The sequence below is a fragment of the Mya arenaria genome, chromosome 5, assembly GCF_026914265.1.
Source record: "Mya arenaria isolate MELC-2E11 chromosome 5, ASM2691426v1".
NCBI classification, from domain to species: Eukaryota; Metazoa; Mollusca; class Bivalvia; order Myida; family Myidae; genus Mya; species Mya arenaria.
In genome coordinates, this window is record NC_069126.1 from 77,087,782 (window position 1) to 77,159,870 (window position 72,089).

A 72,089-nucleotide genomic window follows, 5' to 3' on the forward strand; every position below is an offset into this window, starting at 1 on the left:
AGCAAGTTGGAATTTTCACTTATTACTCCAATACCTTTCATTCAATTCACTTATTATTTCACAAAGTTGTTCAGGAGCATCATACAATGAGGTTACACACCTCCATACTATCCTTAATACAAATTATGGCCCCTGATTGACCTGAGTTAGAGTTTTAGGACACACTGTGTCAGGTTAAAATTTTAGGATAAGTTGGGATTTTTACTTAAAACGTTTGTACCCTTCATTCTATTGCATTAATACTTAACACAATGATTAAAACCATCTTACAATATGAATAAGGAAACATAACACCATTTCATCCTAAATACAAATTATGGCCCCTGGTTGATTTAGGAACTTGGGCTTGAGTTTAAGGGCACATTTTGTGTGTTTAAAGGTAAGGGCAAGTAGGGATTTTCACTAACTACTTCTATGCCCTTGATTCAATTTACTTAATACTTCACATAGTTACCCATATTATTACCCATAACACCGTATTAACCCTAATTATAGATTATGGCCCTTGATTGACTTTTTAGCTCGACTTTTCGAAAAATAAGGAGGGCTTTTTCACTTATAAGTCCAATACCCTTCATTCAATTCCCTTAATACTTCACACAGTTGTTCATGGCCATCACATAATGAGGTTAGTTAACTAGATATTATCCTTTATACAAATTATGGCCCCTGATTGACTTTGGAACTTGGGTTAAAGTTTAAGGGCAGGTTGTGATATTTATTAATAACTTCTATACCCTTCATTCAATTGACTTAAAACTTGCACAATTAATGATGACCATCTTACAATAAGGGTACATAACTCCATTTAAAGCCTAAATACCAGTTATGGCCCTTGATTTACTTTTTTTTTAAATTTTCTTTTGATTTCTTTTGACAAGCATATTTTTATATTCTAAACCAGATTTTCACAAAGGGATAACAAGTTTTAAGAATGACTTGTGTCATTGTTTGGGCTGGCTGGTGGGAGGGCAGCGTCACAGTCACCTTGTGTATTGAATAAATTTAGCTAGGTTTGACATCTATTGACCAAACTTGGTATATAGGAAGAGGTTATAGAGACCTTTCATGAGATTGCGTTTGAGGCCCACAGGATCAAGGTCAAGGTCAAAGTTATTATTAATAGAAAAATGGTTGGTATTGAATAACTTAAGGAAGTTGTTATATTGCGAGCGAACTTGGTATATATAAAAAAGTTTAAAGAGACCTTTCATGGGATTGTGTAATGGTCACTGTTTAGTTTTTAATTTGATTTTTATTGCTTTTGACAGGCACATACATCAATATTGTATTCACCTCTAAGTCAAAGCGGCGTAGTCGAGCGCGCTGTCTTACGACAGCTCTTGTTTCTTATTTCTTCTTTGATTGCTTTTAACAAGCACATTTTTTATATTTTGAACCAAAGTGAAACCTGGCTATTAGAATGATGAACGCCATGTTAAGGGGCAGGCTGGCATGAGGGTGGCGTCAAACCTATGATATAGAATAATATTAGTTGGGTTTGAAAAATGGTGACCAAACTTGGTATATAGGAAGAGTTTACGGAGACCTTTCATGGGAATGTGTTTGGGGCCTCTTAAGTTTCAAGGTCAAGATCACTGTTATTAAAAGTAGAAAAGTGGTGGGTACTGAATATCTTTAGTAAGGGTTGACATATTGCCTCTAAAATTGGTATATAGGAATAGTTTATAGAGACCTTTCATGGGATTGTGTTGGGGGCTCCGAGAGTCATGGTCAAGGTCAAGGTCACTGTTCCTAAAATAGAAAAAAAAATGTTGAGTACTGAATATTTTTAGTAAGGGGTTGACATATTTTGACCAATACTTATGTGAAAAACTACAGAAACAAGCTCAGTAGCAAAAAGCTTAAACATAAAGCTGGTTTAATGGCACTGGGTAAAGGCCAAAGATATAGAACATTAAAGCAAAAACAAACAAAAACACAAACAAAAAACATAGAAGAACGGCACAAAATATCGACAAAAATCATGGGACGTCGCCCAGGCTTTATATCATTAGATAACAGAAATATCGCTTTAGGATTGCTGGAAGCCGGTATACGCCCAGCTGACGTCGCACGTAGTTTTGGTGTTCACGAACGGACTATTTTTCGTCCGCAAGTACGATTTATTCAAACAGGCAGCATTACGGACAGGTCGCGGGCAGGCAGACCTCGTAAAACGACGCCACGCGAAGATCGGTACATAGTGACGTCATCTCGACGTCATCGTTTCATGGTTGCCTGGAAGATCACAAATCAATTGAGAACTGCCACAGGAACCAGAATTTCGGTTTTCACTGCACTTATTCGTTTGAAGGCCGCACGACTTCGCGCTCGTCGCCCTTACGTTAGCATTCCGCTGAGTGCGCGTCACCGTATAGCATGTCTCTCCAAGTTTCAATCTGCAAGGGGCAGATGGCAGGGTGTGTGTATGGAGACGCAAAGGTGAACGGCTGGATCCTGCTAACGTCATCCAACGTGATCGATACGGTGGTGGAACAGTTATGATATGGGGCGGGATTTCATACAGTGGAAAAAAATAAAACAATACGTGGAAATCGACATGCTGTTCGCTATTGTGATGACATCATTGTTCTCGTCGTTGCACCGTACATAGCCAACCGTCATGCTGACGTTCTACAGCAGGATAACGCTCTTTCCCACACTGTACGTTACACACAAAACGTTCTGGCTGGACACAACATCGACACCCTTGATTGGCCTGCAAAATCACCTCATTTCTCACCAATCGAGCATATGGGATTACCTTGGACGTAAAGTACGTAGCAGAGATGACGTCAATAACGTTGCAGACCTTGAGGAGTGGGCGAGAATACCACTTGAGACGTCGGTGTGATGCAGTTATGGAAGCGAGGGGTGACCACACTAGATATTGGCATGGACATAATCTTTTTTCATTTGGACCCTTATGCTAAATATGAAGTGTAAAATACTGGAATCAGCTGGTATTGTGTGTTGTTTAAATTGTTAACAAATGTTGGATATTAAATCAACTATGTGATAAGTCAAATGGTTTTACGTTATAGTTTTATTTCCGAAAATTATTTTACAAAGTAGAAGTACGGACTAAACTTTTTCTTCTGAGCATATATATATATAAAACTAGGTATGTTTATTAAGGATTATTAGGTAACACCTTGGAACGGTCAGTAAAATGTAAATTTACTGGGAGGTTAAACCAGTTGACGTGCACAAACCTCACTCTTATCCCAACAATCATAAATAAAGAAAACATGTAAAAGGTATTTCTTATCAAAGTATGCATTTACTTGAGGATCTATTTTTTTAATAATAAAACTTGGTATAAAGGAAGAGTTTATGAAGACCTCTCATTGGACTGCGTTTGGAACCCCTAGGGTTATGGTTACTTTTTCTATAAATAGAAAAAAACTGTTGGTTCTGAATAACTTAAATGTTGGGTTGACATTTTGCGACCAAGCTTTGTATATAGGAATAGTTTGTGGAGACCTTTTATGAAATTGGGGCCCCTAGGGTCAAGGTCACTTTTACTGAAAACAGATAACCGTCAAACGGTTTGGTAATGAATAACTTTAGTTAGAGTAAACATATTGTGACCAAATTCGGTATATAGGAAGTGTTAAAAGAGTACGTCCATGGGATTGCATTTGGGGCCTCTAGGGTCAAGGTCAATGTCACTGTTAATAAAAATAGAAACAAACTAGTTAAAACAGAATCACACAACAAAGGCTGAAGTTCTTCTGTCAATTATTGAAATCCTGGTTTTGTCGCATTGCGGCGTTTCTGGTTTACTTTTTTATTTGTCTTTTTTTATTGCTTTTGACAGGCACACATTAAATTATTATTGAATTAATTTCTGAGAAAAAGCGGCGTAAAGTCGAGCACGCTTTTCTACGACAACTCTTGTTATTTCACTGATAGATGTCCATAAACCACCGGAAGCATATAATGAACAATATTCTATAAATTTCTACCTATAAGATCCAAAAAGGGCAGTCCCTTTCTTCCATTTTACTATAAACATACCACTAGATATGTTATACCTCGACCACGTAGCGGTTTGGGCTATAGAGGAATCACATTGTCCCGTCCGTCTGTTCGTCCGTCCGTCTTTGGATATCGAGGCAAGTCGACTATTCTCCATTACTCCATAATGAGCCGCGTCGTGCGATTTCGGGCCTTAGGACAAAAAAGTACTGAAAAGTAATAGCACCTGTGTGGACTTTCCGTCGACAAGTATGTGAATAGTTTTATTGTTTAATGAAATAGCACTGTACATTATACAAACGAAACGGACCCATTCGAGGTAAGTACTAACTCTAAATTTGATTTAATTATTATTTTGAAAACAAGTAGTCGTAAATTAATACATTTTTTTTAAAAAGATCAATCTAGATACTCTACCAAACGCTTTTTCTTGATTTAGGTTAGCTGTTCTTGGAACAAGCATCGATATATCCATTCAATTTAATGTATCAGGTTTCCAATTAAGTGAACATTATCAAACATGGAACGACTTTCAACATAACATGTTTGACTTATACCAATATACTAGGGAGAACATTGCTTAATCTATAAATTACATTGTTTGATTATCTCTTTTTGTTCTTTCTAAATACGGCAGGTCTATAATTGTTCATAGCTGATGCATTATCTTCTATTGGTGAGCACGCTTGCGGTGAGCTCGACATAGTTGTCTCAACGGCGTTGAGACCCAGCAACAAGACCCAGGGTCTTTACCTCAAAGGTCAAGGTCACACTTAAAGGTTAAATGTCAAAATGACAGTTGATAGTACTGGTCTGTACAAGACCTTGTACGTGTTGTATTTTTACCATGCATTATAAGATCTAAAAAAAACTTTCTATGAAGGTTTACAATGACGAGGCCACGTTTCATACAAAAGACCCAGGGGTGTACCTCAAAAGGTCACGGTGTCACTTAAAGGGTTAATTTCAAAACAATGGGAAAGTGGTTGAAGCGATTTAAGAGATTTAGGTTTGCATCATGGTAAGGAGAAACAGACGGAGAAGTGCAAGTTTGCAACATATTCAATGGGACCAGAAGGAGAAGAAATTTGCACCCTGGTCACCCATAAAGATATTGGATAATACAATGATACATTAAATAAAAAATGCAACTGGAATAGATCTGTTTCTTCCAAAAATCATAATTGCTGGCAAAGATACTCTAGAAGTTCCCGTCCGAAACATGGCCAATGAAATCATAAACCAAGATCATTTCCAAATTGTCTTAATCTACAAGAAGTTACCCCTATTTTCAAGAAAGATAGCCCTTTATAGAAACGAACTATAGACCTGTCAGTATTTTACCATCATTGTCCTAATTATATGAACTTGTCATAAGTGAGCTACTGATTAGTCATTTTGATAACATTTTTTATCCTTTCCTTGCATTATCCTTTCCTTGCAGCTTCCAGAACATCATTTGGATGTCTAACTACCCTATTAAGTCTGGTGGAAGACTGGAAAAAGCCTTTAATGAGAACAAATATGTAGGTGCAGTTCTAATGGACCTCGCTAAAGCATTCGACTGCCTGCCCCATGATCTCATCTTAGACAGGCTTAATGCATATATGGTCTCTCAGCTCCAGCATGTAAACTTAAGCACAGCTTTCTTACAAATAAAAAAGACCGTGTCAAACGTGGTCAAATTTCCAGTGAGTGGGACTCCATCCTAAAAGGCGTGCCACAAGGATCAATATTAGGGCGTCTAGTCTTCAACATCGATCTCAATAACATATTCTACACTATCAATAATGCAGCCTTGTATAATTATGCAGATGTGATTAAAATCCTGATGTTGTAAAGGCCACTCATGAAGAAGAAATTATGTAACATTTTGATAAACATTTTGCTAAACTGGTTTACTTCCAATCAAAAACAGGCTTACTCTGACAAATTTAAAGCCATTTCAATTGGCTCAAAATCTGTTATAAAAGAAATAAAACAATTTACAGCATTGTTTGTTTTGTTTAGAGCAAGTTAAACATAGGCGTTGAGTAGATAGTTTATTAAATTTGGATGGCCAGATTTCTTAAATGTGCAAAAAATCAGCTAAGCAACTGAATATCCTTAAAAAATAAGCACATTTTTGACAATCTAAGCTTATATTATCTTAAAATATTTTATCAGATCCAATGACTAAAGTTCTGTTGTTTGACAAGATCAACACAGAAAAAAATTGAAACGATTCAATACAGAACATTAAAATGTTTTAATGATCACACCTCAACTTACGAAAATCTTCTTCATGGAGTTGAATTGCCAACATTGCATCTGAGCAGGGTAAGATACACCGCTATTGAAACCTACAAATGTCAGTACGGTATCTCACCAGAATATGTTTAAAACCTTGTAGCTTTAAAGACATGTAATTTTAATCTCAGATATGAAAACTGTGTATATGTGCCATAAGTAAGGTCGACTCAATATGGGGAGAACTTTATCCGCTTTGATGCCAGTCAGGTATGGAACAGTCTCCAAAAGGAAATAAGGTTCCATCAAAACTACCTGGAGTTTAAAAGGCTGATCCGTTCCTTGATAGGTAGGAGTTGAAACGTCTTTGAAATAGGGGTTGAAAGTTTAGAGGGCTGATCCGTTCCTTGACTGGTTGGCTTTGAAATAGGGGTTGAAAGTTTAGAGGGCTGATCCGTTCCTTGACAGGTAGGCTTTGAAAAGTCTTTGAAATAGGGGTTGAAAGTTTAGAGGGCTGATCCGTTCCTTGACAGGTAGGCGTTGATAAGTCTTTGAAATAGGGGTTGGAAGTTTAGAAGGCTGGTCCGTTCCTTGACAGGTAGGCGTTGAAATGTCTTTGAAATAGGGGTTGGAAGTTTAGAAGGCTGGTCCGTTCCTTGACAGGTAGGCATTGAAAAGTCTTTGAAATAGGGGTTGGAAGTTTAGAAGGCTGGTCCGTTCCTTGACAGGTAGGCGTTGATAAGTCTTTGAAATAGGGGTTGAAAGTTTAGAAGGCTGGTCCGTTCCTTGACAGGTAGGCGTTGATAAGTCTTTGAAATAGGGGTTGAAAGTTTAGAAGGCTGGTCCGTTCCTTGACAGGTAGGCGTTGAAAAGTCTTTGAAATAGGGGTTGAAAGTTTAGAAGGCTGGTCCGTTTCTTGACAGGTAGGCTTTGAAATAGGGGTTGAAATTCTTGTGGTTGAAAAGTTCTGCACACCTTATGACCACATGGTAATTTTTCTGTGTTCCATTTATTAAGTGTTTTAAAACTGCACTCTCACAGATTTACCGTTTAGGCAAGGTTTTAATTGTTTTGTCTTTGAATGAGCCAATTTCTGCGTAATTAAAATACCTACAATCAATCAATATAAGTCAGAATATCAGATAGCAGAAGATCAGATCTCAGATTTTTATATTTCGGTTCGAAATGGTTAAAAGCGTTACTAACGGATGAATAAAACGTCATTTCTTGAACTTAAATATGAAAATCTGCGATCCGATGTTTTGTCAGCAGTCTAATATTACTGGTTTTCCTGCCTTTTCGCATAAATTACTCGCTCGAAAACAAAACAATAAAACAGATGTCAAAATGTTTAATGTGTGAGAGTGCAGCTTTAAGGAATGTTTCGAGATTTTTATAAATATTTTTGTCTATTGGTTTTTGTCTTTGGCCGTAAGGTCTTATGCCTAGAGCTGCCGAACATTCCAAATAAAAGAGACTTATATAAATTTGCAAAATTTCAATATGTATGGTATTTTTAATATACCAACTTTCAAAATTATTGACTTGTTCGTGTTGAGGTTTAGACTAGGACATTTTGAAAATGAGTCTTATCTGTTAATTAAAGTTCAAACGATATTTTCAAACCTTTATAAAAGAAGGGTGTGTCACCAGCAAACAGCGATTGTTTGATTTCCGTGTTGCCAACATCTATCCATTTTTTTTATCTGAGTTTGGATTTATCTATATAGCCTGAAAGTATTTGTAGGCAAATGTTAAAACCTATTGAAGACGATGGGCATCCGTGTCGTTCTCTCATGTAGATGGCCTTTGATAAGTGCCCATTGTTTGTAACAAAACTTCGTATATCGTAGTGTCGCAGGTTCCGCATATTATTCGACTACATGTCATTCTGTGTTTCATATGTATGGAAAACCTTTATGTCTGTGTAAAAGTCTCTATTAACGGGCTCTTCATCTTGCCATTTGGCGTCTAGTCTTTAAATAACAATTTATATTTAAGTACAAAAGTTTTTCATGGGTTTTCAATATAACCAAGGGACATTCAAACATGAAATATAATATTCTTTATGTTCCGGCAAGAAAACCGATTGAACCAGTCCATTTTAAGCAATGTGTGAACGTTACGGATGATTAATCAATTTGTCAAGTTTCCGTGCCTGGAATTAACAATATAGTCATTTCAATAGATTCATGTTTGCACATAATGCTTATAGATTTACACGCTATTTTTTCAGTGCGTATTTTACGTAAACGTGTTCAAAAGGATACCATAAACTAGTACTATGAATGTTCATAGGGGTGTGTGCGTAGGGTGCGCCCCAATAAACGTTCGAGCTTACTTTTTATTTCAATATAAGAGAAAAAGTAATAGAATACGCCCTATATACACCATTTCCGACCAGTAATTGTAAACATTTTTTTAGGGGAGTAAAGCTCCTATCCAACACTTTATACCAAATAATTTTGTTTCGAGGGGGGGGGGGGGGGCGCAAATCAAAAGCTTATGCCCCTATGTTACGCCCCTTCTACCGTAAAATTATGGATCCGCCCCTGGTGTCAATATGTTGGTATTTATTAAAGCTTAAATTATATTGGCGCCCGGAGAACACTTTCTGTTTCTTTTGCATTGTTCTTTTTAATTATTATTGAGCTACTTAGAGTTTGAAGTATGTTTTTTATAAAAGGCAATAAAATAACAATCAAACGCCAAGCCTTTGTGATTCATGGCAATCAACTGTTTTCAAAGAGCAATCTCGGGATGTGAAAGTAGTAAATTTCCGTGAATAGAAGACTCTGTATCAGTCGTCACAAATACGGCACATATATATTTGATCATTATGATAATACTTATGAAAAAGTTTTGAATTAAAAAAAGTGCGTTCAAAATGGACGCCAGGATTTACGTTCCATTATGTTGCACTGGTAAGCGCTTTAGATATGTATAGATATGTGTTACCTTTGATGATCTTTTAAATTTCTTCTCGTACTTCTATCCCTTCATATTCGTATATATATATGTATTGAATTATACACACGAATATGAAGGGATAGTATTACTGTAATTTATATATTACACGAGATAACATAAAAATAAATATAGATTTGCTTTCGACTTTGCTTTTTTGGTTTCCTGGTTTAAATAATATCCAGTTTTTTAGCAAACGAAATCTGTATACTGTGTTGTTTATGTCTTTATATTATTTGTTTATTTTTTTATAATGTAGTACTTGTAGTGTTCGTTGGAGATGCATCTGGCTCATGTGGTTCATTGGCAATAATAAAGCCTACGTTTGTGAACAGAACCGTTACCTTGAAATTTATCCCTCGTCATCGAGGGATCTCAAACATTGCCTGGAAGTACACTAATGAGCGGGATGTAACAAGAGAACATACAGTAAAATGCGTCGAGGAACATTTTCAACAACATGTTGAGGACGGGCCATACTATCATACTATGATTTTCATTGCAAATAAACATCACAATAATTCGAAATTTCATGTTCAATGTAGCGATGCAAAAGGCAACTCTTCATCAAACACTGTGAAGCTACACTTGAATGGTATGTCTAGATATGCATATTACTTTAAGTATATATTTATGCTTATTGGTAATTTTTAAACGTCTAATGTGTATAATTGCATCGCATTTAAAGTAAAATGATGTGCATACGCGTAGGTCAAGGATTCCTCATTAGCCTTCTGTCTTCATTTATGAAACTCTGCATCTAAAGTAAAGAAATACGGATACGTTGAAATATTCTTAATTTCAGAAATCAGGTCTGCGTGTGGCAATCTGGTGCTACTTTCCCCGGAAATAAAATATGGAACAAATGTTGAAATAGCTTATTACCCTTCTGACCTTACATTGGCCAAAGAAAACCCTTCGTACAATGAACGTTCATGGTTGAAGTTGAAAGGGTTCTTAAGAGAGGCCGTGCATCTTCGAAACGACACTTATGAAGAGAGGAAAATATCTGATTATTTGTACACTCTAACCATCTACAATTTTATTGAGAATAAAGCTGGGCCTTACGCTTTAAAATGTGGATATACACTTGAAGACACCACAAACCGGTTAGACATACATGTGACAGGTAAGTCTCGATTATTTTTGTTGTATAAGACTGAGCGATCACATGCGTACTTTGCTAACTAGCACTTCATTCATGTTTTAAGATAAGCCGCTTATTGGACCAATATTGGATGATTGCGTTTACGGCAATGCAGACACTATCATATATTGCAACACAAGTCGTACGACAGGAAAACCCCGTGTGACCTTTTCCATTGGAAGCAAAGTAGTTACAATGCTAGAGAACGAAAAACATCGAGGAGTATATACAGTTGTACTAGACTCAGACACTTGGAGGGACAATGACGATCATATTGTAACTTGCAAGGTCTCTAACGATGATTATGTACACGACCTGAACAGTTCAGCAAAATTGTGTTACATGGGTAATGGCTTCTTTTTCTCAAAGAATATAGCTGAGTATTAAAACATTTGTGCTTAAAGCATAAATCAATATTAGTTATTTTTAAATAACATCATTTCTAACGTTAACTGTCTAGTTCACATGTGATACTTTTCCCCATATATTGTGTTTGGGTCAATAAGCACTCGAAATCAGTGCTATTTCGCGTATATAGGAAATGTATTTAGTACTCTGTTACCATAAGTCGTCTCTGTACGTTGTGGTATGAATGGATCAAATGTTGTTTTCTAATTATTAGAGAAAGGCTCGGACCCTTTTTTGATCATGCCAGAATACATCTACGATGAAAATACAACAGTTGGTTGCGAGGTGTCAAATGTACGACCACCGGAGGTGATTGAAATATTGGTAGACAACCAAGCCATTGATGCTATTCAAAAAGACTTATTAAACGAAACGTCAAAAACATTCGTCAGTAAAGCCTCTATATCTATGATAGACAAGCATTGGAATGGAAAAGAAATATGTTGCCGTCGAAAATCTACAATTTACGGAAATGTGGAAGCCACCTGTAAAACATTCAACATAAAGTGTAAGTTCATGTATGGTGAATAATTCCATTCATAAGATTCATTGTGCGTTCGGAGCTTAACATTTTTCCCTATCCATAACTATTTATTCAGTTGCTCTACATTTCTGTTATTAGATTCGCCGACTGAACTGATCATGAAAGCCACATCAGCTTCATCTAACTCCACCAGACAGTCCATTAATGTTTCTTGTTTTACAACGGAATCTAATCCTCCTTGTGGTGTGAATTTGTCAACCAATACCACACAGTTGGTGAACGAATCCTCAAAGGTTTGGAAAGAAAATACGACTATTGGATTCAAGAGCTATATAAATGCTACTTTTTCGGCCGCAATGATGGTTGGCATAGGAATAATCAATTGCTTTACAACTTGCGACGAAAACTTGTCCAATTTGGACACTAACCTTACAATAGATCTTCCAAGTAAGTTACGCCACTTTACAACTTAGAATAATGGAAAGGTTTGAATACCTTTGTTCTTACCCATGTTGTGGCACAAACACATAATGTTGCTTATAAACAATTCTCATATGTTTTTGATGATATATTTGTAATGATCTAATTCCATTCCTTTAGGGCAAGGTCAAACTCTTAATATTTCCATTTATAAAGTAAGGAATGGCACAACGTATTTTGATTGCACAACGGGCGAAACCCGTGGCATATGCAACGAGAAGAAATGCCCGCGAAATACAACTGAAGCGACCGACGACTGGATAATTAAATGCGAACGAACTAATGCTTCTGAAAATGGAACTAAACCACGCCATGAGTCTGTTGCAGGTATGAGTATTTTTGAAAAGAAAAATCGCATTTTTTCGTATAACCTTAACATTGGATTTACCATTTGAAAGTGTATATTTTTTCTGGGTTGAATTCTTGTGACTTGATTATGTTTTGGAATGTAATAAATGTTAATGTAATGGTTTATTGATCGCTATTGCAGGCGACATCAGTACCCGGTCGTTCAAGCTTCCACTGCAACCAATATTGATAGGAACTGGAGCGTTTGTTGCTCTCGGTCTATTCGTTGCGTTAGCAAGTAAGTATCTGAGTATCTTAAACTATATAAGTATTTTATTGAGCTTGTTTGTTCGACAGTATGTCACACTGCTTTTGACCATGGCACAGTCTGATTCAACACAGTCATGATCCCAGGACACGTTTCAGCGGTATTCTATTTTCAAGAATTCAATATCCCAAACGAAGAAAAATATGTTAAGTGCATAAGTACTAATATTGTGCGAAGTACGGGTAACGTTTTCGGTCATTTCATACCATCTAACGCCTGTTTTAGTTAGTAAACATATTTTATAAATTAAGATAAGCCTAACGTATGATCTTGTATCGATGTTCCATTAAAGGAACACTGGTCGGGTGGCGTAAAGGTAAAGGTGGCATCAGGTAAGAACTACGGTAACAACTCGTCTTATAACATTGTCTCAAACGTATTATGAACGTTGTTCTTAATTCATTGATTGAAATTCATTCTAAATTGTTTGATAACTTGATATTTTCATGCTCGGATGTAAATTAAGTGCATCTGTTTTATATAGGACTCTGGACAATAAAGATGGTAAGTTAATCTTGTTTTTCAATATGCTACAGTGCGAAATCATCAACTCATACATAAAGTATTTGTTTTTTAATTTTAGCGAAATCAAAATAATTATTTCAACCGAACATAAATGTGTCTTTATGTTACTTTAGAGGATCCGTTCTTTATCATATGAATACAAATTTAACTTTCAAATGAATCAATACGGTTGAGTTTGAGTTTCATATCACTTGAATTTTGACCCTTAGTATATACATTTTGATAAAAGAAATATAATGAAATACAGTATCTGTCAAAGTAACGTAGACAATGTTATGAAAATCAGGTAGCCAGAATAACAACATCAAACCATTATATTATATTACAGTCACACCATCAGCGATCGAAGCTGCCCACTCTCTTGATACAAATGAATATGTAGAAATGCCTGAAACATCAATGCATATGAATGCCTCTCACGATTTGGAAGATGATTATGTGGAATTGAAGACACGGGAAGACTCCACGATGGCGCGGAAGCCAATCACAGCTATTGAGGTATTCCATAGAAATTGGAGAATCGTAATAAGTTTTCTGCTGTACTTATAGTTTATCATTTTTAAGATAAATAGGTCCATAAATGTAGTACTTTAACTGGCTGCAAACATCAACGCAATTTTTAAATTTATTTTGAAAGGAAATAGTTGTTTCCATAAGAATTTCATTCCACTTGCTGTTTAACAGCCTGCATAAACACAGCGGTAGCGTCTCTCAAAAACAAACGCCCAGAACATTATGTATGAATGGCCCCAATCAAATGAGTTTAAGTCCCTTTAAACATGATGAACTAAAGCTAACTATTTTTAAAATATCATTTGAGAGACATTCTCCTTCTAACGAGTTTTAAAACGTTGAAAGGAAACTATTTAGATCATCACGATGAACTTTGTGTTTGTTTGTAATTGAGATAAAGCTTGTGATCATCACACGTGTGTGCGTACGTGTGTATGTGTGCTAGTATGTATTCGAGTGTGTGTTTACCTGATTTAATGCGTGCGCATTGGTGTGTGCGCGCGCGCGCGGGCGTGCGTGCGGGCGTGTGTGTGTGTGAATGCTTATCTTGACAGTAGGATTGTTGTACAAGTTTCGAATTCAGAAAGGAGAACAAAATAAGCTTGTAACTTGGTAAAATAAAACATGATTCTTCAGTCTGTTATGCTTAAAACATGTGCCAGGCTACGTTCTGTTATCAAAAGATTAGTATTTGTAAACTCTAACATATATGTTTGTTGATAATTCCTAACTCAATCATATATATCACGTTAACATATATGTATAGTTAACAATACCTCTTACAGTCAAAGCATGCGAAAAGCGGTCTGATTTACGCGGATCTGGACATTGACCATCTACAGAAAGCCTTTGTCGGTCCGATACCTGGCCCACGACCAAACAGACGAAAAGAAGCAACGGTGTATCAAGATATAGACTTTTCTAACACAAAACCTGCGAGGCCTCACTAAATGTATTAAGATACGTGTAGTAATGCGTAGATTGTGTCATGACTCTGGCGAAACAAGATGACTTACATTGCTTAAAAGTATATGGCGTAGATTGTGTTATGACTGTTGCAAAATAGGATGACTTTATTGCTAATATGTATATGGCGTAGATTGTAATATGGCTGTTGTAAAACAGGATGCCTTTATTGCTTATATGTATATGGCGTAGATTGTGTTATGATTGTTGCAAAAGAGGATTACCCCATTGATAATAATATGTATATGGCATATATTGTGTAATGACTGTTGCAAAACAAGATGACTTACATTGCTTTTAAGTATATGGCATAGATTGTGTAATATCTATTGTAAAACAGGATGACTTCATTGCTTACATGTAACTCGTGTAGATTGTGTAATAGACTAATGACAATTGCAGAACAGAATGACTTCATGGCTTATATGTAAATCAGGTAGAGTGTATTATGACTTATGCAGAACAAGATGACAACATTTCTAATATGTTAATCGTGTGGATTGCATTTTGACTGATGCAAAGCAATATGAAAACATTGATTATACGTTAATCGCCTAGATTGTCAAATGACTGTTGCAAAAACCGGTGGACTTTATTCCTTATAATATTATGTTAACCGCTTAAATTTTGAAATGACTGTTGCAAATAGGTGAATCGCTTATATTGTGTAATGACTGTTGTGAACAGGAGGATCGCACTACTTATATATAAACCGCTTATATTGTGTAATGACTGTAGCAAGCAGTTGGACCGCACTACTTATATGTGTACCGCTTATAATGTGAAATGGCTGTTGCAAACAGGAGAATCGCACTATTTATATGTACACCGCTTATATTGTGTAATGACTGTAGCAAGCAGTTAGACCGCACTACTTATATGTAAACCGCTTATATTGTGTGACGGCTGTTGCAAACATGAGGATCGCACTACTTATATGTAAACCGCTTATATTGTGTAATGACTGTTGTAAACATGAGGAGCGCACTACTTATATGTAAATCGCTTATATTGTGTAATGACTGTTGTAAACATGAGGAGCGCACTACTTATATGTAAACCACTTATATTGTGTGACGGCTGTTGCAAACATGAGGATCGCACTACTTATATGTAAACCGCTTATATTGTGTAATGACTGTTGTAAACATGAGGAGCGCACTACTTATATGTAAATCGCTTATATTGTGTAATGACTGTTGTAAACATGAGGAGCGCACTACTTATATGTAAACCACTTATATTGTGTGACGGCTGTTGCAAGCAGGAGAAAAGCACTACTTATATGTAAATCGCTTATATTGTGAAATGACTGTTGCAAAAAGGAGGCTCGCACTGCTAGTATGTATATAAACAAATTATGATGACTATATTGCTTATAAGTAAAACGCGTAGATTGCGTGTTGACTGATGCACAGCAGCATGACTTCAATGCTTACAAAGTTAAACCCAAACATTGTGTAATGCACGTGAATACATATGTCTATAGTTAAGATTGCGTAATGACTGTTGCAATCCAGGAAGACAAAATTGTTTATATGACAAACGATCGTAGATTGGGATTCTACTGTGGCAAAACAATTAGGACTGGCTACCTGAGAAAACGTGTTAAATGTGTATTAACGGACACGTGGAAGTACAGGTTATATAATCTTCAGGATGCATACTATAATATCTAAACTCATTATCAAAATCATTATTTAGTAAAAAAATTAGATTTTATTTGATTGAATTTCACTAATTTAATAAAGTTTCTCGAATTATCTAAAACCTCATGCAACGTCACGCTCCGGTATTCACTGTTACCCTTAAAGTGTTGAAATAATAGTTTTTTACGTCCCCTTTAGTTCGTTGATGAATATCTTTTTTGTGATAATTGCTGTATTATATGCTTGTTTCTACTTTTTACAAGTATGCACATTGTAATAAAAGTATATTACAAATTGTGGAGTTTGAAAATTGTTCAACTGGTATTGATGAGATTAAATTATGACAATAATATACTATTTGCCAATAAGTCATTATTAGTTACTCCTGTTTTTTCGTACTAGTATTGATTGAGTGTGACAAAAGTACGAGCTCTGAAATCCTTAATGTTATGGCAGTTTAAAAAAGTATTGTATTTGGCTTGTTAAATAGTAGCAAACATGTATAATTAAGAGTTGAAGGGTTTCAGTTAGTTCTCTTCCCTTTTGTATGTTTAATTTCCTTAGTTTTGTACTTGAACTTGCTACATCATTCTGTGAAAGTTCATAAGGAAATTAACAAAATTGAACCCTGAATATAGCCATCTGGTGCAATTTTACTGAAAACTGAGTTTGATATCAATGCTTTTGCATGTACTCGTACATGTACTTTGATTTTGTAGGAGTTAAGAGTATGACTGATGATTATCAAGAATACAATTCTAGTATTGTACTTGCACTAAAATATATGCCTTTCCACCAATGTATGACGAAATAATGTGGCAACATTAATTCTATTCCATGTATATATTACATCATATTTTCATAGCATAAGTGAAACTGACATCATTTATAAAATGATGCATATATAGAGTATTGCTTTTTCTTATTGAGCTACAGACATTTAGAACGGAAACGTTTTAGCTTTGGTGTCTTCAGGCGGACAATCTTCCTTGTTGTCTCCAGATGACCCATCAAATTGGGAAGGCGAACCTCTGACGTTGACGTTTGTGAGCAGCGCGTATGATATCATTTAAATTTGATGGTTTACGAGAAATAAGTCTTACATCTGTTGGTTCCAGCTAATCTTCAGATATGTCGCATACATGACCTGCGCGTCTGTGGCGGCTAATTGGGTAACAAGCGGTACTCTTTATTGCTATACATAATTGCTTTCTATGTACAAATCGTTCACTGACTTGAAACATTTTTTACAGATTACAGATTAAATTCACATACCCTAGCAGTATTCCGTTTTTAGGGCTCATTTTAAAACAGATAAGAGTCACACACATTGGATTATTCTTAGCACTTTACGAGAATGCAGAAAATTAGATTATTATTATTGTACGATAATTAGAAGAAAAAATGAAATAAAATACATGTAGTCATTGTTCATTGTCATCTTTTTCAGACATCTTTCCTTGAACAAGCCGCCCAAAATTCTCCTAAAAGTGTTTCTTCACTATCACATTGTCACATTTTACATAAGTCGACAATATATATTTCGTGCAATCCAATGATTGCCGTTGTTCTGTTCTATGAAGGGGTTTACTATCGCTTGCGTGCAAAATAAATCAAAAGCTAACGTCAAACGTTTAGATCAGTTATATGAATGCTTCCTGGTCAATATTGGAGTAGAAGAGGTTTCTGTTACTTAGAACTTGTTTTTTGATACACAGGTAATACAGTTTCGAATGGCAAGCTAAATAGAACTGCACATTTATTTATACATTGTTCTCTGAGTCTATGCACGTCATTAAAATAAAAGCAGAAAATAAGCACGTAAGCGGCATTGTCAATACATTGTATTTGCGGTGCTATATTATTGCTAACAATATAAAGTAAGTTTTATTGTGTGCACATAATTGAATACAAATATCAGAGGTGTTAGATGTGGTACGAATTCAGGCAAAAGGTATTAGGAAAAATGTTAGAACTTACTAAGATCGTTAGTGAAACAATGATTTCCTAATTAAAATGTGAAATAAACCTTTAAAGGGACTGTACACAAGAACCAAAACAAAAGTTTTTTTCTGTAACGAACCTCGGGACAATTATCTAATAGAATGTGTTACGCTTTGATATCATATTTGTAATAAAAGTATCAAAATGTAAAAATAAATTTGTGTCGGAGACCGGGTTCGAACCCGTGTCGCCAAAATTGCAGTCCAGCGGCGTATCCACTGAGCCACCACGGCTTACTTTTAATTGGTGACATAATTAAATTATACACCTACCTCGGTAAAATAATGTGATAACACTGACTAGCCAATCACACATAAGGAATACTAGTAAATTCTACCTGCTAGACATACCCAGTTATCTTTTTTAATGGAAATAATAAGAAATAACTGCTAAACTTAAATAAACTGTAAACTATGTGGTACTTCAGTTAATAAGTTTCAATGCATTGTACACATCGATGCCAAGTTTATGTCAGTTTTCGACAATTTTCTCTTTTTTTCGCTATGTTATCATATCATATATGGAGTACAGCCCCTTTAACCACACCGTAAATATCACCAACAGCACACACGATTAAATGGGCATGTTGTGGGCATCGTATACCTTACATACATTATTTAACTGTAATAAGTATCTATTGCACATCAAAGATTTATGAAAGTTGCGGATAAAAAGAACTAATGCAGATAAAAAGCCAAGCATTTACAAATTGTACAGCATAATATATGGTATGTGTATAATCGATTTCATTTTTCATTTGTTTTGTATATCTTATCAATATTTTACATTCCAATCGTCCACGAACACAACATACCGCTGAATGACAATCCAACTTCACAAACTAGGCCAGATTTAAAACACTTCGGCCCAATTATAAAAATTCAAATGACCTGGAAAACTGTACCAACTTCACCATTGCAACGAGTATGAACAAGCAATGTGCTAAAGCAATGTATTTTCAATATTGACATTGATAGCAACATCCACATTGATAGATAATGTAAGGGTATATTTATCAGCTTTTTATTTTACCAAAAAAGCAGTTCTGAATTCGGGCAAAACGACGTATCCGATGATGGAAATCTTGGGATTCGGAATGTAAATTATTTATGTCATGAGTTCTGACGGCGTCCACATCATCCATTCAAAACAACCATTTGTCTAACTCAACCGTTTTCGTAACAAAGGCGATGACGAAACTGAAATGCTTGTTTCAAATGAAACGAAACTAATTTTAACCATTGTTAGACTATCTCTATATGATTAGCTTGCATATTACCGATATGTAACGTTCTATTAGTTGTCTTTCTCTGCACTGTGTACCTTAAGGTATTTAGAAAACATCAGTGTTAACGTGTACGGTTGCCAGTCTTATTTGTTTTAACGAGAATCATCAACGGTGTTTTGCCTGTAATACTAAAAAGCCCTTCGTGTATATTATTAAAAAACATTTTAATCTATAAATCCTCATCGTACAAGGGCGGTCAATTTGGGTAAATACATAAACGCTATCGTAGCTAAATGAAAGCATTATCAAGTCTTGAACTTCGCCGTAAACTATCTTATAAACCACAGCAAGAAAAACCCCATCCATTCCCGCCAATATCCTTCCGCCAATCAATTGTCAACATCGTCTCGCAATTTATACATAAATAGGTTATTGGTCATATGCTTATTTGAGGTATCGGAAAGAAATGTTAGACGATGCTCACTCTTATCCAATCAATCGACATTCGGTATTTCATTTCTCATAAACATATTGTTTATTATCACCACAAGTACCTTTAAACATCCTAAAACACGATTCCCTCGAGACAAAATGGATCACTTCAAAACAGCCAAACCTGAAATTGTTTTAATATACATTAATTTGTAAGCTTCTTAGGCACAAAGTGTGTTCGACAAAGTGCCTAACTTATTTCATGGTCTAATTATAATAATTTAATATACTTTCAATGACGTGTCTTGGTTAAATACATTTTAAACCAACCTGTTAATAATTTTTCACACTGGAACAAAAGTTAAAATGGGATGAAAAGAAGCGAATACAGCAGTACCGTAGTTACTAAACATTATTTTAGTTGCCCCTTATCATTTCTTTGCCCAACATGTCAAACGTCATGTTCAAGTCAACATTTTTTGAAAACGTTGTTCGCACAGCTTATTGTTAGTCAGTTGGTCAAGGCTGTGGTAACCTTTATTCGACGGGTTTCTTATAAACAAGATTTTTTAATCTATGGTCCCCAAACCTAGAATATCGGTCACAAACAAAAGATGACCGCCATAAATTTCAGATCAGTCCGTCAAAAGTCAAGATGGAAGATACCCATTTAATATTTAAATTGGTAATGCATTAGTTTCCAAAAGGCGGTCAACACATTCAATTCCATGGACTCCTTGCTATTTGAGTGGTTAACAGGTCAAATTTCGAGATAACTGCCACATTTAATACTTTGCTGACATTTATGCCTTCATGTTCATGTTTCTGACAAAGCCACGTCCAGTTACATGCATCACTTCAGTGAATAATGAGTAGATTACGTACAATTACCAATTGTACATAAATAACAAAAACAAATACAAACATCCAGTTCAGATGCATAATTGTTAACCATAACCTCTCTATTTAGCAGTATAACAAAAGGCTCGTCATTGCGATTTGCCTGCTCCTACAATGGCAGTGACAATGGCATTGTAAACTACTCGTGTATCTGGTACCAAAACAGGCGAAGTGTTGTAACCATTCAGCTGTCACCTTGCAAGTCATATGGAAGACCGGCACTTGCCGCAGACACGTTTGATCTTGCTTGTGGCACGTTTACTTGCAGAAATATTACCCGAGAAATCCTAAAGACGAACTCTCCTGTGCTGCAATCATTGGAGTGGGACATATGCCTAGTCAAAATTTAATAACAGTGGATGTTCTATGTAAAAGCTGCAATAATGATTTACAGTATCGTTTTCAGAATATTTTTATGAGAATAAGATTTCTCAAACATTTTGCAGTGCTTTCGCCATCCTCATTCAAATGTTTACCACCATTAGCACCGGTTGACCTTCTTCAGTTGGACAATAGTTTTCTAACCTAACGACCAGGATACAGAGTTTATTATATGGGAAATGTCATCGCGATTAGAACGTTAGTTATGAGAAAGATTGTGTCGAACATAAGTGATCCACCGTTTGTTGGCCTTCAGCCAGATCCTGCTGTGAATGATTTTTACTGTGATTCTATAATTAATTTCAATTCAGCATCAGGAATGTCACTTTATATCTAAATGGGAATAAGTGGAAGTCTACTGTCAAAGCTGAAGGTCAAGAATGTCATAGCAATGTAATAACGATTGATGTAGATGGTTATGACTTAAATGATTCTTAAATGGTCTCATGGGTTGTCTTTTATTTGTCAAGCTTTTTATGACTGACTGGGATCGACTGCATTATATACCCCAAAAGCGTTGTTGCCTTTTAACATGTGTTATTAACAATGAATTATCGTTTCTCTTGTTTAAAATATGTGTTGGGTACACATGAGTATACAAATTAATTATTTGTTTGACTCAGAACTCTGTGAACGACAAATCATTTTCACGATGGGTATCGAAGAAATTATTTTTTTAGCTATTGACACTAGCGTGTAAGTGCAAACGTAAAATGTTAAGGTTTTGGATGGGTTTTCGAATTAGCCCGGCGTGCAACATTATAACATGTTGAAGATGTTTATTTAAACGGATCATCCAGTGTCTGCTCATCTTATGACGCTTTCCTAGGACCTAATATGACAATGTACACCTATGGATGTTTAAACCTGACAAAGATTGTATTACCAATCCTAAAAATCATGCTTCAGAACACAGGCATTCGTTGATTTTTCCAAAATTGAATTCATTTCCATTTTTTTTGGTTTTTAGTTTCTTTCTTTTATTCATCACGGATCTTTTCTTTTTACAGTGCAAGCTATTTCTGTGGTATTATGACTTCCGGTGATGGACGCATTTACTGTTTTAGAGAACAGCTCGTTTCTTCTAGAATGCATCGTACCAAATTCACTGCCACACCAGAGTTTATCAGCAAATCATTGTTTGCGTATAATAACTGTAAAATCTGTCACTAAAATAAAATACTATAAAAATTGTCAGAACGGTCAATCATTTAACAGAGACTATATGATATTTTATGTTTTAGAGTCTGTAAAGAGTTAACGCTTTTGCTTTATTATACATATGGTTTCCATTTACATGTTATTAGACCTGTTTAGACATCATTTTTGAAGCATTTTCATTGATTTAAAGAAAAATGATTCGAAAATTGATTTAAATAGTAAAAAAATGTACTCTCAAAACCAGCATAAAAATCTGGTCATAGTTCCACAAAATGTATCAGTGTTACAATATATTGGTCATTTCTTCTCATGATTTGTGATTGAAAAGTGTTGTGGTATCTTTTAGGTTTATGAACTCACTGTTATTGTAATATCAACCACAACACTGACCTCCAGATAAGACATGTTTACAGGGAAACTGAAGAGTTGGTATAAATGCGAAGGACTTGTTTATAAAAGTTCACAAATCTTGACTGGGATTTATTACATGTTTTTAGCACATTTAGATATAAATAGTAAAACATGATTAAATCCTTTCAATGAAAATTAGTGTATCTAACTAAGGATATTAAACAAATGGTTAAACATTATTTAATCCTTTAATAAAATATTAGTTTAAAATAATTTGAACATAAAGGTAAAATTAATCAAGATGCACAGTTTACATCAAGTCAATGTAAGAATATAAAATGTATTCCTCAGTGCTGTGTGTTATGAACGTTTTATGTTTATTTCAATGTGGTTAAGCTGTATGGTAGTGTCACCAGAAGTGACCCATATACGCAAATTGTATATCAATTCCAAACTTACTAAATACTATTTCGATTTAAATGTTTATTAATAATTCTGATGATCTATTTCCCAGGTTTAAACTTGTCCCGGAAATTATCTCCATCGAGTCATGTAAACTATATATTTGTTTATGTTCTTTATTTTGCGCCATATTTTCTTATTCCTCAAATAGGGTAGATCTGTTTTCTAGTTATCAATTTAGATTTAACTTTAATCATCGTAAACCTGTATAAAGATTAACAATACATGTACATTGATTATTTTTATTTACTCAACTTGGTGTTCATTTTAAATGCTGACTCGAGTTCAATTCACTCAAAAATGTAACAAAATAATGAAACTATGACACTAAGATAATTTCAATTTACGCTAAAAATCTTTATTGAAATGCACCCCAGACCAGCTATTACATTCCCGCAAGTGGCATTTGATAATCAATTAAAGGTGTCAACTCTATTTGAATTATGTTTTTGCAGACTTAAGAAAGGACTTGTTTAAAATTTGGTAAATTTGGACACCTTGAAAACGCATTGCAGTGGCCCTGAAGTCGACCGGGTAGGAATTATGATTCGAAATTTAGGAGGCTAGTATCTTCCACTACCTTGCTGCCATGCTCCCTAAATCTTTGCGATGTCCTTCACGAAGCGTCTGTAAAACGACCCTGTCGTTTCGGGCAGTTGTAGCATTTTACGCTCTGACCCCTCCACTGCGTCGATTTTGTTCGGCCGCCTCCTCCAGCCTCTCAATCCTTTGAAGCAAGCGATTAATTAGCACGCGCTGGTATCCCGTACCTGCTTTCATTGTCTTCTTCCGGCTGCTCACCGTCACACGTACATCATACTGATTGGCGCCCATTTCCGCATCTTGTCCCACTCATCATCAGGATCTAGTTCACGGTATAATACACAGCGTCGTCGACATTCCTAGGCTTCTAGCTAAACTTCACGGCAACTTGTGCCTCCTGGTCTAGAATAACATCATAAAACCTAATTAGAATGTCATGCTCCCTTTCGACAATTTCATTTAATTAAATAAAAACTTTCTGTCATATGCAAGATGACATACGATTCGGTATATAATATCGGCTACAAATATTTTATGTTAAAAGGGATTTATGTTGGTTCAAATCATGACTTAGGGTTGGCAGGGTTCCATTCTGTATTATGCTTATCCCATCCTATAGCCCCACCATTATGCTTTTTACTTAGGCTTTAATTATTATTGCGTCAGGAGAACATGTCTGTGTTCTTGTTTAGAAATTTTAAATTAATCTTGAGCTTTTAAAAAATATCAAACAAAATGTCTATATCAGGCAAACAATCAAACGCCAATCCCCCATTACTCATAGTCAGCAACAGTTTTCAATGAACAATCTCGGAATGTGAAAGTGGTAAACTTCCGTAAATTAATAAAGTTGTTTAAGTCATTTTTTTATTCTGTTCATATATAATTGTTCCTGATAATGATACTGCATCTTTGTATTTAAGCAATCAATGCACGTACAAAATGGATGCCAGTTTTTACGTTATTTTATGTTGCCTTGGTAAGCATTTTCAATATATAAACAAGTATGTGTTACTTTTGACAAAGTATAACATTTGTTTATTTTCTTGAAGAACATCAAATTAAAACTCTCTATGTTTAATGAAAATATGTCTTAGAATTTGCAGCTTTGCTATGTGTTAAATAATCTCAGACGATATCAGTCTTAATGACCTTGATATTAAAATGTGCTAGTCGATAACTTTGTTTATTTCCTAAAATATGTATATATATTTATTAAATAAATAGTATCTAAGATATATACATAGTTTTATATATATTTATATTCATAATGCTTAGAGGAAATACACGTCGTCAATTGATCCCGTGTGGATCAAGAACAATAACGAAACAGATTGAGAACAGAAACGCAACCTTCAAATAACACCATTATTCATCATTTTGCCATAAAATGAAATGGTGTACTATATTTATTATGCTTTTTCAATTTAATTCCAGTTCTTGTCGGAGAGGGTCTTCTGCTACCAAATTCCTGTGGAACACTTACCGTTATGAAACCAACGTTTATGAATAGAAACGTCACCTTGAAATTTGTCGCTCAACATCGATGGATTTCAAACATTGTCTGGAAGTATGCTTTGGAGTTTGGTGCCGGGTTACAAACGTTATATGGCTTGGAGGAACGATCAACTTTTGACGATGGGGTCTACTATGATACTATGTCGTTCGTCGCTTATAAACATTGCAATAATTCGAAATTTCATGTTCAATGCAGCCATGAGAATATAACATCAAACACTGTGAAGCTACACTTACAAGGTATGTATACACATACATATCTTTATTTACCGGTACTTTTTATACCGGTAAACGAAACCATTCCTTTTGCATTATTCCGTTTATTTGTCTTAAAAAATATATCTCCGTCTTGAAATATCTAAAATTTCAGAAATCAGTCCAAACTGTGGCAATCTAGTGCTGTTATCCCCTGAAGTAAAATATGGAAAACATGTTGCAATCGGTTATTATCCTCCTGATACATTGGTCAAAGAGAACGATTTGTACCATGAACGTACATGGCTGAATGGGCTTGAACATCCCGTACATCTTCGAAATGACACTTACAAAGAGAGAAAAATGTCTGATTATTTGTACACTCTAAACATATACAATTTCACGGAGAGCAAAGCTGGGCGTTACGCTTTGAAGTGTGATGAATCAATTGTATCAAGCACAAACTGGTTACACAAACATGCTACAGGTAAGTCTCGGCTCCTTTTTTCTATTCAATTTAGCGATAATTACAGATGGAACATATTTTTACTTTTCCTGATTTTCTTTGGCATATTGACTTGGATAAGAGTGAGGTTGTGCACACATACTGGTTTAAACCCCCAGTACATTTACATTTTACTGACCGTTACAAGGCGGTACCTAACAATCCTTGATAAACATACCTAGTTTTTTTTTATATATAGTATGTATACATTGTGCTGTTTGTTGAGTTTTGTGCTGTTCTTCCATGTTTCTTGTTGTTTTTTTATGTTCTATGTCTTTGGCGTTTACTCAGTGCAATTAAACCGGGTTTATGTTTAAACGTTTTTGCTACTGAGCTTGTTTCTGTAGTTTTTCGCATAAATATTGTTATTTTAACTAGCATTTCACTCATGTTTCAGATAAGCAGCTAATTGGACCCATACGGGATGAATGTGTTTACGGCAATGCAAACACTACCATTTATTGCAACACAAGTCGTACGACAGGAAAAACTCATGTGACCCTTTCCATTGGGAGTGAAGCAATTACAATGACAGAAGACGAAAGTCAGCCCGGGTTATATGCGGTTGGACTCGACGTAAACACTTGGAGGGACCATGACGGTGATATTGTAACTTGCAATGTCTCTAACGATAATTATATACACGACCAGAAAAGTTCAGCAAAATTATTTTACATGGGTAATTTCTATTTTTATTTTGCTCAAAGAGGAATGTGGCTGCGCATATATATTTTTGTGATAAGAGCAGAACTGAGTAATAGTCATTTCTCAATAGTTTGTATTAGTTCAAATCACACCAGTTGTTTTTTATAATGTGTATAAAGTATTTAAAAGAAGCAAGAGTTCTGATATGTAATCCTTTGTAAATCATTTTACAAGTTGAAATAAGTTGTATCTGTATGCCATGGCATGCATGGATACAATGTTGTTGTCTTTAATTAGAGAAAGGTTCGGATCCTATTTTGAACATGCCAGAATACATCCACGATGAAAATACGACAGTCAGTTGCGAAGTGTCTAATGCACGACCACCTGCGTCGATTGAAATATTGGTAGACAATCAAGCCATCATTGAAGCTGTTAAAAGTGATATATTGGACGAAACGTCAAAACCATTCGCTTGTAAAGCTTCGATATTGAAGATAGACAAGAATTGGAATGGAAAGGAAATATGTTGTCGTAAAAATTCTGTGTTTAACGGACTTTTAGAAGCCACCTGTAAAACATTAAACATAAAGTGTAAGTTCATGTATGGTGTACAATTCAATTCATACATTTAATCATGCAGTTTTCCCTATACATGTTTATTATCATTATTATTTTTTATTTATTTGTTCTTCATATTTTTATAAGATTCTCAAATGAAATTGATTATTAAGTCTTTGCGCTTCAAATGACCAAATATTCAATTAAAGCAACTTGTTTTACGAGCATCCAATCCTCCATATGTAATAACCTTAACATAAATCTTCCAAATAAATATCACTTCTTTACAACATTGGGACGCTTGAAAAAGTTTATTCTGAAACAAGATGTGTCACATAAACACAAACAAATGTAACTAATAAGTAATACATATTTGTTTTTAAAGTTTCTTTGTAATGATCTGTTTCCATCATTTCAGTGCTTACTCAACCCTTGACCTTTTCCCTCGATGAAGTACAGAATAGTACTCCGTATTTTGATTCCACGACAGGCGAAACCGATCTAAAAGGTAGTTCAATGAATAAAATACGTGCAAATGGTCTATGTAACGGGACGAAATGCGGGTCAAGTACAAATATAGCGACAAAAGGTGGGATAAAGAAAGAAAAACCAACAAATTCTAGGGAAAATGGAACTAAATTCCGCCAAGAATATATGTCTGCTGCAAGTATGGAGTATTTCAAACTTTTTCATATAACCTAAGTCCATAATATTTGACATTGTTTATTTTCTGTGTTGATTAAGTTTGATTTAAAGATATTTTCGACACTGGTGCCTTTTCAAGTCATGTTTCTTTCAAGTCATGTTTCTTGATCGCTATTACAGGCGACAACAGTACACGGTCGTTCAAGTTTTCGTTGGAGCCAATTTTGATAGGAACAGTAGCATTTGTTGTTCTCTGTATTTTCGTTGCGTCAGCAAGTAAGTAGTATAGTGTCTTTAATTATTTAAGAATTTTATTGAGGACGTTTGTTCGTCTGTTTCTCATATCACTCAAATCGCATAGGTAAGTACCATTTTCAGTGGTTCTCTATTTTCTATTTTGAATTATTCTGAATAAGAAGAACATTAATTAGTACTATGAGTGGGCAAGGTACGTGTCGACGCGTAAGACTATTCTTTACAATCTAACGCATGTATTAGTGAATACATGTAAATCTATTTTGGAAATATTGATTATTTTAACAGAAGATCACATATCCATACCACATTTCAGGAACACTGGCACCGTGGCTTAAAGGAAGAAGCAGAACCAGGTTAGTACTACGATTACAACTCGTCTTTTTACTTTGTCCCAAACAAACTATGAACTTTCGTTTTTATTCATTTGTTGAAATTCATTTCATAAACTAGACAATTTCATATACGAATGTAATTGTGTGTGAAATTTGTATTACATAGTGATCCGGGCAAAGCAGAAGGTAAGTTATTCTTTTTTGAAATACTATTCAGTATAAAATAATATTAATTTATATGCTAAGTTTTGGGCGTGATAGATTTCCATTTATTTCAACCAAATATATATGTGTGTTTTATGTCACTTATTTCTCATTTAAAAACAAATTTTTCTTCGATGTAAACAAATATTTTGATTTTTGTTTTCATTCTGAACGATTTCTCAGTATATTGAAAGCATTTCAATTTTGCTATGAAGGATATGAATTTTGATAAAAGGAAATAAAATGAATAATAATCTGTCTACGTAGCTCATAAAATTTAATGAACACTATGTGGCTAGACTAACAACTTCAACCGATTATATTTTATAACAGTAACATCAGCGATCGAAGCCACCCACTCTCATGATACAAATGAATATGTGGATATGCCTGAGGGATCAATGCATATGAATGCGGCTCACGATTTCGAAGACAATTATGTCGAATTGAAGATACGGGAAGACTCAATGATGGCCCGGAAGCCAATCACAGCTATGAAGGTATTCCAGAGCAAATGAACAGTCGTAATTAGTTTTCTGTTGTACTTATTGTTTATCATTATGTAGTTAATTAGGTCCATAAATGTAGTATTTTAGCTGGAGGCAAACATCAACGCAATTTAAAAAAAAATAATTTTGAAAGGAAATAGTTACTATTATAAGAATTTCATTCCACTTACTGTTTTACAGCCTACATAAACACAGCGGTAGAGCTTAAGCTTACAATTCTCCTTTTAATGAGTTTTAAGACTTTTAAAGGAAATTAATTTATAGATCATCACGATGAACTTTGTGTTTGTTTATAATTGAGATAAAGCTTGTGATCATCATAGGTACGTGTGTGCGTGCGTGTGTATTGTGTGCGTGTATGTATACGCGTGTGTGTTTGCGTGATTTTATGCTTGCACTTTGGTGTGTGTGAGCGCGCGCGCGTGTGTAAGTGTGTGTGCGTGCTAGTGCTAGTGCGTGTGTGTGTGTGTGTGTGTGTATGTGTGCGTTCGTATGTGTGTGTTTGTGTGCGAGTGTGTGTGTTTGTGTTTTGTATACATGCTTATCTTAACAGTAGGATTGTTATACGGGTTTAGAATTCAGAACTAATGTTGATATGTACATTTTGTGAAAAATAAATGAGAACAAAATAAGCTTGTAACTTGGCAAAATGAATCCTGATTCTTAAACCTGTTATGCTTAAAACAGGGCCAGGCTAAGTACTGCTATCAAAAGCTTTTGTATTAGTATACTCTGACATCTATATTTGTTGATAATTCCTAATTCAATCATATTTATCACGTTAACATGTATGTATAGTTAACAATAACTTTTACAGTCAAAGCATGCGAAAAGCAGTCTGATTTACGCGGATCTGGACATTAACCATCTACAGAAAGCCTGTGTCGGTCCGATACCTGAACCACGCCCAAAAAGACAAAATGAAGCAACGGTGTATCAAGATATAAACTTTTCTAACACAAGACCTGCGGTGCCTCACTAAAAATAATAAGATACGTGTAGAAACGCGTAGATTGTGTCATGAAACAGGATGACAACATTGCTTATGTGTAACTCGTGTAGATTGTGTTATGACTGTTGCAAAATAGGATGACTTTATAGCTAATATGCATATGGCGTAGATTGTGTTACGACTGTTGCAAAATAGGATGACTTTATAGCTTATATGTATATGGCGTAGATTGTGTTATGACTGTTGCAAAACAGGAAATCTTCATGATTTAGATGTAAATCAGGTAGATTGTCTTATGAATTAAGCAAATCAAGATTGACAACATTGATTATGTGTTAATCGCGTAAATTGTAAAATGACTATTGCAAAAACCGTTGGACTGCATTGTTATATGTGAACCGTATATAATGTGTAATGATTTTTATAAATAACAAAAACACACACCATTTGTATGTAAACCGCTTATACTGTGTAATGACTCTGTTGCAAGCAGGAGAACGCAATACTTATAGTTACCCGCTTAAACTGTGTAATGACTGTTGCAAACATGAGTACCGCACTACTTATATGTAAACGGCTTATATTGTGTAATGACTGTTTTAAGCAGGAGGATCGCACTACTTTTATGTAAAACGAATATATTGTGAAATGACTGTTGCATGCAGGAGGATCGCACTACTTATATGTAAATCGCTTATATTGTGTAATGACTGTTGCAAGCAGGAGGATCGCACTACTTATATGTAAACCGCTTATATTGTGAAATAACTGTTGCAAGCAGGAGGATCGCACTACTTATATGTAAACCGCTTATATTGTGTAATGACTCTGTTGCAAGCAGGAGGATCGCACTACTTATATGTAAAATGCTTATATTGTGAAATGACTCTGTTGCAATCAGGAGGATCGCACTACTTATATGTCAATCGCTTATATTGTGTAATGACTGTTGCAAGCAGGAGGATCGCACTACTTATATGTAGACCGCTTATATTGTGTAATGACTGTTGCAAGCAGGAGGATCGCACTACTTATATGTAGACCGCTTATATTGTGTAATGACTGTTGCAAGCAGGAGGATCGCACTACTTATATGTAGACCGCTTATATTGTGTAATGACTGTAGCAAGTAGGAGGATCGCACTACTTATATGTAAAATGCTTATATTGTGAAATGACTCTGTTGCAAGCAGGAGGATCGCACTACTTATATGTAAACCGCTTATATTGTGTAATGACTCTGTTGCAAGTAGGAGGATCGCACTACTTATATGTAAATCGCTTATATTGTGAAATGACTGTTGCAAGTAGGAGGATCGCACTACTTATATGTAAATCGCTTATATTGTGTAATGACTGTTGCAAGCAGGGGGATCGCACAACTTATATGTAAACCGCTTATATTGTGAAATGACTCTGTTGCAATCAGGAGGATCGCACTACTTACATGTAAATCGCTTATAGTGTGTAATGACTGTTGCAAGCAGGAGGATCGCACTACTTATATGTAAATCGCTTATATTGTGTAATGACTGTTGCAAGTAGGAGGATTGCACTACTTATATGTAAACCGCATATATTGTGAAATGACTGTTGCAAGTAGGAGGATCGCACTACTTATATGTAAATCGCTTCTATTATGTAATGACTGTTGCAAGCAGGAGGATCGCACTACTTATATGTAAATCGCTTATATTGTGAAATGACTGTTGCAAGTAGGAGGATCGCTCTACTTATATGTAAATCGCTTAATTGTGTAATGACTGTTGCAAGCAGGTGGATCGCACTACTTATATGTAAATCGCTTAAATTGTGTAATGACTCTTTTGCAAGCAAAAGGACCGCACTACTTATATGTAAACCGCTTATATTGTGTAATGACTCTTTTGCATGCAGGAGGATCGCACTACTTAAATGTAAATCGCTTATATTGTGTAATGACTCTGTTGCAAGCAGGAGGATCGCACTACTTATATGTAAAACGCTTATATTGTGAAATGACTGTTGCAAGTAGGAGGATCGCACTACTTATATGTAAATCGCTTATATTGTGAAATGACTGTTGCAAGTAGGAGGATCGCTCTACTTATATGTAAATCGCTTATATTGTGTAATGACTATGTTGCAAGTAGGAGGATCGCACTACTTATATGTAAATCGCTTAAATTGTGTAATGACTCTTTTGCAAGCAAAAGGACCGCACTACTTATATGTAAACCGCTTATATTGTGTAATGACTCTTTTGCATGCAGGAGGATCGCACTACTTAAATGTAAATCGCTTATATTGTGTAATGACTCTGTTGCAAGCAGGAGGATCGCACTACTTATATGTAAACCGCTTATATTGTGAAATGACTGTTGCATGCAGGAGGAACGCACTACTTATATGTTAACCGCTTATGTTGTGTAATGACTCTGTTGCAAGCAGGAGGATCGCACTACTTATATGTAAACGGCTTATATTGTGTAATGACTCTTTTGCAAGCAGGAGGACCGCACTACTTATATGTAAACCGCTTATATTGTGTAATGACTCTTTTGCATGCAGGAGGATCGCACTACTTAAATGTAAATCGCTTATATTGTGTAATGACTCTGTTGCAAGCAGGAGGATCGCACTACTTATATGTAAACGGCTTATATTGTGAAATGACTGTTGCATGCAGGAGGATCGCACTACTTATATGTAAACCGCTTATATTGTGTAATGACTCTTTTGCATGCAGGAGGATCGCACTACTTAAATGTAAACCGCTTATATTGTGTAATGACTCTTTTGCATGCAGGAGGATCGCACTACTTATATGTAAATCGCTTATATTGTGTAATGACTCTATTGCATGCAGGAGGATCGCACTACTTATATGTAAACGGCTTATATTGTGAAATGACTCTGTTGCATGCAGGAGGATCGCACTACTAATATGTAAACCGCTTATATTGTGTAATGACTGTTGCATGCAGGAGGAACGCACTACTTATATGTAAACCGCTTATATTGTGTAATGACTCTGTTGTAAGCAGGAGGACCACAGTACTTATATGTAAACGGCTTATATTGTGTAATGACTCTTTTGCATGCAGGAGGATCGCACTACTTATATGTAAACCGCTTATATTGTGTAATGACTCTTTTGCAAGCAGGAGGACCGCACTACTTATATGTAAACCGCTTATATTGTGTAATGACTCTTTTGCATGCAGGAGGATCGCACTACTTAAATGTAAATCGCTTATATTGTGTAATGACTCTGTTGCAAGCAGGAGGATCGCACTACTTATATGTAAATCGATTATATTTTTAAATGACTGTTGCAAGCAGGTGGATCGCACTACTTATATGTAAACGGCTTTTATTGTGTTATGACTGTTGAAAGCAGGAGGACCAAACTACTTATATGTAGACCGCTTATATTATTTTATAAATGTGGCAAGGAGGAGGATCGCACTACTTATATGTAAATCGCTTATATGATGTAATGACTGTTGCAAAAAGGAGGCCCGTACTGCTAGTATGTATATAAACAAACATGATGACTATATGTCTTATAATTAAAACGCGTAAATTGTGTAATGACTGATGCAAGCAGGAGGATCGAACTACTTATATGTAAATCGCTTATATTATGTAATGACTGTTGCAAAAAGGAGGCCTGTACTGCTAGTATGTATATAAACAAACATGATGACTATATTGCTTATAAGTAAAACGCGTAAATTGTGTAATGACTGATGCAAAGCAGCATGACTTAAATGCTTACAAGTTAAACGCATGTATTTTGTAATGCATGTGACTACATATGTCAATAGTTAAGTTTGTGTAATGACTGTAGCAAAACAGGAGGACCAAATTGTTTATATGACAAACGTTTGTAGATTGGGATTCTAATGTGGCAAAACAATTAGGACCGGTTACCTAAGAAAACGTGTTAATTGTGTATAAACGGGAACTTGGAAGTTTACTTTATATGATCTTCAGGATGCATAATATAATATCCAAACTCATTATCAAAATCATTATTTGGTAAAAAATAAAAGATTTTTTTTATTGCATTTCACTAATTCAATAAAGTTTCTCGAATTTTCTAAAAACTCCTGTAACGTCACGCTCCGGTATTCACTGTTACCCTTAAAATGTCGAAATAATAGTTAGCATATTTCCCATTATTTGCGTTAATACATATCTTTTATTTAATAATTGCTGTACAATATGCTTGTTTCTACTTTTTACAAGTATGCACATTGTAATAAAAGGATATAAAAATTGTGGAGTTTGAAAGTTGTTCAACTGGCATTGATAAGATTAAAATGATGACAATAATATACAATTTGCCAATACGTCATTGTTAGTTCCCTCTCTTCTTTTCGTACTGGTATTCATTGAGTGTGACAAAATGACGAAATCTAAAATCCCTTATGTTATGACAGCATTGTATTTGGCTTGCTAAAAAGTAGCAAACACATATTAAGAGTTGAAGGGTCTGATTAAGTGTATTCATCTTTGATTTAAACATATTTTATTCAACATATACAAACAAACTACACAGAATATACACACACACACAAGTTGTCTATAATATTGAAATGGATTGGAACGAAAGCAAAGCTTATAGAGTTCTTCATATTCATCTTTTATGTTTAATTTCCTTAGTTTTGTACTTCAACTTGCTACACTGACATTATGTGAAAGTTGATAAGGAAGTAAACAACATTAAACGTGCATATAGCCAACTGGTGCGATTTTACTGAAAACTGAGTTTGACATTCATGCTTTTGTATGTAAATGTATTTTGATTTTGTAGGATTACCTTTAGGAATATGACTGATGATTATCAAATGATACACTTCTAGTTTTGCACTTGCGCTAGAATGTATGCCTTTCCATCAATGGATGACGAAATAATATGGCGACATTAATTCTATTTTATGTAAATATTACATCACATTTTCATTGCATTAGTGAAACGGGCAACCATTATAAAACAATGCATTAGTGTATTGCTTATTCAGCTAAAGGCATTAAGAACTGGTAAACGTTCCAGCTATGGTGTCTTCAGGCGGACAATCTACCGTGTTGTCCCCAGAAGTCCCAGTATGATGGGAAGGCGAACCTCTGCCTTTGACGTACGAGATGATATCGTTTAATTTTGATGGAATACGAGACATAAGTCTAACAGCAATTGGTTCCAGCTAATCTCCAATGATCTTGTAGATCTGACACTCTTAATTGTTGTACATGTATTTTTTTCTCTGTACAAATCATTAATTGACCTTGAAGCATTGAAATTCCGACAACCATTGGGAAGAGTTGAAGCGTAGATTATATTTACATACAATTTTAGCAGTATTGCTTCAATTTCTACCGATTCCGTTTTCATGGCTAATTTTAAAACATATAATAGACGCACACATTGAATTATTCCAGATACTTTTGATCAGCTATACCAGAAAACAGAACTTTGAACATCAAGATTCACGTTTAGCAAATTAGACGAATATTATTATGTATGCTTATTTGAAGAAAACATAAAATAAAATACATTTAGTCATCGTGCAATGTCATCTATTTCAGATCTTTTTTCTTGAATAAGTCGCCCAAAATGCTCCCGAAAGTGATTTACATTATCACAATGTAACCTTGTACATTAGTCGAAAAAATATATTTGATGCAATGCAATGATTGCTGTTGTTCTAAGAAGAATCTTTAAAACTTCTATTTACTATCGCTTGCGTGCAAAATAAATCAAAAGCTAACATCAAACGTTTAGATCAGTTATATGAGTGCATCCGGGTCAATATTGGAATAGAAGAGGTTTCCGCTACTTCGAACTTGTTTGTTGATACACAGGTAATACAGTTTCGAATGGCAAACTAAATAGTGCGCATATATTGATACATTTTTTCTCTGTGTCTGTGCACGACATTAAAATAAAATCAGAAAATACGCACATCAGCGGCATTGTCAATACACTGCATTTGCGGTGCTATATTAATGCTAACATTATAAAGTAAGTTGTATTGTGTGCAAAAAGGAATAAAAATATCGGTGTCAGATGTGGTACGAATTCAGGCAATAGGTATTAGTAAAAATGTTAGAACTCACTAAGATCGTGAGTAAAACAATAAATGTGAAATAAACCTTTCACCACACCGTAAATATCAACAACAGCACACACGATGAAATGGGCTTGTTGTGGGCATCGTAAACCAACGAAGCAGATCTAAATTCTGGCAAAGTGACGTATCCGATGATGGAAATCTTGAGGATCGGGATGGCTATCATATATGGCATGAGTTCTGACGGCGTCTACGCCATCCATTCAAAACCGCACAACACAACCGTTTCCGTCAAAAAGGCGATGACGAAACTGAAATGCTTGATTGAACTGAAACGAAACTAATTTTAACCATTGTTAGACTATTTCTATATGATTAGCTTGCATATTACCGATATGTAACATTCTGTTATTTGTCTTCCTCTGCATTGTGCACCAGATATATATTATTCAAAACCATTTTAATCTATAAATCCTCATCGTACAAGGGCGGGCAGTTGGATAAAAAACATAAACGCTATCGTAGCGAAATAAAAGCTTCGAGTCTCAAACCTCGCCGTTAATCTTATTATATACGACAAGCAAGAAAACCCCGTCAATTCCCGCCAATATCCCTCCGCCAATCGATTGTAACCATCGTCTCGCAGTTTATGCATAAATACTTTCTTTAATGATCATGTGTTTATTTGAGTAATCGAAAATGAAATGTTAGACCATGCTCACTCTAATCCAAAAAATTGCCATTCGCTATTTTATTTCTCATATACATATTGTTTATTACCACACGTACTTTTACACATCCTAAAACACGATTCCCACGAGACAAAATGGATCACTTTTGATAAACAGCCAAATTTGAAATTGTTTTAATAGACAATTGTTAGCTTCTCAGGCACATATTGTGGGGGACAAAGTGCCTTACTTATTTCATTGTCTTAAAATAATATGATAATATACTTTGAATAAACGTGTTTTGGTTTAATACATTTTAAACAAAACTGTTAATATTTTTTCACACTGGAACAAGAGTTAAAATCGGATGAAAATAAGCGAATACAGCAGTACCGGAGTTACTAAACATTATGTTAGTTGTCAAACGTCATGTTCAAAGTCAGCATTTTTTAAAACTTTGTTCGCACAGCTCATTGTTAGTCAGTTGGTCAAGGTTGTGGTAACCTTTATTCGACGGGTTTCGCTTATATACAATGTTCTTAAATCTATGGTCCTCAAACCTGGAATATTGATCACAAACAATAGATGACCGCCATAAATTTTAGATCAGTTCGTCAAAAGTCAAGATGGAAGTTACCCCTTTGATATTTAAATTGGTAATGATAAGTTTTAAAAAGGCGGTCAGCACATTCAATTTTATAGACTTCTTGCTGTTTTATGGGTTAGAAGGTAATATTTCAAGATTACTGGCACAGTCAATACTTTGCTGACATTTATGCATTCATGTCCATGTTTCTCACATTACTTCAGTGATTAATGAGTAGATAATGTACAATATGAATGCAAACATCCATTTCAGAGGCGGAATTATTAACCATAACCTCTCTATTAAGCCGTGTAACGAAAGGCTTGTCAACGCAATTTGCTTGCTCCTACAATGGCATTTGCAATTGCATTTTAAACTACTATTGTATCTGGTATCAAAACAGGCGAAAAAATAACAAATAATTAACAAATGTTAACGCAAACATTCATTTTAGATGCAGAATTGTTAACCATAAACTCTCTATCAAGCCGTGTAACAAAAGGCTTGTCAACGCAATTTGCTTGCTCCTACAATGGCAATGATAACGACATTGTAAACTACTATTGTACCATTAAGCTGTCACCTTGCAAGTCATTTGGAAGACTAGCACTTGCCGCAGACGTTTGATTTTATTTGTGGTACGTTAACCTGCAGAAATATTACCCAAGAAATCATAAAAGACGAACTCTCCTGTGCTGCAATCATTGGAGTGGGATTAATGCCTAGTCAGAATTCCATAACAGTGGATGCCCTATGTAAGAACCACAATATGATTTACAGTATCGTTTTCACAATATATTTTTATCAGAAAAGCTTTTTCAAACATTTGTATTTTGCAGTGCCTTTGTCACTCTCATTCAAATGTTTACCACCGTAAGCACCGACTGACCTTGATCAGTTGGACAATAGTTATCTAACTTTACGACCAGGATACAGAGTAAATTATATGTGAAAAGTCATCGCTATTGGAACGTTAGTTGTGATGAAGATTGTGTCGAACATAAGTGATCCACTGTTTGCTGGCCTACAGCCAGATCCTGCGATTTACTGCGATTCTATAATCAATTAAGCATCAGGAATATCACTTTATACTTTTATGGGAGTAATTGGAAGTCTACTGTCCATGCTGAAGATTACGACTTTTATATCAATGTAATAACGATTGATGTAAATGGTTATGACTTAAATGCTATTAAATGGTCTCATGAGTTATCTTTTATTTGTCACGCTTTGTTTAACTGACTGGGATCGACTGCATTATATACCCAATAAGCGTTGTTGCCTTTTAAAATTTGTTATTAACAATGAATTATCGTTTATTTTGTTTAAAATATGTGTTGGGTACACATGAGTATACAAATTAATTATTTGTTTGACTCAGAACTCTGTGAAAGACCAATCATTTTCACGATGGGTAGCGAAGAAAGAAATGTCCAGCCATTGACACCAGCGTGTAAGAGCAAACGTACCGATGTCAAAGGTTTTGGATGGTTTTTCGGATTAGCCCGGCGTACAACCTTACAACATGGTGAAGATGTTTATTTAAACGGATCATCCAGTGTCTGCTCATCTTATGACACTTTCATAGAACCTAACATGACAATGTACATCTACGAATTTTTAAACCTGACAATGATTGTATTACCGATCCGAAATATTATGCTTCAGAACACAGGCATTCGTTGATTATTCCAAAATTGAAATCATTTCCATTTGTTAGGTTTTTAGTTTCTTTCTTTTATTCATCATTGATCTTTTCTTTTTACAGTGCAAGCTATTTCTATGGTATTATGACTTCTTGTGATGGACGCATATACTGTTTTAGAGAACAGATGGTTTCTTCTAGAATGCATCGTACCAAATTCAATGCCACGCAGTGTAGCAGACGGTATGCCATCCTATAAAATACCACAGCTATGTGAATTTATATCATGGACCTACTGGAATTCAGCAAGAGCTTATCAGCAAATTATTGATTGTGTATAATAACTGTAAAATCTGTCACTAAAATGAAATACTATTAAAATTGTCAGAACGGTCAATCATTTAACAGAGACTATATGATATGTTATGTTTTAGAGTCCAGAAAGAGTTAACGTTTTTGGTTTATTATATTTATGGTTTCCATTTACATGTTATAAAACATAGTCATCAGTTTTTTTAAACATTTTCATTGATTTAAAAACAAAATGACTCGAAAATTGATTTTGATAGTTAATAATGTACTCTCAAAAACAGCATAAAACTTTGGGAAATAACTATTCTATTAAAATTAAAATAGAACCGTCACAGGAACCGTTTGGGCATGGGCTGATTGATAGTAATATATATGTTGTATAAAGTGTTACATAATATGAGAGCACACATATCATACGCTGCTGTGGCCTAATATTATACATATCTTAAACAACAATAGTTTTGGCGGTAAAGATTAATTGCTACGAAATCTGTTTTTACGTTGACTTCCATGTAAAATTTACCATATAGTTAAGAACACATAGTTTATGCGTAACACATGGTGCTAATCAATTCTATAAAGTTTGAATAAAACAACCGAGAAAATGTTGTAACTGACGCAAAGACGGACAAAGGATGCTAATGAGTTTTGGTACGTGTGTGTTAAGTTTGTATCCAACAGTTATTAATCTGGCCCTGACTTCAAAGTTCCAGAAAATGTATCAGTGTTACAATATATTGGTCATTTCTTCTCAGTCAAGACAGTTATTTGTGACTCAATTGTGGTGGGGGTATCTTCTAGGTTTATGAACTCACTGCTATTGTAATATCAACCACAACCCCTACAGATAATACATGTTTAGGGGGAAACTGAGGAGTTGGTATAAATGCGAAGGACTGGATTGTAAAAGTTCACAGATCTTGATTTATTAAACATGTTTTTAGCACATTTAGATATAGTAAAACATTATTAAATCCTTTAAATACAGATTAGTTTAAAATATTTAGGGTTTGAACATAAAGGTAAGATGAAGATGCACATTGAACATCAAGTCAATGTAAGCATATAAATGTATTCTTAAGTACTGTGTGTTAATGAAGTTATATGTTTATATTAATATGCGTAAGCTGTATGGTAGTGTCACCAGAAATGACCATATACGCAACTTTCTTTGGGTTTGAATATAATTTGTTGGATAACACACTCAAGCATACTGTTATTTCCACACGTCCATAATGCATAAATCTTTCTTTTCTTTGCAAATATGTATTATGTATCCACAGTCCTCGGCTGTCTAAAATTTCTAGCATTTTACGTCTTAAATCATTACCAGGAAACTTTGGAGCTCCATTCCCAAGGCATGCCTGTGGATTTGTTGTGATAAAAGGTGAACTTGTGGACAATGGATGAAGATATCATCAGGTTCATATATTATATTTACATTGTATCTATTTGTATTGTTTTTTTTATAATATGAACAATATTTCGATTTAAATGTTTATTGATAATTCTGATGATTTATTTCCCAGGTTTATAATTGACCCGCAAATTATCTCCATCTGTTCCTCAGTCATGTAAACTATATATTTGTTTTTGTCCTTAATTTTTGCGCCATATTTTCGTCTTCCTCAAATAGTATATATTTGTTTTTTAGTTATCAATAAAAAACAGCTATTACATTCCCGACAGTGGCATTTGGTAAATTTGGACACCTTGACAACGCATTGCAGTGGCCCTGAAGTCGACCGGGTAGGAATTATGTTTCGACATTTAGGAGGCTAGTATCTTCCACTACCTTGATGCCGTGCTCCCTAAAGGGAGCGGTTTATATTTGCGATGTCCTTCACGAAGCGTCTGTAAAACGACCCTGTCGCTACCGGCAGTTGTAGCATTTTACGCTCTGACTACTCCACTGCGGTCCATCTTGTTCGGCCGCCTCCTCCAGCCTCTCCATCCTTTGTATCAAGCGCTTAAATAGCACGCGCTGGTATCCCGTACCTGCTTTCATCAGCTTCTTCCGGCTGCTCGCCGTCACACGTGCGCCGTGCGATTAGTGCAAATTTCCACAACTTGTCCAACTCATCATCAGGTCCAGTTGACGGTGTTATACACGACATCGTCGACATTCCTAAGCTTCTTGCTAAACTCCATGGCAACTTGTGCCTCCTAGTCTAGAATAACGTCATAAAACCTCCTTAGAAGGTCATCCTCCCTATCTCTGTGACGGTGGTTTTCCCTTTCGACAATTTCATTTAATTAAATAAAAACTTTCTGTCATATGCAAGATGACATACCATTCTGTTTATAATATCGGATTCAAATAGTTTATGTTAGAAGGGATTTATGTTGGTTCAAATCATGACTCAGGGTTGGCAGGGTTCCATTCTGTATTATGCCTATTCCATCCTATTGCCCCACTATTATGCTTTCTACTTAAGCTTTAATTATTATTGCGTCCGGAGAACATGACTGTGTTCTTGTTTAGATATTTTCAATTAATCTTGGGGTTTTAAAAAATCAAATGAAATGTCTATATAAGGCAAACAACCAAACGTCAATCCCCCGTTACTCATAGCAAGAAACTGTTGTCAATGAACAATCTCGGAAAGTGAAAGTGGTTAACTTCCGTCAATTGATAAAGTTTCTTAAGTCATTGTTAATACTGTTCATATATAATTGTTCCTGATAATGATACTGCATTAATATTTGTATTTTAGCGATCAATGCACGTACAAAATGGATGTCAGCTTTTATGCTATTTTATGTTGCCTTGGTAAGCACTTTCAATATATAAACAGAAATGTGTTACTTTTGACAAAGTATTACATTTGTTTATTTTCTCGAATAGCATCAAGGGTTAAAACTATCTAACTTAAATATGTTTTTGAGTTTGCCGCTTTGCCATGTGTTAAATAGTCTCAGCGATATCAATCTTAATGACTTGGTATTATAATGTGCTAGCCGTTAACTATGTTCATTTCCCGAAATATATATATATATTTATATATACGTTATATATATATATATATATATATATATATATATATATATATATATATATATATATATATATATTAAATAAATTACAGCTAAGATAAACACATTTAATTCCCTTATATATATATATATATATATATATATATATATATATATATATATATATATATATATATATATATATATATATATATATATATATGATCATAATGCTTCGAGGAAATACACGTCGTCAATTGATCCCGTGTGCAACAATTACAAAAATGAAACCATCGATTGGAAACAGAAACGCAACCGTCAAATAGGAATGATAGGAATGAATTAATTAAACTAGCTTTGTATATTAAAGAAGCTCTTGTTATTCGAAATAATTTGTTGAATGTTGAAAGATAAATGTTTAGTTCAACCTCCAATTTTTGTAACACATAGTATGCTGCTTTTGTCACACATAGTATGTTGTGTTATTTAAAAAAAGTATTTACCATTACATGTTGTATATACACGTTGACATGCTATATGAACATATATATGTTTATGTAGACGATGCACATTATACAAGTCTTAATACAAATCTCTGTATGTCTTTAAATCTCATCATTTCGTCATAAAATGAAATGTTGTACTAATTTTTTTATGCCTTTTCATTTTTATTCAAGTTCTTGTCGGAGAGGGTCGTGCGCTACCCAATTCATGTGGAACACTTACCGTTATGAAGCCAGCGTTTATGAATAGAAACGTCACCTTGAAATTTGTTGCTCAACATCGATGGATTTCAAACATTGTCTGGAAGTATGCTTTGGAGGATGGCGCCGGGTTACAAACGTTACATGGCTTAGACGAACGATCAACTTTTCACGATGGGGTCTACTATGATACTATGTCATTCGTCGCCAATAGACGTTGGAATAATTCGAAAGTTCATGTTCGATGCAACCATAAGAATGAAATATCAAACACTGTAAAACTACACTTACAAGGTGTGTATGCATATGCTTTGTTACTTTAGCGATACTTTTTATACCGGTTAACGTTACCTTGCCTTTTGCATTATTTCTTTTATCTATCTTTGGATATCTATTTCTACGTCTTACAATAATAAGCGATACGTTAATATATCTTTACTTTCAGAAATCCGTCCAATTTGTGGCAATCTGGTGCTGCTATCCCCTGAAATAAAATATGGAAAAAATGTTGAAATCGCTTATTACCCTTCTGATACAGTGGTCAAAGAGAACAATTTGTATCATAAACGTACGTTGCTGAATGGTCTTTTACAGCCCGTGCATTTTCAAAATGACACTTACAATGAGAGAAAAATGTCTGATTATTTGTACATTCTAAAGATATACAATTTCATGGAGAGCAAAGCTCGACGATACGGTTTGAACTGTGGTAAATCAATTGTATCAATCACAAACTGGTTACACATACATGCAACAGGTAAGTCTCGGCTCCTTTTTTCTATACAATTTAGCGATAATTACAGATGGAACATATGTTTACTATTCCTGGTTTTCTTTGACATATTGACTTGTTATTTTAACTAGCATTTCACTCATGTTTCAGATAAGCAGCTAATTGGGCCCAAAAGGGGTGGATGTGTTTACGGCAATTCAAACACTACCATTTATTGCAACACAAGTCGAACGACAGGAAAAGCTCATGTGACCCTTTCCATTGGGAGTGAAGAAGTTTTAATGACAGAAGACGAAAGTCAGACCGGTGTATATGCGGTTAAACTGGACGTAAACACTTGGAGGGACCATGACGGTGAGGTTGTAACTTGCAAGGTCTCTAACGATCATTATAAACACGACCAGAAAAGTTCAGCTAAATTATTTTACATGGGTAATTTTTTCTTTTTATTTTTCTCAAAGCGGAATGTGGCTGCGCGTATATATTTTTGTGATTAGAGCAGATGTAAATAATAGTCATATCTCAATAACGAAGTTTGTATTAGTTCAAAACACACCAATTGTTGTTTTATAATGCGTTTAAAAGAAGCAAGAGTTCTGATATATAATCCTTTGTAAATCATACTTAACAGTTTTACAAGTTGAAATAAGTTGTATCTGTATGTCATGGCTTGCATGGATACAATGTTGTTGTCTTTAATTAGAGAAAGGTTCGGATCCTATTTTGAACATGCCAGAATACATCCACGATGAAAATACGACAGTCAGTTGCGAAGTGTCTAATGCACGACCACCTGCGTCGATTGAAATATTGGTAGACAACCAAGCCATCAGTGAAGCTGTTAAAACAGATGTATTAGACGAAGCGTCAAAAACATTCGCTAGTAAAGCTTCGATATTGAAGATAGACAAGAATTGGAATGGAAAGGAAATATGTTGTCGTAAAAAATCTGTATTTAACGGACTTTTAGAAGCCACCTGTAAGACATTAAACATAAAGTGTAAGTTCATGTATGGTGTACAATTTAATTCATACATTTTATCATGCAGTTTTCCCTATACATGTTTATTATCATTTTTATTTTTTATTCATTTGTTCTTCATTTTTTTATATAAGATTCTCAAATGAAATTGATTATAAAGTTTTTGCGCTTCAAATTACCAAATATTCAGTTAATGTAACTTGTTTTACGATCATATCCAATCCTCCATATGTAATAACCTTTACATAAATCTTCCAAATAAATATCACTTCTATACAACATTGGGACGCTTGAAAAAGTTTATTCTGAAACAAGATGTGTCACATAAACACAAACAAATGTAACTAATAAGTAATACATATTTGTTTTTAAAAGTTTCTCTGTAATGATCTGTATCCATCATTTCAGTGCTTACTCAACCCTTGACCTTTTCCCTCGATGAAGTACAGAATAGTACACCGTATTTTGATTCCACTACAGGCGAAACCGATCTAAAAGGTAGTTCAATGAATAAAATACGTGCAAATGGTTTATGTAACGGGACGAAATGCGAGTCAAGTACAAATATAGCGACAAAAGGCGGGATAAAGAAAGACAAAACAACAAATTCTAGGGAAAATGGAACTAAATTCCGCCAAGAATATACGTCTGCTGCAAGTATGGAGTATTTCAAACTTTTTCATATAACCTATGTCCATAACATTTGACATTGTTTATTTTCTGTGTTGATTAAGTTTGATTTAAAGATATTTTCGACACTGACGCCTTTTCAAGTCATGTTTCTTGATCGCTATTACAGGCGACAACAGTACACGGTCGTTCAAGTTTTCATTGGAGCCAATTTTGATAGGAACAGGAGCATTTGTTGTTCTCTGTATTTTCGTTGCGTCAGCAAGTAAGAAGTATAGTGTCTTTAATTATTTAAGAATTTTATTGAGGACTTTTGTTTCTCATATTACTCAAATCGCATAGACAAGTACCGTTTTCAGTGATTCTCTTTTTTTCTATTTTCAATTATTCTGAATGAGAAGAACATTAATCAGTGCATTAGTACTATGAGTGGGCAAGGTACGTGCCGACGCTTACGACTATTCTACACAATCTAACGCATGTATTAGTGAATAAATCTATTTTGGAAATATTGATTTTCTTAACAGAAGATCACATATCTATACCACATTTCAGGAACACTGGTACGGTGGCTTAAAGGGAGAAGCAGAACCAGGTTAGTACTACGATTACAACTCGTCTTTTAACTTTGTTCCAAACGAACTATGAACGTTCGTTTTTATTCATTTGTTGAAATTCATTTCATAAACTAGACAATTTCATATACGAATGTAATTTTGTGTGAAATTTGTATTACATAGTGATCCGGGCAAAGCAGAAGGTAAGTTATTCTTTTTTGAAATACTATTCAGTATAAAATAATATTGATTTATACGCTAAGTTTTGGGCGTGATAGATTTCTATTTATTTCAACCAAATATATATGTGTGTTTTATGTCACTTCTTTCTTATTTAAAAACAAATTTTTCTTCGATGTAAACAAATATTTTGATTTTTGTTTTCATTCTGAACGATTTCTCAGTATATTGAAAGCATTTCAATTTTGCTAGGAAGGATATGAATTTTGATGAAAGGAAATAAAATGAATAATAATCTGTATACGTAGCTCATAAAATTTAATGAACACTATGTGGCTAGACTAACAACTTCAACCGATTATAATTAACAACAGTACCATCAGCGATCGAAGCTACCCACACTCATGATACAAATGAGTATGTGGATATGCCTGAGGGATCAATGCATATGAATGCCGCTCACGATTTCGAAGACAATTATGTCGAATTGAAGATACGGGAAGACTCAATGATGGCCCGGAAGCCAATCACAGCTATGAAGGTATTCCAGAGCAAATGAACAGTCGTAATTAGTTTTCTGCTGTACTTATTGTTTATCAGTATGTAATTAAATAGGTCCATAAATGTTGTACTTTAGCTGGGGGCAAACATCAACGCAATTTTTAAATTAATTTTGAAAGGAAATAGTTGCTATCATAAGAATTTCATTCCACTTACTGTTTTACAGCCTGCATAAACACAGCGGTAGAGCTTAAGATTACATTTTTCTCCTTTTAATGAGTTTTAAGACTTTTAAAGGAAATTATTTTATAGATCATCACGATGAACTTTGTGTTTGTTTATAATTGAGATAAAGCTTGTGATCATCATAGGTAAGTGTGTGCGTGCGTGTGTATGTGTGCGTGTATGTATACGCGTGTGTGATTGCGTGATTTTATGCTTGCACTGGTGTGTGTGCGCGCTAGTGCTAGTGCGCGTGTGTGTGTATGTGTGCGTTCGTATGTGTGTGTGTGTGTGCGAGTGTGTGGGTTTGTGTTTTGTATACATGCTTATCTTAACAGTATGATTGTTATACAGGTTTAGAATTCAGAACAAAAGTTGATATGTACATTTTGTGAAAAATAAATGAGAACAAAATAAGCTTGAAATTTGGCAAAATGAATCATGATTCTTAAACCTGTTATGCTTAAAACAGGGGCCAGGCTAAGTACTGCTATCAAAAGCTTTGTATTAGTATACTCTGACATCTATATTTGTTGATAATTCCTAATTCAATCATATTTATCACGTTAACATGTATGTATAGTTAACAATAACTTTTACAGTCAAAGCATGCGAAAAGCAGTCTGATTTACGCGGATCTGGACATTAACCATCTACAGAAAGCCTGTGTCGGTCCGATACCTGAACCACGCCCAAACAGACAAAAAGAAGCAACGGTGTATCAAGATATAAACTTTTCTAACACAAGCCCTGTGGTGCCTCACTAAAAATAATAAGATACGTGTAGAAACGCGTAGATTGTGTCATGAAACAGGATGACAACATTGCTTATGTGTAACTCGTGTAGATTGTGTTATGACTGTTGCAAAATAGGATGACTTTATAGCTTATATGTATATGGCGTAGATTGTGTTATGACTGTTGCAAAACAGGAAAACTTCATGATTTATATGTAAATCAGGTAGATTGTCTTATGAATTAAGCAAAACAAGATGGCAACATTGATTATGTGTTAATCGCGTAAATTGTAAAATGACTAATGCAAAAACCGGTGGACTGCATTGCTTATATGTGAACCGTATATAATATGTAATGATTTTTATAAATAACAAAAACACACACCATTTGTATGTAAACCGCTTATATTGTGTAATGACTGTTGTAAGCAGGAGGATCGCACTACTTATATGTAAACCGCTTATATTGTGTAATGACTCTTTTGCAAGCAGGAGGACCGCACTACTTATATGTAAATCGCTTATATTGTGTAATGATTCTTTTGCAAGCAGGAGGACCACACTACTTATATGTAAATCGCATAGATTGTGTAATGACTGTTGCAAGCAGGAGGATCGCACTTCTTATATGTAAATCGCTTATTTTGTGTAATGACTCTTTTGCAAGCAGGAGGATCGCACTACTTATATGTAAACCGCTTATATTGTGTAATGACTCTTTTGCAAGCAGGAGGACTGCACTACTTATATGTAAACCGCTTATATTGTGTAATAACTCTGTTGCAAGCAGGAGGATCGCACTACTTATATGTAAATCGCTTATATTGTGAAATGACTGTTGCAAGTAGGAGGATCGCTCTATTTATATGTAAATCGCTTAAATTGTGTAATGACTCTGTTGCAAGCATGAGGATCGCACTACTTATATGTAAACCGCTTATATTGTGTAATGACTCTGTTGCAAGCAGGAGGATTGTACTACTTATATGTACACCGCTTATATTGTGTAATGACTGTTGCAAGCAGGAGGATCGCACTACTTATATGTAAATCGCTTATATTGTGTAATGACTCTGTTGCAAGCAGGAGGATTGCAATACTTATATGTAAACCGCTTATATTGTGTAATGACTGTTGCAAGCAGGAGGATCGCACTACTTATATGTAAACCGCTTATATTGTGTAATGACTGTTGCAAGCAGAAGGATCGCACTACTTATATGTAAACCGCTTATATTGTGTAATGACTGTTGCAAGCAGAAGGATCGCACTACTTATATGTAAACCGCTTATATTGTGTAATGACTGTTGCAAGCAGGAGGATCTCACTACTTATATGTAAACCGCTTATATTGTGTAATGACTCTGTTGCAAGCAGGAGGATCGCACAACTTATATGTAAACCGCTTATATTGTGTAATGACTCTGTTGCAAGCAGAAGGATCGCACTACTTATATGTAAACCGCTTATATTGTGTAATGACTCTGTTGCAAGCAGGAGGATCGCACTACTTATATGTAAACCGCTTATATTGTGTAATGACTGTTGCAAGCAGGAGGATCGCACTACTTATAAGTAAACCGCTTTCATTGTGTAATGACTCTTTTGCAAGCAGGATGATCGCACTACTTAAATGTAAATCGCTTATATTGTGTAATGACTCTGTTGCAAGCAGGAGGATCGCACTACTTATATGTAAATCGCTTATATTGTGTAATGACTCTGTTGCAAGCAGAAGGATCGCACTACTTATATGTAAATCGCTTATATTGTGTAATGACTCTGTTGCAAGCAGGAGGATCGCACTACTTATATGTAAACCGCTTATATTGTGTAATGACTGTTCAAGCAGGAGGATCGCACTACTTATATGTAAACCGCTTATATTGTGTAATGACTGTTCAAGCAGGAGGATCGCACTACTTATATGTACACCGCTTATATTGTGTAATGACTGTTGCAAGCAGAAAGATCGCACTACTTATATGTAAACCGCTTATTTTGTGTAATTACTCTTTTGCAAGCAGGAGGATCGCATTACTTATATGTAAACCGCTTATATTGTGTAATGACTGTTGCAAGCAGGAGGATCGCACTCCTTATATGTAAACCGCTTATATTGTGTTATGACTGTTGCAAGCAGGAGAATCGCACTACTTATATGTAAACCGCTTATATTGTGTAATGACTCTGTTGCAATCAGGAGGATCGCACTCCTTATATGTAAACCGCTTATATTGTGTAATGACTGTTGCAAGCAGGAGGATCGCACTACTTATATGTAAACCGCTTATATTGTGAAATGACTGTTGCAAGCAGGAGGATCGCACTACTTACATGTAAACCGCTTATATTGTGTAATGACTGTTGCAAGCAGGAGTATCGCACTACTTATATGTAAACTGCTTATATTTGTAATGACTGTTGCAAGCAGGAGGATCGCACTACTTATATGTACACCGCTTATATTGTGTAATGACTGTTGCAAGCAGGAGGATCGCACTACTTATATGTAAACCGCTTATATTGTGTAATGACTCTTCTGCAAGCAGGATGATCGCACTACTTAAATGTAAATCGCTTATATTGTGTAATGACTCTATTGCACGCAGGAGGATCGCACTACTTAAATGTAAATCGCTTATATTGTGTAATGACTGTTGCAAGCAGGAGGATCACACTACTTATATGTACACCGCTTATATTGTGTTATGACTGTTGCAAGCAGGAGGACCACACTACTTATATGTCGACCGCTTATATTATATTATAAATGTTGCAAGGAGTAGGATCGCACTACTTTTATGTAAATCGCTTATATTATGTAATGACTGTTGCAAAAAGGAGGCCCGTACTGCTAGTATGTATTTAAACAAACATGATGACTATATTGCTTACAAGTTAAACGCATATATTGTGTTATGCATGTGACTACATATGTCAATAGTTAAGTTGGAGGTATACGTTATATGATCTTCAGGATGCATAATATAATATCCAAACTCATTATCAAAATCATTATTTGGTAAACCATAAATGATTTCTTTATTGAATTTCACTAATTCAATAAAGTTTCTCGAATTTTCTAAAAACTCCTGTAACGTCACGCTCCGGTATTCACTGTTCCCCTTAAAATGTCGAATTAATAGTTACCATATTTCCCATTATTTGCATTAATGAATATCTTTTATTTAATAATTGCTGTACAATATGCTTGTTTCTACTTTTTACAAGTATGCACGTTGTAATAAAAGGATATAAAAATTGTGGAGTTTGAAAGTTGTTCCACTGGCATTGATAAGATTAAAATATGACAATAATATACAATTTGCCAATACGTCATTGTTAGTTCCCTCTCTTCTATTCGTACTGGTATTCATTGAGTGTGACAAAATGACGAAATCTAAAATCCCTTATGTTATGACAGCATTGTATTTGGCTTGCTAAAAAGTAGCAGACACATTAAGAGTTGAAGGGTCTGATTAAGTGTATTAATCTTTTATGTTTAATATCCTTAGTTTTGTACTTCAACTTGCTACATTGACATTATGTGAAAGTTGAAGTAAGTGAAGGAAGTAAACAACATTAAACGTGAATATAGCCAACTGGTGCGATTTTCTGAAAACTGAGTTTGACATTCATCCCTTTGCATGTAAATGTATTTTTATTTTGTAGGATTGCCTTTAGGAATATAACTGATGATTATCAAAAGATACCCATTCCGTTTTCAGGGCTCATTTTAAAACAGATATGAGACACACACATTGAATTATTCCAGACACTTTTGATCAGCTATACCAGAATACAGAACTTTGAACATCAAGATTCACGTTTAGCAAATTAGACGAATATTATTATGTATGCTTATTTGAAGAAAACATGAAATTAAAAACATGAAGTCATTGTGCAATGTCACATATTTCAGATCTTTTTTCTTGAATAAGTCGCCCAAAATGCTCATAAAACTGCTTTTACATTATCACAATGTAACCTTGTACATTAGTCGACAATATCTATTTGATACAATGCAATGATTGCTGTTGTTCTAAGACGAATCTTTAAAATTTCTATTTACTATCGCTTGCGTGCAAAATAAATCAAAATCTAACATCAAACGTTTAGATCAGTTATATGAGTGCATCCGGGTCAATACTGGAGTAGAAGAGGTTTCCGCTACTTCGAACTTGTTTGTTGATACACAGGTAATACAGTTTCGAATAGACTAAATAGTACTGCACATATATTGTAAAAATGTTAAAACTCACTTAGATCGTGAGTAAAACAATAAATCTGATATAAACCTTTCACCACACCGTAAATATCAACAACAGCACACACGATGAAATGGGCTTGTTGTGGGCATCGCATACCAAAGAAGCAGATATAAATTCTGTCAAAGTGACGTATCCGATGATGGAAATCTTGATTCTGACGGCGTCTACGTCATCCATTCAAAACCACAGAACACAACCGTTTCCGTCAAAATGCGATGACGAAACTGAAATGCTTGATTGAACTGAAACGAAACTAATTTTAACAATTGTTAGACTATTTCTATATGATTAGTTTGCATATTACCTATATGTAACGTTCTGCTAGTTGTCTTCCTCTGCATTGTGCACCTTAAGGTATTTAGAAAACATCAGAGTTAATGTGTACGGTTGCCTGTCTCATTTGTTTTTAACGAGAATCCTTAACGTTGTTTTGCCTGTAATACTAAAAAGCCACTAAATGTATATTCATTATTCAAAACCATTTGAATCCATAAATCCTCATTGTACAAGTGTGGGCAGTTGGATAAATACATCAACGCTATCGTAGCGAAATAAAAGCTTCGAGTCTCGAACCTCGCCGTTAATCTTATTATATACCAAAAGCAAAAAAAAATCCCGTCCATTCCCGCCAATATCCTTCCGCCAATCGAATGTCACCATCGTCTCGCAATTTATACATAAATAGTTTCTTTAATGATCACGTGTTTATTTGAGTAATCAAGAATGAAATGTTAGGCCATGCTCACTCTAATCCGATAAATTGCCATTCGCTATTTCATTTCACATATACATATTGTTTATTACCACAAGTACTTTTACACGTCCTAAAACACGATTCCCTCGAGACTTTTGATGAACAGCCAAATTTGAAATTGTTTTAATAGACAATTGTTAGCTTCTCAGGCACATATTGTGGGGGACAAAGTGCCTAACTAATTTCATGGTTTAACAATAATATTTTAATATACTCTGAATAAACGTGTTTTGGAGTACGGAGTACCGGAGTTACTAAACAGTATGTTAGTTGTCAAACGTCATGTTCAAAGTCAACATTTTTTGAAAACTTTGTTCGCACAGCTTATTGTTAGTCAGTTGGTCAAGGTTGTGGTAACCTTTATTGGACGGTTTTCGCTTATATACAATGTTCTTAAATCTATGGTCCTCAAACCTGGAATATTGATCACAAACAATAGATGACCGCCATAAATTTTAGATCAGTTCGTCAAAAGTCAAGATGGAAGTTACTCCTTTGATATTTAAATTGGTATTAATAAGTTTTAAAAAGGTGGTCAACACATTTAATTCCATGGTCTTCTTGCTGTTGTATGGGTTAGAAGGTAATATTTCAAGATTACTGGCACGGTCAATACTTTGCTGACATTTATGCATTCATGTTCATGTTTCTCACATTACTTCAGTGATTAATGAGTAGATAATGTACAATATGAATGCAAACATCCATTTCAGAGGCGGAATTGTTAACCATAACATCTCTATCAAGCCGTGTAACAAAAGGCTTGTCAACGCAATTTGCTTGCAATGGCATTGGCAATGACATTTTAAGCTACTATTGTATCTGGTATCAAAACAGGCGAAGAAATTACAAATAAGTAACAAATGTTAACGCAAACATTCATTTAAGAGGCATAATTGTAACCATAACCTCTATATCAAGCCGAAATGGCAATGACAACGACATTGGAAACTACAATTGTACCATTCAGCTGTCACCTTGCAAGTCATTTGGAAGACTAGCACTTGCCGCAGACGTTTGATTTTATTTGTGGTACGTTTACCTGCAGAAATATTACCCCAGAAATCATAAAAGACGAACTCTCCTGTGCTGCAATCATTGGAGTGGGATTAATGCCTAGTCAGAATTCCATAACAGTGGATGTTCTATGTAAGAACCGCAATATGATTTACAGTATCGTTTTCAAAATATTTTTATCAGAATAAGATTTCTCAAGCATTTGTATTTTGCAGTGCCTTTGCCACCCTCATTCAAATGTTTACCACAGTAAGCACCGACTGACCTTGATCAGTTGGACAATAGTTATCTAACTTTACGACCAGGATACAGAGTAAATTATATGTGAAAAGTCATCGCTATTGGAACGTTAGTTGTGATGAAGATTGTGTCGAACATAAGTGATCCACTGTTTGCTGACCTACAGCTGTGTATGATTTACTGCGATTCTATAATCAATTAAGCATCAGGAATGTCACTTTATATTTTTATGGGAGTAAGTGGAAGTCTACTGTCCATGCTGAATATTACGACTTTTATAGCAATGTAATGACGATTGATGTAAATGGTTATGACTTAAATGCTCTTAAATAGTCTCATGAGTTGTCTTTTATTTGTCATGCTTTGTTTAACTGACTGTGATCGACTGCATTATATACCCAATAAGCGTTGTTGCCTTTTAAAATGTGTTATTAACAATGAATTATCGTTTCTTTTGTTTAGAATATGTGTTGGGTACACATGAGTATACAATTTTTTATTTTTTTTTTGACTCAGAACTCGGTGAACGACATATAATTTTTTCACGATGGGTATCAAAGATAGTCATTGACACCAGCGTGTAAGAGCAAACGTACCGATGTCAAAGGTTTTGGATGGTTTTTCGGATTAGCCCGGCGTACAACCTTACAACATGTTGAAGATGTTTATTTAAACGGATCATCCAGTGTCTACTCATCTTATGACGTTTTCCTAGAACCTAACATGACAATGTACACCTATGGATGTTTAAACCTGACAAAGATTGTATTACCGATCAGAAATATCATGCTTCAGAACACAGGCATTCGTTGATCATTCCAAAATTGAAATCATTTCCATTTTGTTTGGTTTTCAGTTTCTTTCTTTTATTCATCATTGATCTCTTCTGTTTACAGTGCAAGCTATTTCTGTGGTATGATGACTTCCGGTGATGGACGCATATACTGTTTTAGAGAACAGCTCGTTTCCTCTAGAATGCATCGTACCAAATTCACTGCCACACAATACCATAGTTATTTGCATTTATATCATGGACCTACTGGAATTCAGCAAGAGCTTATCAGCAAATCATTGTTTGTGTAATATAACTGTAAAATCTGTCACTAAAATAAAATGCTATAAAAATTGTCAGAATGGTCAATCATTTAACCGAGACTATATGATATGTTATGTTTTAGAGTCTGTAAAGAGTTAACGCTTTTGCTTTATCATATATATGGTTTCCATTTACATGTTGTTAGACCTGTTTAGTCATCATTTGTTAAACATTTTCATTGATTTAAAAAAGAAAATTGATTTTGATAGTAAATAATGTACTCTCAAAACCAGCATAAAACTTTGGGTAATAACTATCCATTTAAAATTGAAATAGAACAGTCACAGGAACCGTGGGCATGGGCTGATGGATTATAATATATATGTTGTATAAAGTGTTACATAATATTAGAGCACACATATCATACTCTCCTGCGGCCTTATATTATACTTACATTAAACAACAGTAGTTCTGGCGGAAAAGATTAATTGCTACGAAATCTATTTTTTACGTTGACTTCAAAGTGACTTGACCATATCATTAAGAACACATAGTTTATGCGTAACACATGGTGCTCATCAATTCTGTTAAGTTTGAATAAAATCCGATTAACGACCGATTAAAGACGGACAAAGTAAGAGAATGAGTTGTGGTACGTGTGTGTAAAGTTTTAATGTATCCAACAATTATTAATCTGGTCCTGACTTCAAAGTTTCAGAAAATGTATCAGTGTTACAATATATTGGTCATTTCTTCTCAGTAAAGACAGTGATCTGTGATTCAATAGTGGTGGGGTATCTTTTAGGTTTATGACTCACTGTTATTGTTATATCAACCACAACACTGACCTCCAGATAAGACATGTTTAGGGAGAAACTGAAGAGTTGTAAAAGTTCACAAATCTTTACTAGGATTTATCAAGCATGTTTTTAGCACATTTAGATATAAATAGTAAAACATTATTAAATCCTTTAAATACAGATTAGTTTAAAATATTTAGGTTTAAAACATAAAGGCAAAATGAAGATGCACATTGTACATCAAGTCAATGTAAGAATATAAATGTATTCCTAAGTACTGTGTGTTATGAAAGTTTTATGTTTATATTAATGTGGTTAAGCTGTATGGTAGTGTCACCAGAAGTGACCATATACGCAACTTCCTTTGGGTTTAAATATATTTTGTTGGATAACACACCCAAGCATACTGTTATTTCCACACGTCCATAATGCATACATCTTTCGTTTCTTTGCAAATATGTATAATGTATCCACAGTCCTCGGCTGTCTAACACGACTCAGAACCTTATGTACAGCCTTTTTACGTATTTAATCATTACCAGGAAACGTTGGTCTTCCATTCCCAAGGCAAGCTCTCGGATGTGTTGTGATAAAAGGTGAACTTAGTCAATGGATGAATATATTATCAGCTTCATATGCTACATTTTCATTTTATCTATTTAAATGTTTTTCTATATTTAAATGTCTATTAATAATTCCGATGATTTATTTCCCAGGTTTGAGCTCGTCCCGGAAATTATCTCCATCTGTTCCCCAGTCATGTAAACTATATATTAGTTTTTGTCCTTAATTTTGCGCCATTTTTACTTCTTCCTCAAATAGGTAACATTTGTTTTCTAGTTATCAATATCATGTATATCAGTATACAAACCAAACCAGCTATTACATTCCCCCAGTGGCATTTGATAATCAAATAAATGTGTCAACTCTATTTGAATTATGTTATTGCAGACTTAAGGATGGACTTGTTTCAAATTCGGTAAAATTGAACACCTTGACAGCGCATTGCTGTGGCTCTGCAGCCGACCGGGTTGGAATTCTATTTCGAAATTTAGGAGGCTAGTATCTTCAACCGTCTAGGAACCTTGCTAACGTGCTCTCTAAAAGGAGCGGGTAATATTGTGATCTTTGCGATGTCCTTTACGAAGCGTCTTTAAAACGACCCTGCCGCTACGGGCAGTTGTAGCATTTTATGCTCTGACCACTTCGCTGCGGTCGATCTTGTTCGGCCGCATCCTCCAGCCTCTCAATCCTTTGTAGTAAGCGATTAAGTAGCACGCGCTGGTATCCCGTACCTGTTTTCATCGTCTTCTTTCGGCTGTTCGCCGTCACACGTACGCCGTGCTGATTGGCGCCCATTTCCACAACTTGTCCCACTCATCAACAGGATCTAGTTGACGGTATTATTCACGGCGTCGTCGACATTCCTGGACTTCTTGCTACACTCCACGGCTGCTTGTGCCTCCTGGTCTAGAATACCATCATAAAACCTCCTTATAAGGTCATCCTCCATTGTTCTCCTATCTCTGTGACGGTGGTTTCCTCTTTCGACAATTGTATTTAATTGAATAAAAACTTCCTGTCATATGCAAGATGACAATCGATTCGGTATATAATATCGGCTACAAATATTTTATGTTAGAAGGGATTTATGTTGCTTCAAATCATGACTCAGGGTTGGCAGGGTTCCATTCTGTATTATGCTTATTCCATCCTATTGCCTCACTATTATGCTTTCTTCTTAAGCTTTAATTATTATTGCGTCCGGAGAACATGACTGTGTTCTTGTTTAGATATTTTCAATTAATTTTGAGCTTTACAAAAATCAAGTAAAATGTCTATATAAGGCGAACAATCAAACGCCAATCCCCCATTACTCATAGTCAGCAACAGTTTTCAATGACCAATCTCGGAATGTGAAAGTGGTTAACTTCCGTCAATTGATAAAGTTGCTTAAGTCATTATTAATACTGTTCATATGTATTTGTTCCTTATAATAATACTACATATTTGTATTCAAGCGATCAATGCACGTACAGAATTGACGCCTGCTTTTGCGTTATTTTATGTTGCCTTGGTAAGCACTTTCAATATATAAACATACTTATGTTACTTTTGACAAAGTATAACATTTGTTTATTTTCTTGAATAACATCAAGTTAAAACTATCTATCTTTAATCTAAATATGTGTTTGAATTTGCCGCTTTGCCATATGTTAAATAATCTCAGCGATATCAATCTTAATGACTTTGGTATTAAAATGTGCTAGTCGATAATTATGCTTATTTACTGAAGTATATATATAATACATAAATTACATCTAAGATATATACATTGAATTCCCTTACATATATATCTCGCGTGCAACAATTGCAAAAACGAAACCATCGATAGGGAACAGAAATGCAACCTTCAAATAGGAATGATAGGAATGAATGAATTAAACTAGCTTTGTATATTAAAGAAGCTCTTGTTATTCGAAATTATTTGTTGAATGCTGAATGATAAATGTTTAGTTCAGCCTCCAATTTACACATAGTATTCTTCTTTTGTTACATAAAGTATGTTGTGTTATATAAAAAATGTATTTACCATTACATGTTGTATATACACGTTGACATGTGATATGAAAATATATATGTTTATGTAGACGATGTACATTGATCACATCATTTCGCCATGAAATGAAATGTTGTACTATTTCATTATGCTTTTATTTTTTATTCCAGTTCTTGTCGGAGAGGGTCATGCGCTACCCAATTCCTGTGGAACACTTACCGTTATAAGGCCAGCGTTTATGAAAAGAAATGTCACCTTGAAATTTGTCGCTCAACATCGATGGATTTCAAACATTGTCTGGAAGTATGCTTTGGAGTTTGGCGCCGGGTTACAAACCTTATATGGCTTGGAGGAACATGTTCGATCAACTTTTGACGATGAGGTCTACTATAATACTATGTCGTTTGTCGCCTATTAACATTGCAATAATGCGAAATTTCATGTTCGATGCAACCATGAGAATACAATATCAAACACTGTAAAACTATACTTACAAGGTATGTATGCATATGCTTTGTTACTTTCGCGATACTTTTTATACCGGTAAACGTTACCTTGCCTTTCGCATTATTCCTTTTATCTATCTTTGGAAATATATTTCTACGTCTTACAATAATAAGCGATACGTTGAAGTATCTTTACTTTCAGAAATCCGTCCAATTTGTGGCAATCTGGTGCTGCTATCCCCTGAAATAAATTATGAAAAAAATGTTGCAATCGCTTATTACCCTTCTGATACAGTGGTCAAAGATAACAATTTGTATCATGAACGTACATGGCTGAATGGTTTTGTACAGCCCGTGCATTTTCAAAATGACACAATGAGAGAAAAATGTCTGATTATCTGTACACTCTAAACATATACAATTTCACGGAGAGCAAAGCTGGACGATACAGTTTGAACTGTGGTAAATCAATTGTATCAATCACAAACTGGTTACACATACATGCAACAGGTAAGTCTCGGCTCCTTTTTTCTGTACAATTTAGCGATAATAACAAATAGAACATTTATACTATTCCAGATTTTCTTTGACATATTGACTGGTTATTTTAACTAGCATTTTACTCACGTTTCAGATAAGCAGCTAATTGGACCAATATGGGATGGATATGCAAACACTACCATTTATTGCAACACAAGTCGTACGACAGGAAAAGCACACGTGACCCTTTCTATTGGGAGCGATGGAGTTACAATGGCAGAAGAAAGTCAGCCCGGGGTATATGCGGTTGGACTGGAAGTTAACACTTGGAGGGACCATGACGGTGATATTGTAACTTGCAAGGTCCCTAACGATAATTATATACACGACAAGATAAGTTCAGCTAAATTATTTTACATGGGTAATTTCTATTTTTATTTTTCTCAAAGCGCAATGTGGCTGCGCATATATATTTATGTGATTAGAGCAGAAATGAATAATAGTCATTTCTCAATAACAAAATTTGTATTAGTTCAAAACACACAAGTTGATGATTTGTAAAGTGTATAAAGTATTTAAAAGAAGCAAGAGTTCTGATATGTAATCCTTTGTAAATCATACTTGACAGTTTTACATGTTGAAATAAGTTGTATCTGTATGTCATGGCATGCATGGATACAATGTTGTTGTCTTTAATTAGAGAAAGGTTCGGATCCCATTTTGAACATGCCAGAATACATCCACGATGAAAATACGACAGCCAGTTGCGAAGTGTCTAATGCACGACCACCTGCGTCGATTGAAATATTGGTAGACAACCAAGCCATCAGTGAAGCTGTTAAAAATGATATATTGGACGAAACGTCAAAAACATTCGCTAGTAAAGCTTCGATATTGAAGAAAGACAAGAATTGGAATGGAAAGGAAATATGTTGTCGTAAAAAATCTGTATTTAACGGACTTTTAGAAGCCACCTGTAAAACATTAAACATAAAGTGTAAGTTCATGTATGGTGTACAATTTAATTCATTCATTTTACCATGCAGTTTTCCCTATACATGTTTAATATCATTATTAATTTTATTCATATGTCGTCATTTTTTTTATAAGATTCTCAAAATGAATTTGATAATATAGTCTTTGCGCTTCAAATTACCAAAAAGTCAATTAATGTAACTTGTTTTACGATGATAAACAATCCTCCATGTGTGATAACCTTTACATAAATCTTCCAAGTAAATTTCACTACTTTACAACACGACGCTTGAAAAACGTTTATTCTGAAACAAGTCATCTAAACTCAAGCAAATGTAACTAATTAGAAATACATATTTGTTTTTAAAAAATTCTCTGTACTGATCTGTATCCATCATTTCAGTGCTTACTCAACCCTTGAACTTTTCTCTCGATATTGTACAGAATAGTACATCGTATTCCACGACAGGCGAAACCGATCTAAAAGGTAGTTCAATGAATGAAATAAGTGCAAATGGTCTATGTAACGAAATGAAATGCACTGCAAGCACAAATAAAGCGACAAAAGGCGGGATAAAGAAAGGAAAACCAACAAATTCTAGGGAAAATGGAACTAAATTCCGCCAAGAATATACGTCTGCTGCAAGTATGGAGTATTGTAACCCTTTCATGTAACCAAAGTCCATAAAGTTTGACATTGTTTATTTTCTGTGTTGATTAAGTTTGATTTAAAGATATTTTCGACACTGACGCCTTTCCAAGTCATGTTTCTTCATCGCTATTACAGGCGACAACAGTACACGGTCGTTCAAGATTTCGTTGGAGCCAATTTTGATAGGAACAGGAGCATTTGCTGTTCTCTGTATTTTCGTTGCGTCAGCAAGTAAGTAGTATAGTGTCTTTAATTATTTAAGAATGTTATTGAGGACGTTTGTTCGTCTGTTTCTCATATCACTCAAATCGCATAGGTAAGTACCGTTTTCAGTGGTTCTCTATTTTCTATTTTCAATTATTCTTAATGAGACGAAAAATTTAGTCATTGCATTAGTACTTTCAGTTGGCTAGCTACGTGGCGACGCTTACGACCATTCCACACCGTCTAACGCATGTATTAGTGAATAAATATATTTTGGAAATATGGATTATTCTAACAGAATATTTGACATTTACTACATTTCAGGGACACTGGTACAGTGGCATAAAGGAAGAAGCAGAACCATGTAAGAACTACGATCACAATACGATTTATTACAGACTATGAGCGTTCCTCTTTATTCATTTGTTGGAATTCATTTCATATTTTTTTAATAATTTCATGTACGAATGTAAATTTGTGTGCGTTTGTTTTATATAGGGTTCCGGACAATACAGAAGGTAAGTTATTTTTGTTTGCAAAAATATTCAGTATAAACTCATGAATTTGAACGCAAAGTATTATTTGGGTTTGATAACAAAAACTTTCACGTGAACCAACATTTAGTTTTTGGATTTCATTTCTTAGTATATTGAAAACATTTGAATTCTGCTCTTAAGGATTTAAATTTTGGTATAAAATGAAAGAAATAATCTGTCGCCACAATTTACACAATGTAATGAACACTAGGTGGCTAGAATAACAACTTCAACCCATTATATTTTACAACAGTCACATTATCAGCGATCGAAGCTTCTCCCTCGCTTGATACAAATGAGTATGTGGAAATGCCTGCTACATCAATGCTTATGAATGCTTCTCACGATTTGGAAGACGATCATTCGAAATGAGGACACAAGAAGACTCAATGATGGCCCGGAAGCCAATCACAGCTATAAAGGTATTCCTTAGCAAATTGAGTCGTATTTAGATTGCTGCCGTAATTATTGTGTATCATTATGTAGTCAAATATGTCCATTTATGCAGAATTTTACTAGAAGCACTCACCAAGACAAGTTCTACATTAATTTTTAAATAAAATAATTGTTATCATAAGCAATTATTTCCATTGTAAATTTTACAGCCTGCATAAACAAAACGGTTTAGTCTTCAGCCAGCACAATCGCCCAACAAACATGATGTACGTCAAGCCCCTATTTCCTATTTCTGGAACAATCTTAGATTCATTTAAACAGGATCAAGCTAAGCTTAATATAACCTTAAATTCTCGTTCATTGAGTAAATTTCTCCTTTATGGCCTTTTAAAGTCAATTATCAAGATAATCAAAGATTGCTATGTCTCGTCTATAATCAAGATTACGCTTATAACTTGGCCCTATCAAATATTATTCTTAAACGTGATATGCTTGAAATTGACACCAGGTTAAGTACTGTGATTGAAAGTTTGTATTGTTATACTCGAACATACATGTTTGTTTATAAATCATATCTATTGCTTTACTCTTACAGTTAGCGCATGTGGGAAGCAGTCTGATTTACGCGGGTCTGGACATTGACCATCTACACCAAGCCTATGTTGGTCCGATACCTGGCCCGAGACCAACCATAGGAAAAGAAGCACCGTTGTATGAACATATTGACTTTTCTAGCAAAAAAACAGTGCGTCTTCATTATTTATAATAAAATACGCGTAGATTGTGTAATGACAAAAAAGGATGACAACATTGCTTATGTGTCGAACTCGTATAGACTGTGTGATGATTGCTGCAAACCAGGATGTTCTTTTGCTTATGTAAAACGCGTAAATTATGTAATGACTGTTGATAACAAGATGACCATATAGCTGACATGTAAAGAGCGTAGAATGTTTAATATATGTTGTAAAACAGGATGACTACACTGCTTATATGTAAATAGCGTAAGACTGTTGCAAAACATGGTGTTCGAGCCTATGTGTGAAACACGTAGACTGTGTAATGTTTTGAGCAAAACAGAACGGCCAAATTTCTTAAATGTGCAACGCGTAGACTGTTTAATTACTATTTCGACACAGGATGACAACATTGCTTGGACGTGAACGCGTTTACTATGTAATGCTTTTAGCAAACATGATGACTAGATAGCTGATATGTAAATAGCCTTGATTGTGTTATAACTGTTGCAAAACAGGATGTCTACATAGCTTATATGTGAAACGCATAGACAGTGTAATGTTTTGTGCAAAACTGGATGACCAAATTGCTAATATGTGAAACGCGTAGGATGTGTAATGGCTATTTCTAGAAGGTTGACAACAATGCTCATACGTGAACGCGTAGGCTGTGAAATGATTGTTGCAAAGCAGGATGACTTCATTACTTATATGTTAATAGTGTATACTGTGTAATGGCTGTTGCGAAACAGAATGACAACACTGATTATACGTGAAACGCGTAGATTATGTAATGACTGTTGCGAAACAAGATGACTTGATTGCTTATATGTAACTTAAATTTGCAATTTTAACTAGCTTGTTAATTGGTTTGTTAGATGATTATCGGATGCATTAGACATGTAACGAAAACGTACATAGTACATGGTTCCGTGTATTTTGTTTTTGTTTAATGTATGTTCAAAAATCTTTATGAGTGAATTTATGCAATAAACGGATTGCCATCAAGTCATTCTCAAACGAAAAATATTATAAAAAATGTGTTCAACTAATCACGCAATGATGGCAGTTACATCAAAACCTTGGAGTTTCTAAAAAAAAACATTATATACGGGGACTTACTCAGAAACCAACAATATAACTATGCCACTGTTCAGAGCAAAACGTTTAATGCCTAAGGGTTAAACCTATGAAAGAAAGTACTCAACATCGGTAAATCGATCTTCTAGTTTACAATTTGCTTGAATCATTCTCCAATAAATACGTAGGTATACTTCTGTACGTTCTACTACCATCTATAATAATAACACACAACAAAACACTGTGCTTAGTTTACGTTATCGAGAAACTAGATGTTATGAAATAGTTTATTTTTTGATTAAACGTTATAAAATGATGAAAGATGTGTAACACGATGAAGAACATAATTTGTATTGCCTTGGCAGTTAATTCCCTTACTCTCCAACATATAACCAAAGCGGCACAAAAATCGCAAAGTCGAGCGTTTTACAGCAGAACGTAGAAGTCATTAGATGAGCTGGCGAGCAAACAATCGGTTTAATATTTCAATTCAATTGTCTTGCCAACGCTACAGCATCCTTATAATTATTAAGTACCTCAGGTCATACTTTACTAAAACAAAACCATTTTTGACACTTTCTCATCTATTCGGTTTTAAGTGTTGATGTAAAAGCTCGATATCCGAGAAAAGCATTATTTTTTGCAGATCCCGAAAATAGCCAGGCTTTAAAACATGTAGAAACATGATCGTAAAGCAAAGAATGGGAATATCTTGTTTTCTTCATATGTCTTAAATCTATTTAAATGTTCGGTCTACATGATTCCAATAGAGTCAATTGTATATTAAAAATCAAACATTTATAACTTATAGTGAAAACAATTGTGACTTTTGAAAAGGCGCAATTGTTTCCACAATTTCAATACATTTATAAACCATAGTTTGAGTTGTTGAAATGTATGCATAATTATGTCACAAAAACTCTATAGATTACGTGAAAAAAACATTGTTCTGTCCTGTTTTTGAAATAAAATCGGAGGACATTTCTTACAATTTTCTGTATTTCTTTGCGGACACATGGAATACAGTTTTTCGTTTTCAAATTGAAGATGTGTATTTCATATGCAGACTGATGATGAGGAAGTGTGTACATGGAACACCAGTGCTTGCGTCGCTTCGATTAAATAAATGCAGCGGATTAAAATTTATAATTTGAAGGTATTGTCTACAGAAGTTGACATGCCGTAGACAAGAAGCCGCACATTGTGTACTATTCAAACCACCACATTAAACATACAAAGCATCCACACAAAAGAAGAATACTGTTAAGGAAAATAAATGTTCCTTTAGTAACAAACGCACAATTTGTATCATCTAAACATTCGGCTATTGTATGCCGCACTTTGAAACACTCTAACTAGAGCCACGTATACTGGCAGAAATGGGATTTGTAATATTGTGTGTTTTGTGTGTGGATTTTATGTGTGCGACTGCTTTTGCACGTAAGTTCATCCAAATATTAGTACACAGTTTCAAAAGATATATTTCAATCGATGTACACACGCAACAGTAACTATGAACCAAATCATTCACCAATAATCATATTTCCTATCATTGCAGAAAAATAGCGTTTGCATAAAAACTCAAGAACACGCTGACTAAGGACAATGACATTTCACCAGCAGGATGTCGTTCAGAATGATATGACCCCTATTGTGTTGGAGGTCAATGTGGTTACAGTCAACGTTTCAGTCTAACGTGTCTGCACATTAAGGGAGTTTTTGTTGTTAACAAAGCAGATTCAGTTTTGGTTTCAATGGTTTCAGCAGTTTCGAAACCGGTTTTGATAGTTTTGCTTGAAGTAACAAATGCATGGTTATGTGTATCGTTTCAAGAATATGGCGGAGCTACTGCATGAAGCCATTATTTCTGAACTTCTTCAAAATAATAATACCGCAGATGGTCGTTTGCCTGTTTTATATAAAGGTGTTTCAACTCACGTGTTTGATCACTGTCCGCCATGTTGTTTTCAAAGTGAACTAGTTTTAGGATGAAACGAACCGATTGAACCGCCTCCGGTAGGGGTTTCGATACTTTCAAACACCGGATTCAGTTTTCGTTAAAAAAACACGATAAAACTGGTTTGGGTTTCATTTGAAACTGTAACAACAAATACACAGTTCGTGAAACCGATATAAAACCGAGACCAGTTTAATACCAACATAATCGCTCTAATTTGAAAACAGTTTTACATAAGATCATTAACCTCCACAATCGCCTATGACGTTTAGCTTACCCATATTATTTTTGGGGTCATGATGTCAATGTTCAAGGTCACGATCAATGGTTTTTTGCAAAACATTTTCCGCAAAATAAATAGAGAATGTCTTGATAATGGACCATGAAACTTTACGTTGACCCTTATTTGTTTGGGGCCCAGGATGTATACTTTTTGAAAACTTTTGTTCGCTGAATATCTCTCGATTTTTTTTAACTAGGACCAGTAGGGTGCCCTTGATCATTTCATGACTCTCACAGATAAATTTTCACGGAACCTGTAAGCAATATTCCCGTGACTGGTTTGACTGGTTTGACTTAAGACCTTGACACTAGTACATGCCTATTTTTATTTGAGATCAGTTGGTCAAGGTTGAGGTATTTCATTGTTTTTGATAATATCCAATATACTTAAATCTTCAGTCCTCAGCTTAGTAGAAATATTGATCATAAACAATGAGGGATATCACGCATGTATTCGGATACCAAAACGGGTATTCGAATATTCGTGAAGAATTAAAATTTCAATGAAATAGCTTAGCAGAGACATAGCAATTGTCATAAAACTTTTCAGATGAAATATTTCAGGTGATCAACAGCGAAGCGGGTATGTGTCACAAATCGTCTGCTAATTGGGTGTTTGCAAAAGGCGTGATATTGCGTCCTTGTGCAGCACCCTGTGAAGTTCTATGACCTTGTTTACAATAACAAGTGTTGTTTTATGATCTCAGATGTGCTTTTTTGACACTAGTTGGCACTAGTTAATATTAAACGGATTGATCATTAATCCGTAGGAATTGATCGTCCAATCACAAAATAAGGGTCGTGCAATCAAAGCTGTTAATGACCAATCGTATTTTTTTATGAATATTCATGAAGAAATTATTGCTATCTGAACAATAAATACAAAAACATTTTGTCTTCTTATCTTTTCCGCAAGTATATCCTTCATTACAAAACACCGCAGAAATTGTAGTTATTGCATAAAATCAAACAATGTAAGATGACCGCTATAAATTTCAGATCAATAAGGCAAAGTCAATATCGTAGCAGCCCCTTAAACATAAAAGTTGGTAATGCATTTGTTTAAAAACGGTGGACGAAACAGTTCCATGGAAGTGTAGTTGTTTTAGGTGTCAGATTGTCATAAGTCAAGTACACAGTCGTTAGATTATAGTTAAAAAATATTCTTTCATTTTTTTCTAATGGCCCCGCCGTTGACATTGTTGAGAAACTTAAAGTTGATGAAGGAAGTGACGTTTCGTTCAAATGCAAATAAAGTCATGGCAACACTCTGCAGAAATCTGCATCGGTTGAATGGACAAAATCTATAAACAACCAACGTTGAGAGGATACTTTCCTGAAATCACGTCCATTCAGCGTCTGATTCAGGCTTTTATACATGTACAGTCACAAGTGAAATGGTACTGCCTGAAGGGATTCCTTTGAATATGCGTTATAAATTAATAACTTTTCATGGTCGTTTATGATCTTATGGATAATTTAATAAAATAATATACTTTAGAGACGCTACAGCACAGGTTGGACATATGTGTTCTGGTCTTTAATGAGATTTGAATAATCTTCAAAAAGAATACTGCACAAGTTTGGCATATGTGTTCTGGTCCGTAAGAATAATTGAATATGCCTTAAAGAGATTTATGCACAGGTGTAACCTTAGTGTTCAGGCCCTTATGAATAATTGAATATACTTAAAAGAAACTACGCACAGGTGTTACCTGTGTGAACTAACAATGATTGTAAAAGCATGAATAACCAATACCAATCCATCCAATGATGGTGTTTTAAAAGTATCAAACTTCCACACTGTGTTTAAAATTTAAACCGTTCAAAATACAACATTGGTGCGCAAAGGGCCTGAACACAATATAAATGACGTCAATTCCAAAATGACGTAACGACAGTTTGTCGAGTTTTTCTAATAAATGGAATAATATATTGTTTAATACCACTTAAAGTCGTACACAAAAAAATAAATGTGTTCGTTGCCGCGTACGATCACAATACACGTTACATTGTTGACATCAAACGGTCATGTTTTCCTTGTGGCAACGCTAATCGTGGAATATAACTTTTGTGCTCACTTTAGTGAACAATTGTACAAAAACTTATTAAAATGTATTCTTAGTTTTATAATATGTCGATCGACAATTAAGATCATTTTTCAAAACAATCAACGGTTACAGGCGTTTCTGTTATAGGCTCGGAATACACAGAAAGTGTTACCAAAGCAGAAAACGACACAATAATGTGGTTGATAGTAACCCTAAAGCTAAAATAAGCACCACTAAAGGCGACTAAATACTTGAATTTCTTAAATTGCTTGTTACATGCAAGAATTTATGAATGTATAGCTTGTTAAATGTATGTATGTCTTTCAATATGAATACATGATTTGAGCGCTTAAGTTTGTGTAACTGGACATTAACATTGTTGAAGGTAACCGTTGTCATTTTTAATTGCATTGTGTTTTACTTTCAGAAAATATATATGATATTAAGCGCTACTACACACAAGTAATCCAGTCACAAACACCAAGTTTTCTGGTCTTGTTGGTTATTTTAGGTTCGATCAGATGCCAGAACAATGTAAGGGGGAAGCTATTGTGCGACGTTATCATTCACGGATTGTGCATACCCGATACCCAAACCTTGGCAATTCAATTGGAAAGGGTGCAATAATAATGACGCTTGTATAGTCATAACTGCAAATTTGTCCTAGTATTCGACCATTGGACTGTCCAATTGTCTTACTTTTGTTCAAGTTAAAGAACAAGACATTTGCAATAGCAATTTGGAATGGTGTTGGTTGTGAATTGACGGGAAATTTTAATTAAAGAAAAAGGGTACTAATGGTAAGTTTCTTTGCATTTTGTCAGTTTACTCTTATATGTGGTTAATAAAAAGATGGGTTTGTGACTTTCGTCACCGTTGGCAATCAAGGTACACATTTCGTTCATACAAACATGGTAGATGGATTGTCGGGTTATGGTTAGATATCCGGCGATACACTTTTGAGGAAAAACCGGGGTTAATTGGCATTCAATGTCAATTAACACTGTCAATTAACACGTTACTCTTCCATAATACATGTAGTTGTGTGACGTTAGTGATTTCAGTAAAATACCTTACATCTTTAACTGTTGGTGAATCTGTCGGAGGAAGTATCGTTGCCATGATAATTGGATCGGTTATGGTGTTTTGTTTCTTTCGGTGAAAGGTTTCACTAAGCAATCACTTGTGACACTTGTGGTTTATGGAACAAAGCTAAATATAGATCCAGCTGTTTTGTATTTTTGAGTTCTCTTTTAAGAATTAATAAAAGGTTATTCCGTTACACTTTTATCGTCTTAAGATTTTTTTAAAAGCTCACATATTTCACGTTCAACGTTTCTTCCAATAGTTATGCCAAAAGCTACAAAAACAAGCTCAGTATCAAAAAGTTTAAACGTACACACGGTTTAATGACACAAACAAGAAACATGGAAGAACAGCAAAAAACTCAACAAACAGCACAGTGCATACATACTATATATAAAAAACTAGGTATGTTTATCAAGGATTGTTAGGTATCGCCTTGGAACGGTCAGTAAAATTACAGTAAAATGTAATTTTACTGGGGACACAAACCTCACTCTTATCCCAACAATCCTTAATAAAAATAAACCGCAAAAGGTAAATCTAATCAAAGTATGCATTAACTTGAGGAAACTTAACAATAAAAGAAATAATTATTAACTTATAGGTAAACCCCAAGTACTTCTATGATTAGAGATCCAAACTATATAGGTTAGCAATATAGGTTAAAAACTATTACTGGAGCATAAACTGGTTATACTTCAGAATCAAATCAAAGAACAGATGAGGTCGAAATGTAAGAAATGTTTTTTTTTCGTGTTTTTTTATCAATTTGATATGTGAAGTGATTTGTATACAATATTTTTAATGTACTTAATTTAATGAAAACGCACTACAAATTGACCCAAAATCGAACCGTGGTTTGTTTTGTTTCTTCTTTTTGACTGATATTTTTATTATATTTTATGCATTTGTGCCAGCAATATATATTCCACACACATACGCAGTCAAAGACTTTACAAGAGTTGCAAATCATAAAAAAACGGGAACATCACCTATAATTTATGACGTCGAAAGACATTATAATTGTTTGTATAAACATTACTTTACAACAGAAACATATGTAATTCCAACCGGAATGACAGTATTTTAACTCACGTGTGATGAACGCTATGAAGACGTCATCTTACTACAGAAAACGTCATCGTATAGCAATTTTGACAATAAAATCATGAGACAAAACAAGGCTAAAACATTTCCTTTATTCAATTTTGAAGAGCAAATCACTGACGTCGCAGGAGCAGGGAACATGTATTATCCATACATTGAAATGCGTTCGTTACGTTTAGTGTTTGATCCAGCGGTTTTCACTAACTAACGAGTGCAATTAACACAATATCAGATGTTTAGGGAAAGAAACAAATCTCATCTTCACTTAAAATATGGATGAACTTCAAACACCTTGCCATTAGCATTATGTTTAATATTGTAGAGGTGGCGCGTTTCCATTGAATGTCAGTTTCTTAAACATACCCCGTAGACTGCCTACGTTACTTTTCAAAATTGCCTAGTAACGAACATTGACTATTTTTACCATTCTTTCAATAATTGAAATACACTCGATAGCTAATTTAAGATGGACTTGCGTGTATCATTTTAGACCGAATAAAGACGAAGGCCACTGTCGGAGCATTTCGGATGCATAGTGTACATATTAAATAATGTGCCTTTATTTTATTTTAATAACTTACATAGAATACTTGAAACTAGGAAACTAGACATTTACTTACTGTAGAAAACAGTGTATTGTGATTCAAAACCCAATCCGTTCAATATGTGTTCTGCCCTGGAGCCCATTTATTGTTTTGTAAACTTAGTGTCTATGTGAGAATGTATTTATTATAATAAAACATTCATAAGGAAAATAGCATACGCTTTGTTTACTTGATATGTTGCATAAACTAGATTTTTTCTACCGTATCTGTTCAAATTATGATGAAAACATTCAATCTTCAGTCGGAAACCAATTTGTAAGCAATGTTTGGGAAAAAACTTTTTATACCCATATATTGTATCACTTTGATATTTTGTTAATGCTTTCTGTACATCTATTTACATATAACGACTTGTTTACAAGTTTGCTATTTTATCCACCCGTCATTGTTAAATGATTGGTATTGTTATTAAATATAAAGACGGTAAAACGTCATATAAATGGCCGTGTTTTATTCATTTATGTTTGTGACAAGAATTTAACCAAATTGATCACACTGGCAATTTAATGAAGAACACTGTCATAAAAATGTAATGTAAGAAATCAAATCTATATATGTATGCATTTCACTCGATTGCCTTTGTAATATTTCTCATATGATATTACCTCATTTATTCATGCTCGTATTGGAATGAGCGAAATAAAGGAAACTTTACTTATCTGGACTAAATGCTCTTTGTATTGTCCTTATGAACTTATGTTGAGCAATTATTTAGAATTTAAAATATAATCTCTATATAAGGCAACCAATCAAACGCCAAACCTCAATGATTCAGAGCATGCAACTGCTTTCACAGAACAATCACAATCTGTGAAAGTATTAACTTTCCGTGTATCGAGCATGTTGTTTATGACAGCATTTTAAATGTACATATATTATATAATTGATCATAGTAATTTTACATATTAAAAAAAAATGTATTCAAGCAATCAATGTGCGTACACAATTAATGCAAGCTTTTACTTTACGTTATGTTTCTTTGGTAAGTGCTTTGGATTTATAAAGATATGTGTTAATATTGTTTTACATTTGAAGATTGTCTTTTAAAAGATTTCATTTTTCTGTCTCTTCAATTTCCTCAAGGACGTCACTCGATTTAGTGTGGGACATCCAACAGAAACGCCATCTTCAAATCGCACTATCGTTCTTCAAATTGTCCGCAAAATATTGTTGTACCATATGTCTTATGCTTTTTCGGTATCATTCTAGTTATTGCCGGAAGTGCTCATGTGCTTCCCACTTCCTGTGGAACACTTACCATTATTAAGCCAACGTTCGTGAACAGAAACGTGACCTTGAAATTTCTCCCTCGTCATGGATGGATCTCAAACATTGTCTGGAAGTATGCTCTGGAGAGGGACGTTAGGCATAAAACGTTAAAAGGCCTGGAGGGACATGTTCGACAAATTGTTCATCATGGGCCGTACTATGATACTATGTTGCTCTTTGCGGATAGGTCTTACAATAATTCGAGATATCACATTGAATGTACTAATGTTATGATGATCACAAGATCAAACACAGTAAAGCTACACCTACATGGTATGTATACATATGCTGC

General features: G+C 34.7%; 3 protein-coding genes and 1 long non-coding RNA gene across 6 annotated transcripts; all 4 read left to right on the forward strand.

The window, feature by feature from the left end:
* The first annotated feature begins 8,342 nt into the window (after window positions 1–8,342).
* LOC128233840 (uncharacterized) lies at window positions 8,343–16,259 on the forward strand. Of its 2 annotated transcripts, none has more exons than XM_052947696.1 (13): window positions 8,343–8,451; window positions 8,903–9,140; window positions 9,443–9,778; window positions 9,989–10,312; window positions 10,395–10,676; window positions 10,953–11,246; window positions 11,361–11,669; window positions 11,823–12,029; window positions 12,193–12,288; window positions 12,611–12,650; window positions 12,803–12,822; window positions 13,172–13,341; window positions 14,142–16,259. In XM_052947696.1, the coding sequence occupies exons 2-13, from the start codon at window positions 9,104–9,106 to the stop codon at window positions 14,304–14,306; spliced, it is 2,280 nt and encodes a 759-aa protein (XP_052803656.1). In that variant the 5' UTR covers window positions 8,343–8,451; window positions 8,903–9,103; the 3' UTR covers window positions 14,307–16,259. The 2 variants fall into 2 exon arrangements, with proteins under 2 accessions (XP_052803656.1, XP_052803657.1); XM_052947697.1 differs by having other exon boundaries at window positions 11,859–12,029.
* An 8,079-nt stretch (window positions 16,260–24,338) lies between these two features.
* LOC128234126 (uncharacterized) lies at window positions 24,339–30,109 on the forward strand. The gene is made up of 11 exons (XM_052948155.1): window positions 24,339–24,412; window positions 24,871–25,191; window positions 25,322–25,633; window positions 26,049–26,330; window positions 26,594–26,890; window positions 27,276–27,524; window positions 27,683–27,778; window positions 28,074–28,113; window positions 28,259–28,278; window positions 28,630–28,796; window positions 29,623–30,109. Exons 1-11 carry the CDS (start codon window positions 24,376–24,378, stop codon window positions 29,785–29,787), a joined length of 1,986 nt encoding a protein of 661 aa, XP_052804115.1. The 5' UTR covers window positions 24,339–24,375; the 3' UTR covers window positions 29,788–30,109.
* Window positions 30,110–41,741: 11,632 nt separating this feature from the next.
* Window positions 41,742–48,192, forward strand: LOC128234127 (uncharacterized). Of its 2 annotated transcripts, none has more exons than XM_052948156.1 (11): window positions 41,742–41,803; window positions 42,684–43,004; window positions 43,156–43,467; window positions 43,594–43,875; window positions 44,147–44,443; window positions 44,834–45,082; window positions 45,225–45,320; window positions 45,611–45,650; window positions 45,796–45,815; window positions 46,167–46,333; window positions 47,118–48,192. In XM_052948156.1, exons 1-11 carry the CDS (start codon window positions 41,767–41,769, stop codon window positions 47,280–47,282), a joined length of 1,986 nt encoding a protein of 661 aa, XP_052804116.1. In that variant the 5' UTR covers window positions 41,742–41,766; the 3' UTR covers window positions 47,283–48,192. The 2 variants fall into 2 exon arrangements, with proteins under 2 accessions (XP_052804116.1, XP_052804118.1); XM_052948158.1 differs by having other exon boundaries at window positions 44,834–44,923.
* Window positions 48,193–60,613: 12,421 nt separating this feature from the next.
* Window positions 60,614–63,134, forward strand: LOC128234128 (uncharacterized). The gene is made up of 5 exons (XR_008260880.1): window positions 60,614–60,718; window positions 61,016–61,055; window positions 61,190–61,209; window positions 61,481–61,649; window positions 62,219–63,134. It is a non-coding gene; the product is annotated as an uncharacterized LOC128234128 (long non-coding RNA).
* The last annotated feature ends 8,955 nt before the right edge of the window (window positions 63,135–72,089 follow it).

What these genes read in the sequence shown, in the direction of transcription:
- LOC128233840 (XM_052947696.1), top strand. Translation starts at nt 9,104, where the DNA reads ATGGACGCCAGGATTTACGTTCCATTATGTTGCACTG. An exon ending in AGCAAAATTGTGTTACATGG is followed by an intron (nt 10,677 to 10,952) that starts GTAATGGCTTCT and finishes TCTAATTATTAG; the next exon opens with AGAAAGGCTCGGACCCTTTT. An exon ending in TAAAACATTCAACATAAAGT is followed by an intron (nt 11,247 to 11,360) that starts GTAAGTTCATGT and finishes TTCTGTTATTAG; the next exon opens with ATTCGCCGACTGAACTGATC.
- LOC128234126 (XM_052948155.1), top strand. Translation starts at nt 24,376, where the DNA reads ATGGATGCCAGTTTTTACGTTATTTTATGTTGCCTTG. An exon ending in TATTTTCGTTGCGTCAGCAA is followed by an intron (nt 27,779 to 28,073) that starts GTAAGTAGTATA and finishes ACCACATTTCAG; the next exon opens with GAACACTGGCACCGTGGCTT. An exon ending in TGATCCGGGCAAAGCAGAAG is followed by an intron (nt 28,279 to 28,629) that starts GTAAGTTATTCT and finishes ATTTTATAACAG; the next exon opens with TAACATCAGCGATCGAAGCC.
- LOC128234127 (XM_052948156.1), top strand. Translation starts at nt 41,767, where the DNA reads ATGGATGTCAGCTTTTATGCTATTTTATGTTGCCTTG. An exon ending in TGCTATTTTATGTTGCCTTG is followed by an intron (nt 41,804 to 42,683) that starts GTAAGCACTTTC and finishes TTTTTATTCAAG; the next exon opens with TTCTTGTCGGAGAGGGTCGT. An exon ending in TAAGACATTAAACATAAAGT is followed by an intron (nt 44,444 to 44,833) that starts GTAAGTTCATGT and finishes CCATCATTTCAG; the next exon opens with TGCTTACTCAACCCTTGACC.